The 72,089-nt window shown below is 43.2% G+C and overlaps 1 protein-coding gene across 1 annotated transcript; it reads left to right on the forward strand.

Annotated features, from left to right (window-relative positions):
* Positions 1-19,571: 19,571 nt before the first annotated feature.
* LOC146063003 (uncharacterized) lies at positions 19,572-53,311 on the forward strand. Its single transcript, XM_083175008.1, has 6 exons — positions 19,572-19,581; positions 51,395-51,439; positions 51,717-51,755; positions 52,834-52,990; positions 53,077-53,105; positions 53,200-53,311. The coding sequence occupies exons 1-6, from the start codon at positions 19,572-19,574 to the stop codon at positions 53,286-53,288; spliced, it is 369 nt and encodes a 122-aa protein (XP_083031134.1). The 3' UTR covers positions 53,289-53,311.
* Positions 53,312-72,089: the final 18,778 nt, after the last annotated feature.

A 72,089-nucleotide genomic window follows, 5' to 3' on the forward strand; every position in this document is an offset into this window, starting at 1 on the left:
TCTACAAACAACAAGGTGACACACTCGCCCTAACAGGGAAAGCAGAAGAGTGTCTCAATACTTTTTACTCTTGTGCTTTCATATCTGCACAATGGTTACAGAATGTGCCTGTGGTTACTATTGTCTCAATATTATTACATATACTGTAAAGTAACTACATACTGTAGTATCAGCATTGCCTGTATCAGCCTTTACCTGATAAAGTAGCTCTGTGCTAGAGACAGGTTCGATTTTAGCTTGTTAAATCTAACTTAGTTATTAGATATATAGCAGTTCATACCTGATTACCTGGTTATCTCTTGGCATAATATTGTCTTTTTAGGGTCTCAGTACAACTAAGTCAATTGGAGATCCCAAGGTATATACTTTCATATTCAAATAAGCCTTTTTTATTTCCTATTGCAAGCAGTATTTGACAATAGAGGGAAACCTTTAGAGCCGCCCACACAGTGGGGGCCGGTGACCCATCACCTCTCAGCTTATTTGTATCTCTACATAAATTTGTTCTATTTTTATCTTTGTGTTTGTGTGTGAAAAAAAAATCATTTTCTGTACACTTTCGGAGTGTAATTTATTTTACCTGCAAACATTAATAAAAGTGATGTCTTAGTATAATCTCAGATTACAAATACTTAGGACCCCTTTTCCTTAAAACATCCAAGAGTGCCCCCCAAAAAAGCATTCTTTCCATTTTTGCAAATTTATGTATTTCTCTAGCTCAGGGAGCACCACTAGACACCGTTCAATCAACAGATGCTACTTTAGCAAAAAAATTATTAGGTAGTTTGGTTTCTCGATCATATACCTCAATCACCTGTGACCTTACTGTCACATTTAGGGGTGACACATCCTGTGCGGCTCCAACCACAATTTTCTTAACTGTTGAATTAAGCCCTCAATGTTTTATTTTCACATGTTGCTCACCAATGAATTAATCATAGACACAAATGTTAGCGTATACAAATTAATTCAATTGATGATACCTATTTAATTTCTACTGCAACAACATTAATTATACAGTCAACATACAAGCAGCACATTTATTTTCTATTGATATTAGTCATATATTTTCAGTGATGCAACAGATGAGATTTTATTTGACACCAATTTCGCTTTCTGTATATATTTCCCTAATGTTTGGAGACATTTCGACATGAGTCTAAAAATAAATGATAAATCATGAATCATCACGCAATGCAAAAAGGAAACAGCCCAAGACTGATAACTGGGGAAATCCAATTATTTACATATTAACTGAATTATTAAAACTACTGTAGACACAAATGACTTATGCCAGAACATGGTAAGAAGGGATTGCTCCTTCTTGTTTGCATCATGACATTGTGGGATGTGTAACCTGGATATTTCTGACATTAAATATATTTCAATCTAGTATTATAAGCATATGAAAAGGAATAACAATAGTTCTCAGTGCAAACAATGACAGCTATTTTCAGAGGTATTTAAACCTAGTGAATCTGACATGCTACATAAGCCAGTGCTCCAACTGTATGTTTAAAGATAATTCTTTAATATTGGAAGGAAAATTGTTGAGTAAATGCATATGAGAAATTGGATTTTAAATAGGGCTGCAAAGGCATACATGTAAATTCATATTTGTTTAATAGAAATAGCTGTGGACTCTATTACTCATTCTAAGAAAATCCCTCAAAGCTAAATATGTGATTTTTCTGTGTAAGCAATTAATTTCACAGCATTTTGCAAATTGTTACACAATTAAACTCAATGAGATAGAGATTACAATGACTGGCGCTGAATGCATATTTGTACTTTATAGAAAATGAAAAAAGTTGTTTAAAGGAACCCGTAACATTGCAGTTAATGTGTGTTCTACATGGTGCCTAGAGTGCTAGGTAATACTGCAATACATTCCTCTTTCTATGCTTTATTCTGTTACGCAGCTAAAGTATCAACTAAAATAACAGGACCCTTCGAAGAATTTTATAGATACAGCTAGAAAACAGGATTGTTTTAATAGAAGAGGGGGCCGGCCCGAAGCACAAGCAGCACCGGGAGTGCCGGGAGCACTAGAGCACTAGAACGCTGTTCCCATGAAAACGTTGGCCATTCCCAAGGTAATGACCCGGTGATATTGGTGCCAGGGGTGGGCAGCTGAAATCACTGGATGGCAGCTGCACACCATGTTCCCCTTTGAAAACACATAGAAAGCTAAGACACCCGAGAGTGTCTTTGTTTTGCGTGTAAGTTCCACATCATTTGAACGACCATCGAATGATGTGGGTTTGGCCCCGTAGGCTGCGAATGGATGTTTATGTAAATATCCTTTCGCAGCCGTGTGCCCAAATTCGCCCTGTGAAGGGGGGCGATGGCATGTGTGAGTAGCAGGCAGGCTTAAAATGACATGCAGCGCTGCGTGTCAGTCAGCTACCTTTCAAGTTCTACCTGACCTCAACCAGCTCCAACTCCGAGTCCTGCCCCTGTAAGATGAAATGGTATTTTAGGTCTAACATAAGAAGGGGAGAGGGTTGCTATGCTATGCTTTATACTGTATTTAAGTTAACAAAGGTGTGGGGGGGAGACCTCGGGTACAGAGGGGGGGAGGTGTAGTAGGCATATGGTACATAAAATGTGTATGGGGGTGATTACCAAAATATATAAGTATGTGTGTAAGCGACACTACAGGGGGCATTCTGTGTATAAGCGGCACTGCGCGGGTCTTTATTCATGTAAGTAGCACTGCATGGGGGCATTATGGGGGTATCCATTCAGTGCCGATATTTCGAACATCCGGAAATATTGTCACTATTCACCAACAATAGGTTGAATTTACATTCAATCTTTTCAAATTTTCTTCAATTTTACAGAATGTCAGAAACACATGGATCGGCAAATCCATGTATTTTCTGTCGAAAAATGGCACAAATTCAACAATTTAGAGTTTTCAACAATCCAGATTTTACTTTTTACATTGAATCTGCATCTGGGAAAACTGTCCAAAAATCACCGGCATTGAATAGGAATAGCCAATTTTTGAGACAGTCTGAAATATCATCCAGGATTGAATACCCACATATGTGTGTAAGAGGCACTACAGGGGGCATAATGTGAATTTTGTTTTATTCATGTAGCGTAACGTGAATTTTGGCTTATTCTGTATGGCATAATGGGAATTTTGACTCCTTCCCGTGTGAATTTTGGCTCATTCCATCTGGAATAATGAGAATTTTGACTTAATCCGTGTGGCATAATATGTAAGGGGCAAGTATAAGTATATATACTATTGTGTTGTATAATGTGTATAAGGGGTATATGGTGAGGTACACTACACTCAATAGCACACCCCCATTTGAGTGGCCACACCCCCTTTTCCAGAGTGACAAATATTTGCTGGAAGTGTTATGTGGCCCCCCAGCTGAATTAATTGCCCACCCCTGTCCTACAGTATTCATTTATACAGCAGTTTCAGATAATCCTAACCTTCAACTGTGCCAATGACTTGGATAATTCCAGAGCAACTTTCAGACTAAATTATTCTCCAGCAATGATAATTATTGAACATTCAAAAAGACACTATGTATATCAGCTATGATTCATCATTGTTCAGGACAGCTATTGGGAGTCATACCACAGTGGACAGGAGGATAGACAGTGCAAAAGCAAACAGCAAAAGCAAAGGCGATAGCAGTCTGCTAAAATCCTGCCTCTAGTACAACACATTGAACACAGCAGCAAAGAGCATAGGAAGGAGCTAGTTTTATATAAGTCTTTAGGGATCTTTCCAGTCTGACTGTAGTATTGCAAACCTAGACTGTTAAACTAGATACCTAATGAACCAGTCAACTGCTACACAAGAGAGAGGAATTGCATACTATACACCTAAATGTAACACTGTATAGAGATCAGTTACACTGAACTAGGCTGAATTTTTGAGGATACACAGTAGATAGTAATGGATATTAGTGTATCACTCTTCTTCTGGTACTGAAATATTGGAAATTGATGTTTCACAATTGCAGTGTTACAACCTTCTTTTTGTTAATACCAGTTTAGACTCAAGGGGCTGGGATTTGTGAATAACTTGTGAGGGGGCACACTGTTATTATACTGTGTAAGCCTAAAAAAATATTTTAGTGAAAAAAAAATACACCAGACAATAACTGAAACAGTGCACAAGAAAATCCACAGTGAAGTAAAGGTGCCCACACACCCACCGATCCCGGCGTGCGTTGTGGGCTTAACTAGCACACATAGCATCGCATCGTATGACTTGTGCATACGATGTGCATTCGATGCGATGCTATGCTAGAAAAAGCTAGTACAGGTCGAGTATCCCGTATCCGAATATCCGTTATCCGAATTATTCCGTAATACGGACATTCCAGAAAGTGAAAAAAAAATTTTTTTTTGCTAAAAACTCACTGGGGACATATGTAACAGCATCACTGGGGACATGATATGTAACTGGCACTATATATGTGCAAGACAATGATTGCTTGGCATTCAAATTCAGTGCTGAGATAGTACACACATTTTGTTTCACATTTTGAAACCTTGTTTTTTGAACAATTAAAATATGTTTGTGTGTATTTTATGTGGTAATAAAATATATTTGTGTGTATATTATGTGTTTATACAGCATAAATGCAAGATACTTCAAAATACATCATTGAAATATTAAAATATTCCGAAATACGGAATAATCCGTTATCCAAAATTCTCCTGGTCCCGAGCATTTTGGATACGGGATACTCAACCTGTACAAAAAGTATGTGCAGCACATACTTTTTGTACTGTGCGATGAAGTGCCGCAGGAGCGCGCACCCCATCGTATAGCATTGCACCGCCGGGATCGGTGTGTGTGTGGGCACCTTAAGGATACACACATCAGATCTTCCCCTGTAACTTCACAGTTAGGAGCTGATTGGCTGGTGATAAAAAACAGTTTATCACTTCACCAAGCATAGTAAATCTGCCCCTCTGTGTGTCCACAATTTATCAATGCGCATGTACATATTGTAGCAGCTCACTCACTGCATTTTACTTTACCAAGGGTGCAGTGCGCCTGCGGTGATTGCACACTGCGCATGCAAGAATCGCTATACGCGGAAGTGTCGGCATCATGTTTTTTTAAAACCATTGGCCCCATTAGATCAATCAGGCCCTAAAAGGGCTCCTAAATTGTCTTGTGACAAATCTGGCCCTACTATATACTATAATATTGTACAAAATAAGTCTGAATTTTTTTTAAAGAAAAAGTGTTGATCTTTTGTGTAAACCTACAAATACAGTAAAAGCCTGTTTTTCTGTTATTTTAGAAAGGTGTAGGAATGTCAAAACAAGAACAACAAAGTATTCCTTTATCAGCTGACTTGCAGAGAAGTAAGAAGACATATCTGAGTCAAACTTTTGCAATTCTTTTGTGACACTGATAACATGAAAGTTTTCATTATGTCTTTGATCATAGATGGTTGTATCAAGCTTTTAAGTAATTCTTGGTAAAGCTTTATCATATATAGGAGTAGTTGATGGCGACTTCACAAAATTAGCTGTCTGGAAGGAAAACAACAACATGAAAAGACTCGTCCCTCAAAAGAAACTGTTTTGTTCCATATTTATTTCACCAAGATGTTCTTGAAGGAACACTGACCGAGTATGCAGCCAGAAGCTGCAGAAATCTTTAAACAGCATAGACGGTTAAGAAGCTTCGGAACCACCGATTTCTCTACACTGTTCCACATGTATCTTTATTTTTGGTTTAAACATCAGTTTAATCCAGTGTTTTCATCATAGTCGATAGAAGAAATATCACCAAACCACCTCAAATTGCAAGAACTTTAGTGTAAAAAACATTATTAGCGTATCGGTAGATGTCTTTTTTTTTTTTTTCAAATGTCATTAGTTGCAGGCACAAATCTCCTCTCTGATATAGTTTAGCTTTTCTGTTGACATTTGAAGACATCTTTGAAATATTCTTGATCAATGACAAAGCTTTGACTCAATGTACTACCAAATTGTGTAGGCACTGCCAACCCCATAGATGTCACCTGTACATTTGACAAAGAGCAGTTTGAAAACATCTTAGTGGTTGCCCACCATGACTCCTGCATTGTATATATATTGTATGGGTTTTCTGGTTTATGCTGATTTTTTGGGGTGCCGCACCCTGATATAGCGTTTGTGACCCCCAAACCACAAAGAAGCCTTGATGATGGCTTGGGGGCTTATTAATATATATGCACAAATTTATGTAACCAAGATCTCTGAATTATTTTACAATATAGGATTCATATCTTGTTACTGGTATAATTTGGGTGCTGGGGAAAAACAAACTTCTGTTCTCCTTATTCAGAATTATGCCTCCCTTGCGAGCACCTGAGCAATATTACTAACTAACTTATTGAGCATCCTCCAGTATATATAATATGTCTGTTGTCAGAGTCAGAAATGAGCCTGCATTAGCAGGATGTGCTGGTCCTTATATGCCGCATGGAGCATTATGGGGTTGCTCCAAGGTAGGTACCTCTTAGTTTGGATATATTTAAATAAGGAGCTATTATCATATGGCTCTTTGATGGTTAATCGTCTATAGACAAACATGTGGAGGTGCTCCCCTGAAAGTGATTAGTTGAAGTAGGATTAAGAGAAAAGACCTCTCTTTTTGATGGAGACACTCTTACATGAAAAAATAACATGTAACTTTTACTTCATATATTTAATATATGATAGTCAATCACTGCCCCTTACCAATGGATATAATGACTGAACTCCTTCTTCCCAAGAGCACAGCTTATAAAGGAGAGCTGTGATTGATTAATTAATGCATGTGTTTCTGGTATATGTTATACTCCCAGAAACCTGACATACAGTATTCATAGCCAGCTCGTCATACATCATATCCAGCTCGTTATATGTCATATTCAGCTCTTCATACATTATATTCAGCTCATCGTATGTAATATCCAGCTCATCATACATCATATACAGATGGGGCTGCTTTTATTGTGCCCGCCGGCACACCACAATAAGAGTGGCCCCATCCCAAGTTTCTGGCAGATCGTCATATGTCAATCCAGCTTGTCATACAACATATCCAGCTCATCGTATGTCATTTCCAACTCTTCATATGTCATATCTAGCTCATCATACATCATATTCAATGAGCTGTAATTTGACTTAAAAGGCCCTTCAGATCCTTGATCAGTGTTTAATAAAGCCATTTTTACTCATTTTATGTCTGGGAGAAGCCCAGGAGAAGAAAAACGTGGTTGGAGATTGGTAGCAAGGATTTATACTTTGTGGTATTAGTGTTCATTCCACTTCACCCTTATTCCAGATAATTCCCAGTAGCATGTGGGAAAATGACTCACTCTACCAGAAAGCAATGGGACATTTGAGAGCATCCTGCAAGTATAGGGAGAGTACTGTATGTTAGTATGAAAGGCCATTTCATTTCTTCTGTACTATCTCTCAGCTGCTGCTTTCTGTGGCTTGCCCCCTGCAGTCATTAAAGCTCTTCATAGTGCTGAACCGACTTTTCTGGCAGATTGGCACCATAGTAAATTAAGAGATCACAAGAAAATTACTCAGAAATTGTCATTGTACCCAGGGTCAGATTAACAATTGGATGACTGGCTCCAGGCCTTAACATAAAACTTGATGGGCATTGTATTTCACATGGGATGTTGCTATGGGCAACCATCAGAATCTACTTCTTATTTATAGAGCCTTTTAGAAAGAGCCTTTTAGAAGATAATTGATGAAAGAGCCTTTTAGAAGATAATTGATGAAAGAGCCTTTTAGAAGATAATTGATGTAATCTGATTGGTTTGCCATAGTAACATCCCATTTCTAATAGAACTCCCATTTTAGTACATTTTCTAAACTAACTCTAAACATACTGTAATGAGAGGTGTTAGCATGGTGAGACTTGTAGATTTGGATTGTTGAGCATTTATACCTAACCCGATAATTAAAATAACATAAAGTACTCACCTCCCCACATTCTCTATTACGACAGACCCTAAGGTCCGGCTGTAACAACTCAACCAGGAGATCCTCTCTTTTGCTAACAACCGATTTCACGTTCTCCCCATTCATTTGCTGGAATGGAAATTGTGGAATTTTTCTTAGCTATTTAAGCCCACAATTAACCTTTTAGTTTTACTTGTCATTTTTTTTTTAAACACTAAATTGGATTTTGAGAACTGGGAATTTTAAATATTTTTACGGCTGCAGAAGCTGCATCCTCACGTCCTATTCCCAGTTTCTGACACAACAAAATAAACACAAGAAAGCAGTGTTTTATCCTAAAAACTCATAGGCCAGTATTCAATGAGAAAAATGTGCCTTGTTTTATGGCGAGTTTGTGCTATTTTCGCGTTGGAAGGAGCATTTTGCTCTCCAAAGGTGAACCACCCTATTCAATGTGATATTTTCGCCGTCTTTTTAAGTGATTTTCGCCGTGTCTCTCCGTGTAGCAATTCTCCATCTTTTCATGGAGAACTGGAATGTGAACTTTTAAACTAAAAGGTTTTTTTTTTTTAATTTTGGTGTAAAAAAATCAGGATTTTTTTTCTGTGAAGGGACATGTTATTTTTATTCATGTGCTTATAGCACATGAATATATATTTAATTAAAAAATATATTTTTTTTTTATTTTTTTTATTTTTTTTACACAGAGCAGCCAGCAGGGGGCCAGCCTCTTGAGCCGCTCATTAGATATTCATATATTCACTGCATCCGATCATTACATATGCACGATCGGGTGCAGTGAATACTGGGTCCCCCGCTGGCTATAGGGGGGGGGGGGCAGCTTGTGCTGCCTGGGTCCCAGGGAGCCCACCTCCCCTCCACATATGTTCTGGGGCAGCCAGGGAGACTTTAATCTCCCTGGCTGCCACCGTCCCCCGGCTCAGTGCCAGCTCCCTGCCGCGGACGCTCGTCCGCTGCAGGGGTTAAGACTCGCCGCGAGTGGCGGCGAGTCTTAACCACATTGAATAGTGGGAGCAGAAGTGGCAGCGAGCCCTCCGGAACAGGGCGAGTGCATGGCGAGAGAAAAAATCTCTCGCCATGCACAGAGAATTATTCTCGTTGAATACTGCCCATAGAGTGAACAACGGGAAAGTAGAAAACAGGCACAATTTCTTAATATACAGATACAGTCATCGCTCATCCTTGCTGTGCCACGGATGCCCGTGTCTGTTTGGCATGCCAATGTCACATCAGCGGCGCGAAAGCTCTACCCTTCACCATCGCCACTCAATGCTTTTATGTGAGCTGCAAGTACATATTAGATGATTGCGCATGGCATCGACATGTATTTCCCACGTGGCGATTGGCGCAGCAACAATGAGCATGGCTACAGCTGTAGCTGTACATGTACATGTGAACATGTATTTCTAGTTACAAGAAAATAAAATAAGGGAAGGATTGAACAAGCCCAAAGACAAAATAAAAGATGTATGGAAGAGAGATTGACAGAAGACTACAGTGGTCACACTGACAAGAAAAGAATGTGCAGCGCACAGGAAAATCAGCCCTGTCAAGGACATTCCATGCAGCAGTAATATGTGCAAATTATTCAAGCCAATTGCTCATATATGAAAAAGAAAACCCTTCTTCACAAATCAGCGGGAGATGAATCAATGTCACAGTCAGGAACTCAAGCAAAAGTACATAGAAGGGTGAAGACATCTGAGGAGGTAAGCTGTTTGAAGTGACAAGGAAGTGTAGACACTAAAAAAAAGAATAATATATTTATGTGAACACTGCAATTTCAACATCATGACTTAGAAAACACATACAGTATGACAGCGAAATGCATGTTCCTTCTTTTATTTTCGGGGGAGGGGGGGTATTGTAGGTGCAGGTCCAGGGGCCGAACAGTTATCTTTTGCATTCAGTCCTCACCGTCATTGTTTCATAAAGCAATTACTTCAACAGTGCTCTGTGGTCAGTGGTGTCACTATGAGGGTGAGGACCACACCTGCTGAGGGATGCTGGCTCTATAACATTACATGCAGCACCTGCCTTCTGTCACAGAGTAGCAACCAGCATTGCTGCTACAGCAGTCACTGGAGGCAGCACACATCTTCCAGACCACAGGAGTGACAGAAAATAGATCTGGGAGCTTAACCATGCCCCTCCATGAAGCTATGCCCCCTTTTCATGCTGTGGACCACCTTCTCCTCCATCGGGTGTCAGACAGGCCAGGGACGCTCTTGCCTGTGTTAGCACACCGTCAATGCGACACTTTTTGCATTATCAACTTATTTTTTTAATTTGTAACAAAGGTCGGTAAATTGTGATGTCGGTAGTGGGGGTGAGGCCCACAACATGAAGGGCAGTGGCATAACTATAGAGGGTTCAGGGGGTGCACTTGCTATGGGGCCCGGCGGCTGGGTGGGCCCGCAGGACCAGCAAGATACCCCTGCACCATTCATATGTTTTTTTTTTATATATAATTATATCCTGGCCTGTGGGAGAGCAGTGCCAGCCCACTGGTAATGTCTAGCAGGGGGGATGAGGCAGCAGCTGGAGGGGGTCCAGGTCAACGGGTAGTAGGTGGGCGGAGGTGTCCAGCTGTCTGTTCATTAACGACAGCGACCTGTGTAAGGGGGGCTTCCGGGTGACCGCGGCACGGATCTGACGTCCGGCTGGTGGGGAATCTGTGACTGACCACTGATGCAGGGGGTTCCAGGCTCCCACCTAAATTCTGGGTCACTGTGGCACAGAGGTCGAGCACCGGCCGGCTGGCGGGTCAGTGTGAAGGCTGACACGGGGAGGGGGGTGTCCGGGTGACCGCGGGTGGCCAGTTCTACCTAAGTGGCACCTAGGAAAAATGACCATGGACCACCTGGGACATGCACATTGACTGCAACGGTGGGCTGAGGTGGTAACTCCCACCTGGTCTGCTAGCTCAACCAGAGAGAGTCTCTCTCTCTGTATAGTTGCAGCCTGAAAGCCAGAAGGTTTCAGAGGAGCAGCTGCAGTCACCCTGAGGTGAGGAAGGTTTTATTTTTTTTATTTATGGCTATTTACCCTGCTTGTATGTATCATTTTAAATAATTTATCATATTTATATGTATTTGGTGATTATTGGTGTTAGCGTCTCTCTCCCCACCATCTGGCATCTCTCTACCCACCATCTGGCATCTCTCTCCCCACCGTGTAGTGTCTCTCTATCACCTCCATACCGCCTAGCATCTCTCTCTCCCCTCTTTACCACCCTGCATCTCTCTCTCCACTCCCTACCTCCCCGGAATCTCACTGTCACTTCCCTACCCACTCCCTACCACCCTGCGTCTCTATCGACTCCCTACCAACCTGCATCTCCCTATCCCCTCCCTAATGCCCTGCATCTCTCTATCCCCTTTCTAACGCCCAGTGTCTCACTGTCACCTTGTTACCACCTAGCATCTATCTACCCCTCTCTGTCACCTATCACCAAATCTATCTCCTCCCAATTGCCTTTCCATTTTATGTCTCCTTAAGCAGATCAAAACTTGCACTATGGAGGCCGATGTGTTTTTTTTTATGGGGGGGCCCTTTCAAGATTTTGCTATGGGGCCCACAAAGCTCTAGTTACGCACCTGATGAACGGGGTCAATTAAATGATTATGGACAAAAAATGGGGTCAACCTCCACCAGCGATAGATAAATAGAGAGTTACTTCCCTTGATGTGTATACCTTGAAAAAGGACCCAGATAGGGTCCGAAACGCGTCGGTGGGCGAGAGGATTGGACCGGTCTTGGAGAAGGAATACCTGCTACAGCATCTTGATCCTGGTTGTGCCCGGGCCACTTGGTGACTATACGCATGCGCTCATTGAACTGTACTCTATAAAGTTCCCATTACATCTGGTACTACCTTCAAGTACCTCTCCATTCTGCACTTGCCACTTTACCATTGGGATTTTATGTGTGTGTGCAATTCGATTTTATATCTTATCATTGTGCGATATATGTTTTCCTGTTGATGTACTTTTTATGTGTGATGTATTAAAAACGGTATACACTATGTGGAATATATATTCTCTTTTCATGTGCAAATGAATATGAGCTGAAGGAGACACAAGATATACCGTTTTTTGTGGAGAGGAAGCTATTACACAGCAAGGGAAGTAACTCTCTATTTATCTAGCGCTGGTGGAGGTTGACCCCATTTTTTGCACATTTTGATCTCTATCTCCTTGGGTGTCAGAGAAACACCCTAGGGGAACAACCACCCTTGCAGCTAGTGCGCACCCTGTATACTCACTTCTTTCATTTGTGTATAAATGATTATGGAGACTGATAGTGTTGACATTTGCCTCACCTGCTGTGCATCATGCAAAGCCCAAACCTCGTTGCGGTAGTCCCTGGTCTGTGCTTATGATCATCAGCCACAACAAAAACTCATGCTTCCTCCACTTCATAAGATGCTTGGTACTTGGGAAAGATACATATCAATCTAACTACTTGTATTTTAACTGCATATACACAGTAACGAAAAGCACATTTTGGGTTAGATTTACTATTCAAGATGACCAATAAACCAATCAATAAGATTCTATCTATTTATCTACTAATAGGTCCTAAATAAACAACTTTTACAATCGGATTGGTTTCCCATCTTAGTAAATTTACTCCTTTAACTTTGGATTTAAAACACACAAAATATAAACAGCAGTGTTTGAGTTCATTTTAATACTTAGGATATTTTATCAGTTAGTGGTGTAGTGTGATCTGAAGTGTCCAGCATCTAAATGTAATTAACAATGATCATTAAGTAATTGGAAAACATAATTTATCTCTATGGCCTAAATTTATGATACATGCCTTTAAACAATACATAAAATTCAGTTGAAGCGAGTTATGCATACAGTATGCACTGTATATGAATGTATTTTAAAAAAATGTGCCAAGGAAAACTTGTTCATGTCATTCTTATATAATTACACCTGCCTGTACTACTTGTGACTGCTAACTTAAATGCAATGCTATGACATTTTTGTATAGGATTGAATCTCCTTAATTAGTCTTGAGATTGGACATGATATTAATTTAGAGAAATATAGACAGTTCATTATTCATTTTTTCAAATACTGTAGTAATGTAATGTGGAACTCACTCTTGTCGACACAGACATTGGTTGTAGAGTTTTGTATCTAGAGATCTAATTAAAGTTACTGTAAATACTTCCACACACACTTTAATATTGCAGCTGAAATATCTCCAATACACCAGTTAGTGGGGCTCAAATTCGATAGCAATACCTTATCATCTTATCATAAACAATCACATTTTTGATGGACATAGAGGTGAATGCAATGACCTTCCTTGTGCAGGCATCTTCCAAACGAATGTAATAAGGTCTCAAATAAGTTAGATAAAATAAGCCCCATGCATTGATTTGCTCAGACTAGCCCCTATTAGCAAGTAAAATAGACCGTGAGGAGCTTGTTCAAAGTTAGGATCCATACAAAAGTCAGGATCCTTGCTTATCCACTACTGTATCTGCACAATAATCTACAATAATAAAGAACCCTGTTCCTTTAAGGTAGCCATGCTCATTTTATTGGACAGAGTTTCTATTAAGGTTGACTGTCAATGGGTTACCCATCAATAGTTTAGGGTTAGGCACTACCATGACTGTTGGGCTTTGGTAGGGGTTTGCTGTTGAATTGGATGGTTAGTATTAGGAATTGGGAAGGGTGGGTTGGTGTTAGAGTTAGAATACTCACTGATATCTGTTGGCATTGTGACCATTGGAATTTCACTGTCAGAAATCTGACGGCCGACAATTAGTACTCAAAAAAAAAGTACTTTTATGATTCTTTATCCCTTACAGAATACAAGAGATATATTCAGGATCCCAGTGGTAAGGATCACAATGGTCAGAATCCCAAGAATGGAAACCCGAATGTCACAATGCCGATGAATCCCTCTGACTCAGAACATCAATCACTCAAGCTGAGCAGGAAGCTGTGGGGAGAGAGCACCAGACCCAGGCTCCGTAGGAAATTTTTCCATTGGGCTTGTTTGTGCTCCCCACCTTCTCATACCAACACGGCTCCAATGAGACCAGTACATTTATCTTTTTGTAAAATAAATGTTATCACAATTTTCCCTCCTTTAGTGGGCTACTTGTAAATGTGTGCTTTTTTCTTTAACAGCATAGCAGCACCACCATGTACTATCTTTGTAATGTGTACCTCCATTTATTGCACAATCTGACAGCTGTGACTACACAGTACACTCTAGATGGTTGCTTTAAATGGTTCCTCCATGGGCAGGATGTTCTTCACGTAGATCTTTCGATACAGGGTATATCATACTACTACACAAGTGTCAGTGGTCCTATATATATGCATTGGGCCCTTGTATTGCTCCCCTCCCACAGTGTAACCTTCATAGTGCGCCCAACATGGCTGCCTCATCTGTAGGCTTGAGGATAGAATGAAAAATGTATTTTTGTTATAAACCTACTAGGGTTAGAAGGCTGCAATCTCCCTATTTAGTGGCACCTGTTCTAGGAGTGTATTATTCCACCCTGGGTAATCCTATACAGTGTGCCCAATATGGCAGTCTAATGGATCAAGTTTTCCCAGTAAGACCAATAGAAATAACCAAGATTTTCATGCAGCGCAAATAACTCGTGTGACATACTTCTTTGTATTTACAGTGAAAACTTAGCTTGTCAATTGTCCACAGATACAGGAAATTGGCCTGGAATGTGTCAGTTTCCTTTTGATAAGCACTTAGCACTGCCAGAGACACAATAATCTAGAGGTCTGTGTTCTTCACCAAATTTGTATGACTCTCTTGATTTTACCTATCTGTATCAACTGGTTGAGAAATCCAACAGTAAGAACCACAATTTAAGAACCAAATATAATTCTATTAGATTCGGTGGGATTGAATTAGCAAGAATATTGTTTTGTGTATTGTAATGTTACATTTTTGGTGTGGCTACACCTGCTATTGCCTAACTTTAAATTCAGACAGCCTGGTTTCAATGTTTAAAATAATTGTACTTTTTTTTTTTATTCAGAAATGTTCTACACTGAATGTTGCACAATGTTAATGTTCTTATTTTAAAGTGGCTCACCATGGAATCTGCTACTAGCATTAGTGCTGTTGAGCCTGACTTGACGTTGGACCTGAAAGGGTTAACATATCTGATATTGCAAATTTACTTATTAACAGCTATTTATATCCTACACGTATACATATTATGGAACACTTAATGGAGAGTTTGGCACAAGTACATATACTGATGATACACTTGCGCATATACTTGTTTACGTACTAAAGTTTTCAAGATTATGGGGCCTATTTATTATTGGGTTCTAGAACCAAAATTATATTTTCTTATTGTTGCTATTTGCAGTAGAAATGCGTAACTGTGGGCTACCTGACATATGCATCGAAGAAGACACCGGTGTCATGAAACAGAACATCAGCAGCAGCTTGTGCAGGTTCCTCGGAGGCTGGGTATCCCTCGTTTAACTTTTGTGCATTAGAACCTGGAGGCATTGACAGATGATGTGCGGATGATGTGCTTATACAGATGTTCTGGTTTCATCATACCTACAAACTACAAGCAACATCATGCAACAGGACGCTCATATATATATATATATATATATATATATATATATATATATATATATATATATATGTGTGTGGAATATCCCTTATCCAAAATGCTCAGGACCAGAAGAAATTCAGATAACAGATGATTAGATTGTATTTCAGAATATTTTGATATGATATGATGTACAGTATCTTGAGGTATCTTGCATTTATGTTGTATAAACACATCAAACACATGAAAAACACACAACATATTTTATTTGTGCATAAAACAAGGTTTGAAAACATGAAACAAAGTTTGTGTACTATCTCAGATACTGAATTTGAATGCTAACCAATCATTTTCTTGCAGATATTTAGCGCCAGATACAGTACATATCATGTCCTCAGTAGTGCTGTTACAGATGTCCCCAGTAGTTCATTAGGTACTTGTTTCCTAGCACGGCCACACCGATTAAGATCGGGGTGGTCGTGCTGAAAAAAATCGGTCGATCGCATCGCATGCGATTTGGTCGCATGCGATGCGATCGACCGATCCGACCGATTTTTGACCCGATTTTTTCATTAAATCCAATGTAAATTGGGTCCCTGGGACCCAATTTTACATTGGATTGAATGAAAAAAATTCCAAACCCCCCCAAATTGAAGCGTGTACACAGCGCCCCACGATAGACGGCAACCCGAAGCGTGGCGAGCGCAGCGAGCCCGCGAGGGGCGGCGGTACGCGTCCTCCGACCTTTTCATGCCCTACTATCCACTAGGGCGTGGAGTGAGAATAGAATAGTGTGGCGAGCGCAGCGAGCCACCGAGCCCGAAGCGTGGCGAGCGCAGCGAGCCCCGCGAGGGGACGCGGATACCTTCACAGGTAATCGCGTCCCTTCGCGGGCTTCACAGTTGTCGGCGTCGCCACGGACACCTGTGAAGCCCGCGAAGGGACGCGTTTACCTGTGAAGGTATCCGCGTCCCCTCGCGGGGCTCGCTGCGCTCGCCACGCTTCGGGCTCGGTGGCTCGCTGCGCTCGCCACACTATTCTATTCTCACTACACGCCCTAGTGGATAGTAGGGCATGAAAAGGTCGGAGGACGCGTACCGCCGCCCCTCGCGGGCTCGCTGCGCTCGCCACGCTTCGGGTTGCCGTCTATCGTGGGGCGACGACGGGGACATTTTTAATGTGAAATGGGTCATATTGACCCATTTCACATTTTTTAACATTTTTACACCATTTCAATGTTAAAATTTTTTTTAACATTGAATCCTATGTAAAAATCGGGTGCATCGCGTCGCATCGCGTCGGGACCAATGTTAATGGTCCCGACCGACGCGATGCCCCCGATATTTTACAGTTCCCGACAAGATTTCAATGTTAAAATTTTTTTTAACATTGAAGTCAATGCAAATATCGGGGGCATCGCGTCGGTCGCGTCGGGACCAATGTTAATGGTCCCGACCGACGCGATGCCCCCGATTTTTGTTTCCTAGCCGGCAAAATGGACCTGATTTCAAAGGAAATCGGGTCCATCGGGCTAATCGTGTCCCTTAATTAAGGGACACGATTAGTTACGATTGTGGCCGTGCTAGGAAACAAGTACCGTTCATTACATATCATGTCCTCAGTAGTGCTGTTACAGATGTCCCCAGTAGTGCCAGTTACATATCATGTCCTCAGTAGTGCTGTTACAGATGTCCCCAGTAGTGCCAGTTACATATCATGTCCTCAGTAGTGCTGTTACAGATGTCCCCAGTAGTGCCAGTTACATATCATGTCCTCAGTAGTGCTGTTACAGATGTCCCCAGTAGTGCCAGTTACATATCATGTCCTCAGTAGTGCTGTTACAGATGTCCCAAGCATGTTTTTATCAAAATATATATATATATATATATATTTTCACTTTCTGGAATGTATGGTTTTCTGAATAAATTATTGGATAATGGATATTTGGATATGGGATACTCAACCTGTATATATATATATATATATATATATATATATATATATATATATATATATATATATATATATATATATTGATTATATTGCTGTGTATTGATATAAGTCAGTTATATGTACAGCTATTATTTATACAACAGATCACGGCACCAATGGGACTGTTTGTATGTGCACACAATGCTATATAAAGTGAGATTGTACATCCTGATGAAATTCATATTTTGAATGACGCGTTAATTTGCAAATTTTATTTGCAGTGAGTGCCGCACTGTACCTGCTTTTATTTATATATATATTTTCATTGAAGATATTTGTTGTAAAGTCATAAAATGTGCTGTATCACAATTCTTTGGCATGACATTCTTCAAAGAGTGAACAAAACAAGTAAGGTCCTGCTATAAGAGAATGTGAACATACTTGTTGCCATGAATCTTATCGAGTCTCTAAAAGCCTATATTCAGGAAATTCGAGAAAAAATTTGTGACTATGAATTGAAAGCCAGGAGCAGATGTCCAGATTCAGATTATAGGGATGCGAAAAAACAAGAACAGCGAAGTGTGTACCTCACTAGATATGACGGATCAGAAGAAGGAGTACTTTTTAGTATAAGTAAAAAGATCAAGGTGGAAACATTCCTTCCTATTATAGAGTTTTCTGAGCTGACAAAATGTGCAGAAGCATATTCATTGATTGCCAATCAGTTTTCCTTCTTCAACGAATTGAAAACAATTGGTTTTGAAGAGCTTAAAAAAAGTGTGACCGTCTGGCTATTGTTTATCACAAAGACCTTAATTATGATGAACTTTTCAGTGAATGTGAGTATCTTAAGCACTACATGCTTCTTGATGAAAACTGTGAGACTCTCTCTGCATTGTACAAAAAAAACAATTTCAAAGAGCTTGAAACATGGGTTTCCCAATGTTGAAATTGCACTCAGAGTGTTCATGTGAATGGCAGTTACCAACTGTGCAGGAGAAAGTTCATTTTCAAAACTGAAACAAATAAAAAATCAGCTTCACAGCACATTGGGGGCAACTGGCCTTCCCTCCTGTGCATGGAAATTGACATCCGATGACCATAAGGGGGAAATTTACTAAAGGAAATTTGTAAAAAAAATAGGTGTATTTGTATTCAGAAATACACTTATTTTTTACATTTATTATCCCGAAAATACGGCAAATCGTATTCGTATTGATAGCACATCAATACAAATACGAATTGCCGTATTTTCGGGATAGTAAATGTCAAAAATAAGTGTATTTCTGGATACAAATACACTTATTTTTTTTACAAATTTCCTTTAGTAAATTTCCCCCTAAATCTAAAGCCAATTCTGTGCAAAGAAATTTCACAATTTTTTTCAATAATTCATAATAGAGACTTCAGGTAGGCAGGGACATAAAGTATTGTCGCACAGGGGGGCCCGATCACTGTTGCCTGTGTGCTGCTAATACAGAGGACCTCTGGGTGTAGCCTGGAGGGGCCATGGACACCGATGCTTCACCGCTGCTTGCCAAGGAAGCTGATGCCTTAGTTTTCCGTTTAGAAGCCATGCCGAAGGTCTCAATTAGCGGGACTCTATTCTACTGCCGTGCGATTATAACAGTGGAGGAGGCTGAGAGGTCTGCCTGCAACCGCTACACCATGGAGCTACTACAAGGGAGATCCTTGGAGAAAATTGTGGGGATTCAGCTATTGCTCTACCTTGCCACCCCATCCTTTTATATTGGATTTTTCATATAAGTCCTGAAAGTGAGACACTGCTACTCGTAAGGAACCATGGAGGACGCAACAAGATTTCTCCTATTCCTTGTGCTGTGGATAACATGACTCACAGACCTGGGTGGAATAACAAGGAAACATTAGACCCAATGGACACCACACCATTACTCACTGTCATCCTGCCGTGCAAGTTTCCCCACTAGAATCATAAGCCCTGCTGCCCCCCCCCCCCTGCATGCTTGCATGGTGTCGGTGACCGCATAACGTTGAATCGATACCCAACCAGAACACCCCACAGACTGCTGAGTTCACTCCTAAGCATAGGTTTGTGGTCTACACCATGGCAGATTGTAAGTAACAGGTCTCCGGGACCTCACTGTGCTGTGTTGATTGCCTACTTCACAAAGCGGACAGTGATCCCGGTTATTGGCCCCTGTACAAATAGCTTAAGCAGGTTCCCCAGCCTGTCTGTAATTTGTCAGATAAGGGGCTCTGCTGGTTTGGTCTTTCTAAAAAGAAATTTACCTTATTTACCTTTTATTTTTTCTTACTGACATTTGTTAAATCTGTGAATAACTACTGCACAGGAGTCTCTCGCTGACAGATTACTCCCAGCACAATGGGTTTTCCTTTCTTACAGTCAGGGCCGGCGCCACCATTAGGCAGCTCTAGCCATTTGCTTAGGGCGCCGGCACCTGGAGGGCGGCAGTTCGCCCCTCACCCCCAGAGAACTGTGTAAAAAAATTGCTGCCCCTGCGTCCCTGCAGTGCTGGGGCGGTCAGGGACCCCGCCGGCCGCAGCCAGCTTTATGCACATGACGGCGCCGCAGGTACCCCTATGGCACGGACACCCCTGACCGCCTCACCAGTGCAGGGACGCCGGGGCAGTAATTTTTTTACACAGGTACCACCCCCTCCCTCCCCCCGGCACCGGGGCGCCCCCACCCCGACTCGCCTGGGGCGCTCCGGTGCCTTGCACCGGCCCTGCTTACAGTATGTTTCTTTATAATGTATCTTTGTGTTTTGTGTGATATTTGTGTGTGGTTATTGCTTTGTATATTACTGTAATAGATCCCTTAATTCACTCTGAAGCTCAACTACCTTAAAAGCGTAAGTTTAGCTTATTTCACGTTACTGTAGGTTTTCTTCTACATTGCGGACTTTATATTTGTAATGTTGCTTATATACTGATCAGTGTTATTTTTTGTGCCATAATTACACTGTTTCTATGTACATGTTTATAATTATCATTAATCGCCCCATAAAGTTGACACATTTAAATGTGCTTATATGTCCATTTAAATGCTTTGTCTTTTGTTTACTAAGGCCTGTACAGATGGAGCCGGGCTCCCTCTTGCTGGCGAATCGCCAGACTGTCTCCGCTGGCGATTCGCCAGCGGCGAGGCCCTCCATCTGACTGAAATGTGCGTGCGTCTCACACGCACACGCGTCTCAGTTTCCGGGTGGCAGGGCGACGGGAACCCTGTAGTAGTAGTAGTACGTTTATTTATAAGGCGCCGCAAAGTGTCCGCAGCGCCGTACATAGCAAACAAAAAACAAATGACAAGTAACATACAGGGTGTGTTGAAAAATACAGTATAAATAGGGGTATAGCTGGTAGAAATAAAATCAGCATCAGTTCAGAAGTAGGTTTCAAAATTGTCGAGGAGACTGAAGATGAAGTAGAGGAAGGGAAGAACAGGACAGGAGGACAGGTGAGGTAAAGAGGTAGGGTGAGTACGTGAGGCAGGAGGACCCTACTCATAAGAGTTAACATACTAAAAATAGGTGGGTGGACGAACGAAAAACAACAGGATAAGTAGGAACGGAGGGGAACGGAGGCAGGATAAGAGGATCAAAAGAGGTTAGGAGGATGGATAGGCTAGTCGAAAAAAGTGGGTTTTGAGGGAGCGCTTGAAGGAGGTAAGGGAATCAGAAAGCCTGATGGGTGGCGGGAGGTTGTTCCAGTGCAGGGGGGCAGTGCGAGAGAAGTCTTGGACACGGGAGTGGGAGGAGGTGATTAGGTGAGAGGTCAGTCGGCGGTCAGCGATGGAGCGAAGAGGACGGGAGGGAGTGTGGATAGAGATCAGTGAAGAGAGGTAAGGAGCGGTGGAGGAGGAGAGAGCCTTGTAGGTGGTGGTGAGGAGTTTAAAGAGAACTCGGAAAGGAATGGGGAGCCAGTGAAGAGATAGACAGAAGGGGGAGGCGGAGGTAGAGCGGCGGGAGAGGAAAATGAGCCTAGCAGCAGCGTTAAGAATGGTTTGGAGAGGTGCGAGGCGGGTGAGAGGTAGCCCAGAGAGAAGGATGTTGCAGTAGTCAAGGCGGGAGATTACAAGAGAGTGAATGAGAATTTTGGTCGCGTCAGTGGAGAGGAATGGTCTGATGCGTGAGATGTTGCGTAGGTGAAAGCGGAAAGACTGTGAGAGAGCACGAATATGGGGGGTGAAAGAGAGGGAGGAGTCAATGATGACACAGAGGCAGCGCGTTTGGTCGGTGGAGGTGATCTCGGTTTCACCAATGCTGATGGAGATAGTGGGAGAAGAGTGGATGTTCGGGGGATGGAAGATAGATAGAAGTTCAGTTTTAGCCATGTTTAGTTTCAGGAAGCGTTTGGTCATCCAGGCTGAGATGGCCGTGAGGCATTCGGAGACCTTGGACAGGAGTGATGGGGATAGGTCGGGGGAGGAGAGATAGATTAGGGTATCATCAGCATAAAGGTGGTAATGAAAACCATAGGAGCTGATGAGGGTGCCCAGAGAGGTGGTGTAGAGGGAGAAGAGGAGAGGGCCAAGGGCTGACCCTTGGGGAACACCGACTGGCTGCAGGGTAGTAGGAGAGGAGGAGCTCGGAGTGGAGACGGAGAAGGAGCGATCGGAGAGGTATGAGGTGAACCAGGAGAAGACCGTGCCAGTGATGCCAAAGGAGCGGAGGGTGTTGAGCAGGAGAGGGTGATCAACAGTGTCAAAGGCTGCCGACAGATCAAGCTGGATGAGGATAGAGAAGAGGCCTTTGGATTTAGCCGATAGTAAATCGTTAGTGACTTTGGTCAGGGCAGTTTCAGTGGAATGTAAAGGGCGGAACCCGGATTGGAGGGGGTCTAGAATGGAGTTAGCAGTAAGGTGGCTTAGGAGACGATTATAGGTCAGACGTTCTAGAAGCTTGGAGGCAAAAGGGAGGAGGGAGATGGGCCTGTAGTTGGATGGAGAGTTGGGGTCCAGATTTGTTTTTTTGAGAATTGGGGAGACAAGAGCGTGTTTGAAGGAGGATAGGGAAAGATTAAAGAGGTGAGCCAGGTGAGAGCAGACTGACGGACTGAGACGACGGATAATATTGGAGGGGATAGGATCAAGCGGGCAGGTGGAGGGAGAAGCGGATTGAAGGATAGAGTGGACTTCAGCAGCAGTGGTGGGGTAAAATGAGGACAGGGGTTGGAAGGAGGGGAGTGGAGATGTAGAAGGGGAGGAGGGAGAGGGTGAGGTCATGGCAGCAGTGATGGCAGTCCTGAGAGAGGAGATTTTGGTTGAAAAGTAGGTAGCAAAATCAGCGGCTACGATGGAGGACGGAAGAGCTGGAGGAGGGGGGGAGAGCAAGGAATTGAAGGTGGCGAAGAGCCTGCGGGGATTGGATGATTGGGAAAGGATGAGGGACTTAAAGTAGGATTTCTTGGCCAGAGCAAGGGCAGAGCTGAAGGAGGAAAGAATGAATTTGAAATGGAGATAATCCGCAAGTAGCGTGATTTCTTCCAGAAGCGCTCAGCAGTGCGAGAGCACTTTTTAAGGAATCGGGTGATAGGCGAGTGCCACGGTTGGGGGTTGGAGCATCGAAGGGGGATAGAGGAGGGAGGGCAGGCAGAGTCCAATGCCGAAGATAGGGTGTCATTATAGAGGGCGGTGGCGAGGTTTGGGCAGGACATGAGGGCGATTGGGGCGAGAAGAGGACACAGCGTGTTTGAGAAGGCAGCAAGATCAAGTGTGTTGACGTTATGCCGTGAGACAATGCGCTTGGGAGGGGGGGTGGGAGAGGGGGAAGCAGTGAGGGAGAAGGAGATGAGGTGATGGTCAGAAAGAGGAAAAGCCGAGATAGTGTAGTCAGTAAGGGAACAAGAGTGAGAGAAGACGAGATCGAGGGAGTGTCCTTGGATGTGGGTGGGAGAGGTAGTCCACTGAGATAGGCCAAGAGAGGAGCAGAGAGAGAGGAGTTTGGAGGTGCCAGGATCAGCGGGGTTTTCAAGGGGATGTTAAAGTCACCGAGAATGACAGATGGCAGGTCAGAGGAGAGGAAGTGTGGAAGCCAGGCGGCGAAGTTGTCAAGAAATTGGGAGATAGGGCCAGGGGGGCGGTAGATTGCAGCGACACGGAGGTGGTAGGGGTAGTATAGACGGATAGAGTGAGACTCAAAGGAGGAGAAAAGGAGAGAGGGTTCAGGGTGAATGACACTGTAGGTGCATGAGGCTGAGAGGAGAAAACCCACGCCGCCACCTTGGCGACCGTCAGGCCTGGGAGTGTGAGAGAAAGAGAGGCCACCATGGGAGAGAGCAGCTGGAGAGACAGAATCAGAGGTGGAGAGCCAGGTCTCGGTGATAGCAAGGAGGTGGAATGCTCTAGGAGGTGGAATGCTTCAGGGAGACGGACAGGGTTAGGGGGGGGTGCGGGGGGGGCGTGGGGACCCGGGGGAAGCGGCAGGGACCCGGGGGAAGCGCAGTCGGAAGGGGACGCGCGCGCATCTCATGCGCTCGCGTCCCCTTTCGCATATCAGATGGCGGCTGGCGGGGGATGGCGGCTGGCGATTCTGCCGCCATCCCCTGCAAAGACCAGCCTGGCTCCATCTGTATTCAATGCAGCAGGTGAGGGGGTTAAACAGCAGGGATCCCAGAAAACCAGGGATCCTCGCTGTTTAACCCCTCACCGGCCACTCACCCTATTCTACGTTCCTGGGAAATCCTTGCTGTCACAGGACTCCAAACAGCGAGGCTCGCGGCTAATGCAGGGAGCCAAAAAGGGAGAGAGGGGGTCAGCTGAATACTGACAGGGCAGCAGGGGCTGGCTGGCAACTTTCAGCCTAGGGGGCAAGTCCAGAGCATAGGCCCACAAGATTACCACCACCACCCCCACCCACCCTCGGAAAAATAGAATATTGTATTATTGTATCATTATCATTATTATTACAGGACACCACAGGCTGCTCCCCCTGCATAACACCAGGACACCACAGGCTGCTCCTTCAGCATAAAACCAGGACACCACAGGCTGTCCCCTCAGCATAAAACCAGGACACCACAGGCTGCTCCCACAGCATAAACCAGGACACCACAGGCTGCTCCCCCAGCATAAAACCAGTGCACCACAGCAGGCTAATCTCCACTAGCCCTGGAGGCCGGTGGCCATGTTCTTGTAGACTGCGGCCATGTTTTGAAAGCCGGCGGCAGTGGAGGTAAGACGACCGCGGCCCGCAAAACTCCTGATAGAGCGGCCTGGGGGGCACATGGCACCCTGCCCCCCGGCCCAGCCCGCCCCTGCAGGGCAGGCAGCCATGCTCACTGTCACAGCTCATCCCCGGCATCGAATATTTGATCTGTTGATACATATGCTTCAAATTGAATTAAAAAAAAAATCATGTTATATTGTTTTGATAATTTACATTTTTTTTGTGAGTGATTGTGTGGGTAGGGGCCCCACTGCACCTCTTCGCCGGGGCCCATAATGCTGTTAAGATGGTCCTGCATAAATGGTTATGCGCATGCGCAAAAACAAATCAATCAATCAGAATGACCCCCTGTATCTGTTATTTGCAGACACACAAACACATACCTTAGCAATAACTAAATATCTGCAAATATTTTTATAATGTCAAAATACATTTAAAGCATTCTTGGTAATTTTCTCAAACTTATATTTAAAATTTTCAATTCTATTTTTTTCAATAACAGCTGCTTTGGGATAATGCAGAAGAACAATAATGAAATACATTGCATGGTCTGATTTAGAGTTGGGTGAATTTAACATAAAGAGTGCAAACAGAAAATGTACCTGAAATGAAGAAATATGAATAATGTGCAGCTTACTGGGCAAGGGGAGCACATATGCCAGTTTTATGCCAAGAGAAAAAACTAATATCTGTGCAGTGTCACATTTACCAAAATAAATGCAGACACAAATGCAATAGAAACAAAACTAGTTTAGTTCAATTGAATTCAAACATCTGTTGTTTTGCTCTTTAAAAAAATAACTTAAATGTGATTTTTTTTTCTGCTATAGACTAAGGGCCTGATTCAGACCTTTTTTCGCTAGGCTGCGTATATTTGCAGCCTAGTGAACAGGTAAACACCTCTCCCCGAACATATGCCAATCATTATAATGATCAGGGCATATTTATCCTCATGTTATACAGGTTGAGTATCCCTTACCCAAAATGCTCGGGATTTCGGATAAGGGATTTTTACGGGTTTTGGATTTTTTTTAAAAACATACTTGCCTGGTCCCCACGATGGTCCCACGGCATCCCCCGGTGTCCACCGCGGCCTTCAGGATCTTCTTCAACGGTCCCAGGGGTGCATTGCGAGAGTTTGCAGGCACGCCGGTGACATCACTGGCGCGCCTGCTCACCAGTACAATGCACTACTGGGACCGCAGAAGACGCCGAAGAAGCTCCTGAAGGCCACCGTGGACATCAGGGGACTTGGTATGTATAAAAAAAGGGGCGGAGGGGGGGGGGGGATCCGAAATATTCTAAAAAAACACAGTTTTTAGAATATTTCAGATAACAGATTTCCGGTTACGGGAGACTCTACCTGTATTACTAGTACATTTTACGGTACTTGTTTCCTAGAAGGGCGCCACGATTTTGATCTTAGGCATCGCAAGGAAAAAAATTGCGTCGGTCGCATCGCATGCGGCCAAAAAAATTGCATGCGATGTGACCGACGCGATTACCACAATTTTACATAGGGAACAATGTTAAATGGCCCAATTGACCCGATTTCACATAGGGAACAATGTTAAATGTCCCACAGACCCCAAATACCCACCCTGAAGTGTGAAATGGCCCCCCCAATTGTTAACGCCACCCCACGATCAACGTGAACCCGAAGCGTGGCGAGCGCTGCGAGCCCGTGAGGGGCGGCGGTACGCGTCCTCCGACCTTTTCATACCCCCACTATCCACATCGGCGTGGAGTTGAGAATAGAAAGTGTGGGAAGCGCAGCGAGCCACCGAGCCCGAAGCGTGACGAGCGGACGCCGAACACGCTCCCGAAGCGTGGCGAGCGGACACGGATTACTTAACATGTATTCCGCGTCCCCTCGCAGGGCACGCTGCGCTCGCCACACTTTCTATTCTCAACTCCACGCCGACGTGGATAGTGGGGGTATGAAAAGGTCGGAGGACGCGTACCGCCGAGCCCGAAGCACCGCGAGGGGACGCGGAATACGAGCCCGAAGCATGGCGAGCACAGCGTGCCCCGCGAGGGGACGCGGAATACATGTTAAGTAATCCGTGTCCGCTCGCCACGCTTCGGACATAGGAAGTCATAATATAGACAGCATTATGTCAACAAAAACTAGTCTATGGGGTAAATTTACTAAAATGGGAGTTCTGTTGAAGATGAGATGTTGCCCATTGCAACCAATCAGATTCTATGTATTCTGCTCTAGAAGGTCTTAAATAAATAAGCAGTCGAAACTGTTAATTTTACTCCTATGGGGGGGGGGGGGGGGTTATCAATCCAGGATTCCGATGGTCGTAACGTCCCAACAGTCAGAATCTTGGGCAATTTTCGCTCAGCTCGACTGTAACTCAACAGTTGGAATTCAATGTTCCGGTTGGCGAGTGTAGAAAAGTGGCCGTGACAGCGAAAACGGCCATGGATTGTCGAAAATGGCCATGAATTCGACAATCCGCAGCCGTTTCCGAAAAACAGGACTGACGTTCTATAGATGGATCTGTTTCGTTGTAATCTGCCTTCAATGCTGTCAGAAACAGCAGCATTGAATAGGCGATGGCCATTATTTCCGCAGGCAGAAATAGTGCCCGGGATTCAGTAGGGGATGCTGATCTGCAAATATCGCAGATTGCCATTTTTGCAGATTGGCACATGCGACAGTGGGCATGCGCAAGCTTGAAACTACAGTTACAATGGATAAATCCAGCAAATGAGTCTTTCATTTTAAACCCTATATCAACATACTGTACAGCCCATGAGTTCCAATAATGGTGGCAATGATCATATTTATGGGCAGTGTTTACACTGCATCTATCATTGCCACCATTACTTTAGAACATGATACTGCCCAGATGGTGGCCTTCATTCATGATACACATTTGTTGATTTCTGAATTACAGTATCACATCACTCAGCTCGTCATTTCCAGCGTTAACAATGCAATTCCATAACCAAGCTCACTTTCATTTCTCTGACTACTTCATCGAGCAGAATATTCATTACTGGGGGAAAACAATCCTCATCAGCTTTATGAAAGGCGTCTATACAGCCATCTGGTCGCTGATGTCTTCAAATATTGTCCGAAAACTGTTAATGAACTGAACCTGCTATATATATTAATGGCGAGTTCAAAACTGTACAACGTACAAATACATGACGGGTCATTTCTCATATTATAGTGATTGTATCCAGCTAAAAGCTGGTGCACCTAGGTGGCGCTGCTTAGCCAAAAATAATTAACAATTCAGATACTGGTATTGTATTATCACAGATTTATTAAAAGACATAATTCATTACACAAGATAAAAGTTTTTTAGACATACATGACATACAACATAAAAGACATAACAATTGAGGCGAGGCTGAGTATGGCTTTTAAGTGTGTATACTGAGGCTTAGTAGTTATGTGATTGTTCTACATATCACAGAGGTTTTTATATAGTATTATAGTTACCAGTCCCAGGGCCATTTTTAGTATGGTAATTCTCGCAGGGATAGTAGTAAATTTGTACACTGGACTTCCTCCTTTATCTGAGCCAAAATGTATTTGTGGTCTACCTTTTTGCAAAGGGACCGGCTCCAGGTGGTGTCCGTCCAATGATTAGGATCTCCTGCTGCAGAATAATGTAGTGGACTGTATGCCAATACAGTTGCGCTGCTGGGCTGTATTTCCGGGCTATCGCGGGGCTCCCAATACGTGTTTCTCCGCCTGTTAGTGTGTCAGCGGCTTCATCAGCTTTAGAATTACCATACTAAAAATGGCCCTGGGACTGGTAACTATAATACTATATAAAAGCCTCTGTGATATGTAGAACAATCACATAACTACTAAGCCTCATATATACGTATATATATATACACTTAAAAGCCATACTCAGCCTCGCCTCAATTGTTATGTGTTTTATGTTGTATGTCATGTATGTCTAAAAAACTTTATATTTTGTGTAATGAATTATGTCTTTAAATAAATCTGTGATAATACAATACCAGTATCTGAATTGTTAATTATTTTTGGCTAAGCAGCGCCACCTAGGTGCACCAGCTTTTAGCTGGATACCAATCACTATCTTCGATCTATAGAGGTACACAATTCCTCTAATTAGGAGGCTGCAGCTTAGCTAAAAAAGGTTACCATCCCCATTATAAATTTGTATTACCCATGCTTTTGGGTGACCGTAGTGGCCACAAAAATATTATTTCTCATAATATATTGAAAAACCAATTGAAAATGTATTCCATGTACATTTAGATTATGTTGGAGGAATGACCCCAACCACTCCTATTGGAACCTTTTTTGCAAAAATTTGCAGCTTAGGGCCTAATTCAGCACAAATCCTTATGTAAAGCATTCACAAATCGGCTAATTGCTGAAGGAATTTATGCGCACATCGGTCATATTGCGCATGCGCATACGCAATTTGCGATAAAATTTATGCTTGCATTGTTGTTACAGTTTGATTGACAGGAAGCCAGGGTTCGGAAGCAGAAAGTTGGCATTTTCTGATTGTGTTTGGAAAAAGCGCAGGCATGCCCAGAGAGTTTAGAGTGTGTCTCTGATGTCACCACGGACTACTTGCAGCCTGTCTCAGTCGCAGATTAATGGCAACCTCAGACTTCCTCACATTTACCCAGATGGAAAGGACTCATTAATGTTTCGGTTTTTGCAAATGGATCTGCAAATGGATCGCTATTTGTAATACACTGGCCATTTATTATTTCTGTTTGGGCAGCGGCCTTCTGCTTGCAATCCACTGCTATATCTGAGATTACCGATCCATGCTGTATTAGGCCTCTAGTCACATAAAGGGGAAGCACGGATGGTGTAATGGTTAGCATTACTGCCTCACCGTGCTGAGGTCATGGATTCGATTCCCACCATGGCCCTAACTGTGCAGAGTTTGTATATTCTCCCCGTACTTGCGTGGGTTTCCTCCGGGTACTCCGGTTTCCTCACACAATCCAACAATATACTGGTAGGCTAATTGGCTCCCAACAAATTAACCCTAGAATGTCTGTGTGTGCGTGTATATGTGGTAGGGAATATAGATTGTAAGCTCCATTGGGGCAGGGACTGATGTGAGTGTTCAACTATACTCTGTAAAGCGCTGCAGAATATGTATGCGCTATATCAGAAACTGTTAATAAATAAATAAACAATAAAGAAGTAACACTAGCCTTATTGGTCAAAGTCCAATGCAATGTAGTTTTGCCAACGTAGGGCAGTAAGGGCAGGGGGGATGGCACTTGCTTCCTACCTTTCTTGTGTGCAACAGGTCCCTCTTTCTCATCAATGATACTGGGGAGATAGCACATAAGCACAAGAGCAAAGTGCTTTTAATGTGTGATTTCCATCTTTCCTGATATACCATTGGGAAGCTAGACCCAGCCTTAAGAATAAATACACTCAGTAGGCAGCAGATTCCGGCCCCTATTGCAGTCCGGGCCCAGGTAATTAGTACCCATTAACCCCCCACTTGGCACCACTGCATGAACACCAAACAGGGCTGTTTGGCGTGACTAGAGCACAGGAGTTTGAAGACACATTTGTGAATTTTACCTTTTCTCTGGCAAAGCAACAGGAAGCCAGTAAGTTCCTATTAATGTGCCCTTGTTTATTCATCCATGAATGCTCCTACATTTTGCAGCCCGCTATCTACACAAACAAATGGAAATGCCCTAACGGATTCAACACAGCTTCATCCAAAAACTCAATACGGATTCTAAAGCTTTAATATAAGATTTTACGACGCTCATGTTGAGACGAAAGTAAAACAAGTACCTTACAATTAAATTAAGAATTCTCAAACTCCAGGCAAAGTTTGCTCACTCACCAGTAATCGGAAACTAATTAATGTTTCTCTGCATTGCCCTATTTGCCTAAGGCCTCAACAGGCGAGAAACTACAGTAGGCCGAGACTTATTTACACACAACGTATTGTTGCAATGACATGGAAATTACAATGAGGACTGCACAATATGAGTATATAAGACAGAAAGAAGATAAATTCCAATTCATAAAAATCTCTTGGGATATAAATTTACAATGAATGATTGAAAACTGAAAACATAGTTCTAAAAGATTAATACTACTGAGAAATTGACTGGGAATTGAAGAGAATTATTATATTTAGTAGGAGCATGAAAACTTGCAAAAAAAACCTCTGCTAATCGACCCCAACATCGAACAAAACAAGCTTTAGTAGTTATACTCTCTCTTTCTTTGTCTCTCGCTCTCTCTATCTCTTTATTTTTATATTCCTCCTTTTCAAAAAAATGTTTACTTAATTCAAGTGTTGAAGAAGGTTAAGCTAATTAAGATAAATGTTTGTTTATTAACAGTGGCCTAATGTAATCCACATAGACATAAAAAAGACAATGTTTATTTGAATTGTAGTTGTTTGTGGAGGTCAGTTTTCTAATAATGTATGAATTATACTAATATGAGGACCTGAAGAAAAACGACCTCAGCTCGATCTCTTACAATACAAAGTCATTTTATTGAGCAATGAAATAAATAATCAATAATGTTGCAGCGCTGCAATTATTCTATTGAGCAGTTCTGATCCTTGCTGTGAATACTGATGTTCATGAGTAGGAGACTCTGGGCGAGATGTATTAAAATACATTGCCGCCCTTCGCCGCGATGCTGCCGCATATGTACTAACATACATACATACATGCGGTGCGGTGACGGAGCCCCCCCGCTATACCTGTACTCTGGTGTGCGGGGGGTCTCCATCATCTCCCTGCCGCCACGCTCTCCCCTCACGCCGGGGACAGCTAAGCAGGCTGTCCCTGGCGCCTCCTCCTCCCCCCTGCAGCCGGAAGGATGTCCGGCTGCGTCACTAGGGGGAGGAGGGGTTTACCTTCCAGGGTCCAGGAGGACCCTTCAGGAAGGTAAGCCAGAGGGGGGGTCGGCAAGGCGGCGGGTTTGCGTCGGCGGGGGGCGGCGAAAAGAAGCCCATAGGCTTCTATAGGGTATCGCCACCCTTCAATGCGGTATCATTTTTGATACATTGGAAAATGCGGTAAAACCGGTGTTTTACCGCATTTTCCATTTGATACAGATGGGTCAGGTCCCATCCTGGCTGGCGGGTCGCCAGAACGTCCGCGCTGGCGACCCGCCAGCAGCCGCGCCAGCGAATACACTGAGACGCGCGTGCGTCTCACACGCACGCGCGTCTCAGTCTCCGTCGCCAGCGCGACGGAAACCCTGTCCGTCTCCGCCTCAGGGAGACGGACAGGGTTAGGGGGGTTAGGGGGGGATGCGGGCAGGCGGCGGGGACCCCGGGTTACCACCGGCAAGCCGGCGGGGACCCGGGGGAACGGATGGAAGCGCCGTCGGAAGGGGACGCGCGCGCCTCTCGTGCGCGCGCGTCCCCTTCTCACCATCACCATGGTGCTGGCGGGGGATGGCGGCTGGCGACGCCAGCGCCATCCCCTGCCAAGATGGGACCTGACCCATCTGTACATCTCGCCCTATGTCTGGGCTGATAATGCTAATGCTCTCCATATTTACAGTAAAGCTAAATCCTAAGCTGATATTTCCACATACAGTATGAAGGGGAAGCACCCCTTTTCTCTGATGTTCCTTTGTTGCACTGAATGACTGCGTGTTTTCTTACAGCAGCCAATAATTGTCACTTATTTTTATTAGCAAAATGTTTATATTAAAATTTTAAATCCTGTTGCTGGTTTGTTTATTTAACACAATCCTGGAGAAATCATGATAGCGTCATGTAACACCTCATTATAAGCAGGACCTCAGGCTCGGTACACACCAGAACGATGTGGGCTCAATTGCCCCATTCTCAATGCATAAAAAGATGTAAAAAGAGCAGAATTGTGCATGTTTCAATGTGGTTCTGAGCCCATGCGTGTCCCCAACGGTCCTTGGGTCGCTTTTGGAGATTTTACCTGCTGCACTAAAGATTCATCATCTACATTGGATTGGGTACCGATTGTGTGCAGATTGTGTACAGATCATGTACTCCAATCCATCCTGCGACCATCGTACGATTTCAAGAAAATTGTTTCACGATCGCCGCACTATTATGGTCGTTCTGGTCTGTACCCCACATTAGTAACAGGCTCATATTTCATTGCATGTGATGCCAGATTTGTTGGCAGTGCCCTTATATGTGAATTCACAAATCTGTATGGAACATTTTCTTAACTAAGAGATTCCAAACCTGTCACTCAAACTCAGGCTTCTGTCACTGTGATGCAAATAATGTAGAGAGGCTCAGTCTTCCTAAAACCTAGTTTCCCATCAATGACAATAGCAAGCTGAGCTGAATACTGTAATTATACTATTCAGCTCAGTAATCATTATAGTTGTATATTATTATTATTATTACTACTATTATTATTATTATTATTACATGTATATTATTATTACATGTATATGGAGGCACACACAATTTTGTTCTGAGCAATTTAGAATGGGAGATTTCCTACAGTTTAGATCTGCCATGCACTCTGAGAGATTTGCACAAGAGATTTGTGCTGAGTGATTTACTATAGGTGCATACACAGGGGCAATATGATCGCTGGCAATATATTGCTAGCAATATATTGCTTAGCAATCATATTGCCCATGTCCCGTTTTCATCTGCGACCAGAGATGGTCGCAGATGAAAATTTAAACACTGCTGGGTGAAGAGGCAGGGGATGTCGCTGGTCGGAGGAGCATGCTCCTCCGACCAGCGACCATTCAGGGGCTGAAAACGGGAGCACGCACCCGGTGATTTATCGCTGGTGCACACTACAATCACTGGCAATATGGTCGCTCAGCGACCATATTCCCAGCGATTTCAGCCCCTATCGCTGCCGTGTGTACACAGCATATGGGAGATTTGTGTTCAGCAAAAGAAAAAAAAAAAAAAAAATGTGTGGGTATGACAGGAGTGAGGGTGACGCAGATTGCTTCCTAAAACATGGATGATTTGTGCTTAATTCTAAGCAATTTAGCAAAATCGCTTACAAATTAAGCAGAATCTCCCCTTGAGTATGGCATATTAGTCTCACAAAAGACCTGTACATTTTTTTTTATCTCATAGACACTCTTTGGCCATAGGTACAATGACAACAGTAAACAATGTATGAGTGTCTCAGGCCCCCAGATGCTTTATGATTGGGACAGAACCTTCCCAAATCTGAATATCTCTACACAGTTCCAATGTTCCCCACTTTTGGTGCAACATGGTGCAAGGATTTTTTATGCTCTGCTTTCAAATCAAATTGAGTGATGACAAATTGATGCTTTAATTTAATTATGAGTGTACACATCTCCATACATCATAACATAACATCTTCAGGTGTGTCTCCTGTACCAACATTCTGGTTATCTGTAACACACTGCTGGAAGGCTTTGATGTGGGTCAATGGCTAGGTAAGTACACATTGAAAAGGGTCCTTTTCATATATAATGCTGAGAAGTATTGGATGGGTACCATGGTACAGTATACTAGAAGCTTTCAGTAAGCAAACACTCCTAGGATTCATATCCTTTTTACATTTAAAAACAACGTGGGAAACCAATGGGTCCTGGAGTTGGTCAGTCACTAATACATACCTCTCTGTTGTCCCGATTACAATGGGACAGTCTGCTATTTGGAGATTGTCCCGCTGCAGCTGGAAATGTCCTGAGGGGGGGGGGGGCAGTTGGGGGGAGCCAGAGAGCACTGCTGATCTCTTCAATGCAGGGAGGAAGGAAGGGAGGGCACAGAGGGAGCTGGGGACTCCTCAGTCGCTAGGGGAGCGATGGTCACGCCTCCAAAAATGCTAAAAACGGTGCTTGCGGCACTAGGCCATGCCCTTTACCCAAGGCCATGCCTGCCTGCATTGGGTAATCCGAAGGTTCAGAGGTATAATAATATACATTAAACTGTTCCTTCTAGATCACCAATAAATCTTTTTGGTCTGTGCACATGCAGATCCGTGGATGCCACACCAGTTTTGGGAACCAGGATGGGGCAGCAAAAGGGAGCATTTAAGAAAATGGGGCTTGATAGCTTCATTGTTGAGTTGTGCCAAGGCCAGTGTCTTCACTGACCACGGTATCAGGGAAGGGTGGCAATTATGAGTAGCCTTGGTCTAAACAATAAAAGATATTGACTTTGCCATGCTTACAAATCTTGTCGTCGGTGAGTCATATTTATTGTCTCTTTTGAAAAGAATTCCTTCTCACATGTTCTCTACATCTTTTCCTTCTTATATTCCAATTGCAAGAGCACCGTATCCTGTGAGCATTAATAAACCGGGATTTCAGCAAAAAAATAAATCAATAGTTTTCCTATTTAATTAAACCCAGTGAAGCTAGCCACATTGTTTTGCTATTTCCTAAAGACTATGGTACATTGCTTATTACAATTTCCAGAATGCACTAGATCACTTATCACAGCTACAACCTTTGTATGCTATTTCCATACACCAACCAATGAAAATATAGTACCCTATTTGTCACTACTGGACAGATGAGATAAACCTGGGATAATAAATCTGCTCTTGCATGCCTGGCCAGGTCAAATATCAAAGATAATTTCAAAGCTTCAGTTAATCTTACCTGGTACAGCAAACAAAAGGCTAAACTATAGAAAATACAGAAATACGTTTAAGGAGACTGAAGGCAAGGTCATATAAGTTATAAATCAGTATGTCGTAAAATGAGCCTATACAATACAATAGAGTAGGAGGAAAAAAATAATTGCTTGACTTTGGAACTATTATTAATAATACCGGTCAACATGATTTTTCCCACATGAAAACTAGTTACTGACTCTAGTGTAGATTTAAATTCTAAATTCAAATATGTGATTAGAGTTTTGTTCATATGCTTTTGTGTTTGTGGCAGTTACTTTCCTTTTTCAGATATTAGTGTTCTTTATGGCCTGGTATACACACAGGCACAAGTATGTCCCCTGTAGTTCCTCCCTACTCTTCCCGCACCTCTATGTGGAGCCTCCAGCCAGTGGTGCCAAGAAGGGAGGGGGCATACTAATTACCTGGGCCCAGGTCTGAGGGAGGGACTCTGCTACTTAATCATGCATACACTGCTGCGTGTTGGGGTGCAGTGTGGTCAGGGAGGAACTTAAAGTTTTTGTATTTAATTTAAATACCCATGCCTGGCTTTCTACTGCTCTTCTACTGCTCTTCCAGCAGCATCCTCCCCCTCCATGCAGCCTGACCTGCTGGTGTAGCCCAGACCCCCTAGTCATATCAAAGGAGCATGTGAGCTGGGCTCCTCCAATCAAAGATCAGCACATTATTCTGTGTCCACTGGAACACCATAGATGAGCCTGTTAGTGCAAGCATTTGTTGTACAGGTTGAGTATCCCGTATCCAAAATGCTCGGGACCAGGAGAATTTTGGATAACGGATTATTCCGTATTTCGGAATATTTTAATATTTCAATTATGTATTTTGAAGTATCTTGCATGTATGCTGTATAAACACATAAAATACACACAAATATATTTTATTACCACATAAAATACACACAAATATATTTTATTTGTTCAAAAAACAAGGTTTCAAAACAAGAAACAAAATTTGTGTACTATCTCAGATATTGAATTTGAATGCCAAGCAATCATTTTCTTGCACATATATAGTGCCAGTTACATATCATGTCACCAGAAGTGCTGTTACAATTTTTTTTTCACTTTCTGGAATGTGTGGTTTTCGGAATAATTCGGATAACGGATACTCGGATACGGGATACTCAACCTGCATTAGTTGTTTGAATAATAATGCAAATAAATTGTTTAAATCATCCAGACAATTCCTGTTATATCTTCATTTATTTATATGGCGCCACATGAGATCTGCAGCGCTCAGTTCATAAACAAATAAACAAAACAAGAAAACGGTGACATACAGTTCAGGACAGTATAAAACAAGTACAGGATACGTAAACATATTTGCATTGTCAGATGATACTAAGTATTAGATTTCATCAAAGGAAGTATAGAGTTATTTTAGGTGAAAGAAGGAAGGACACATAAGGGAAGAGGGCCCTGCTTGTGAGAGCTTACATTACAAAGGGTAGAGGCAGACAGACAGGGGTGACTCAAGTGATAGAAGTGGGTCTTGATATCCCGTTTAAAGTTTTGTAGAGAGGTGTAGAATCTAATAGAGGCAGAGAATTTCAAAGATATGGAGCAGCATATGAAAAGTTTTGGAGGTAGGAGTGGGAGGAAGTAACCAGTTGGCAGCAGAGGCGGTCTGCATTAGTGTAGTGAAGAGAACAGGTACGGATGTAAAGCAGTGGTGCAAGTAGAAAAAATGTGTCAGTGGTACTGTGCTGCGCGCCAAAGGCGCGTGTCGAAAAATTGGCTTGTCAGGGGCGTGGTCATATGACACAAGGGGGGTGGCTACATGACAAAACTTTAGAATATGATGACATTTCTGTTTGGTCTTGTGCATTGCATCCTGCACACAAAATGTAGGAGCCAGATAAACCACAAACAGGGATATTGCGCGTGTAAGGCGTGAACAACATTTACACAGTAATGCCTGTTACGTGTCACACACCCAATACATATTACCCATGCCATAATGCCCATTACACATTATGCCCCACACCATAATGCCCATTGCGCCACTGCCGCACAACTGATGCTCATTACTAATATGCCCCCATAGTGCCAGATATGCCCCCAGTGCCAGATATACCCCCACATTGCCACGCATATATACCCGCAGTGCCAGATATGCCCCCAAAGACTCAGACACATATGCCCCCACAGTCCAGATATGCCCCCACAGTGCCACACATATATGCCCCCACAGTGCTAGGTATGCCCCCAGTGCCACACATATATGCCCCCACAGTGCCAGATATGCACCCACAGTGCCACACTTATATGCCCCCACAGTGCTAGGTATGCCCCAGTGCCAGATATGCCCCCACAGTGCCATACATATATGCCCCCACAGTGCCACATATATATGCAGATATGCCACACAGTGCCACACACATATGCCCCCCCACAGTGCTAGGTATGCCCCCAGTGTCAGATATGCCCCCACAGTGCCACACATATATGCCCCACAGTGCTAGTTATGCCCCACAGTGCCACACAGAAATGCCCCCCACAGTGCCAGAATAAACCAGCAGCACAACTCACCGTCCTGCAGTGCTGCTGGCTCAGGCTGTCTCCGGGTCTCGTCTTGGTTGTCTCCCCCTCCGGCCTCCAGTCCCACACCCCGCCGCAGCTGCTGCTGCTTACCTTCGGAGGGGTGGGGTGGGGTGGGGAGGGGAGCGCATTGCGCGTCTCTCCTTCCCATTCACTGTGTCCCTGACTGGGCCGTCAGCCAAACATACCTTGCGGGCTGGCTCCTGATTGGGTGCCAGCCCATGAGCTCTTATTGGTTAACAGCCCAGTCACAGTGACACAGGGAGGGGAAGGAGAGATGCGCAATGCACTCCCCTCCACTTCCCTCTGAAGGGAATCAGTTGTGGCGGGGGCAACAGACATGGGAAAGGCCACGCCCCCCACCACTCACATATGCATGCATGCGCAGTGAAAGCTTGAGGGGGTATTTGTTATGGCAGTACGAGGTACCGGCACCATATATTTTAGTGGTGCGCCGTACCACCATACTCACACCCCTGATAAAGAGTTATAAGGACAGAGATGTAAATGGCTACTTCTGTAACTGGCACTACTGGGGAAAGAACATGTAACTGGCACTAAATATATGCAAGGACAAGATTGCTTAGTATTCAAATTCAGTATCTGATATAGTACACATACTTTGTTTCATGTTTTGAAACCTTGTTTTATGCACATATAAAATACATTTGTGTGTGTTTCATGTGTTTGTTGTGCTTATACAACATAAATGCAAGACACCTCAAGATACCTCATTGAAATATAAAAATATTCCAAAATACGGAATAATCCGTTATCCCAAATTCTTCTGATCCTGAGCATTTTGGATAAGGGATACTCAACCTGTATATGACAGGTGATAGCTATGGTACAGTATATCACTCTTGCACTAGTGATCAAGTCACCTAAATTTATTGAGAAAATAACACTATTCAGAAAGGTTTTACTATGGCAAAGATGGCGGCAAGTTGGCAACAGGTTTGGTTTCTTTGCTTTAATCCAGAGGTCAGACAGTAAATTAACAATAACAATGGTGAAATGGTGACAGGCAACAATCATCTGTGCTGTATACAGGTATGTCCCACAGGTTTTTAATTAATGTCTTATTTGTTTAATAGGGAATATTTGCCATCTATATATTAATAGCAGAATGATGACTTGTATGAGTGACCTATTTCTATGATGTAGTTGTCTGGCATTATATACGAAATTAAAGGTCTTGTTCTGTAGATTTACAGAATACTATTGGCTTTGTAATTGGTTGCTTCGTTTCAGAGAAATGCGGCAAAACAAGTACCTGACATTTACAATGCATCATCATTGTACGCATGAAAATGTGAACTTACACTGTACGCCTGCTGGGTGACCTAGAACATATGACCGGCTGGGAAGGGTGGTCTAGAAACTTACAGTTATTTGCAGTCTCCCACCAATGAGTGGGGTCCCCCATATTTTTAAAACTAGCACCTGGCCCTTGGAGCTGGCACTGGTTTCCAAAATATAAGAGACAACATGAGTGGAGATCCCCCTAATTTAGGAGCCAGCAGCAGGCTCTTGGAGCTAGCCCTGGTTTCCAAAATACAGGGAAAAAAATAGTCCCCTTTATTTTAGGGACTCGCACCAAGCTCCACTAGCAGGGGGTGTAATGCCATAGCCAAGAGACACACTTGACAGGGTCCCATGGCCAAAGCATTACTCACCCTAACTAGTCAGCCCAGGCCGGGAGTTCTTGGGAAGGTGTGGACCCCCAAAATAAAGGGGTTACCCCTCTCAGGTGGGCGTAGGGTTGATAGCTTTGCATTAATTAATATTGTCTTTTACAGGTCCCAGCAAGCCTGCCCCACATGCTGGTATTCGCAGAACCACAAATACCAGTGTGTGGACCATTAAGGGCCTGCTGGTACCTATAGTCCCCCTGCAAAGGCAATATTAAAATAACCGCAAAACACCTTTTGTTTTAATATTTTGTTTATCTACATCTTCACCTGGGGGTGGTGTGCAGACATTAACACAGAGGGGGGCAGACAAGGGACTAGCGCATAAGGATGCCCCGCGTTTCCAGGGCGTGGCCAAGAAAATGGTGGGTGCACCCAGAAAAACACTGGGCATCCCCATGCGAACTCAGGCCGGCACAGGGTGGGGGCCTGACGTAACATGACATCAGCGGCCGTCCCATTCTCAGCCGAAGCAAATAAAAGACAGTTAAGACTGACTCATATTTGCCAACGGGGGGAAATCATTTGATGGTCAGGGACCATCGAAAGATTTCTCCCCTGCACACTCACTGGCAAAAGGATATGTGAGTGTACACGTCCAATCACTTGTTGCCACCTATATTTGCTGAGCAGTGGGGGTGCGGGTGTTCATTCACCCGGCTTGCTAAGCGGTGAAAGACTGCTGCTTAGTGAATGATGCTGAAGGCCCATAGGATATATATATTGCTAAATTGGTAATGCTACTTGTTTGTCCAATGGATTTTCCCAAGAAGGCCCATGAATATTTTTATGATGTTTGGGATGAGGTACTAACATTGAAACGGTACATCCAGTAACAGCAGATTAAAGGTTTGTACCTTATAGACAACAAGGTAATTGGTAACCTAGAGTCCCTCTATGCGCAAGAGGGGGTTACACAATTCTGAGTCCTCAAGTGGTTGGATATGTTGCAGTCTTGTCCTATGATGTAGAGTTCCTATCATAAGGACCTCTGTTTCATCAGGATTCAGTAACAGCCAAATGGCACTCATCCACTCCTGGAGCTCAGCTAGACAGCCATTCAATGTTGTTATTATGTTCCCAGGCGCAAAGTAAAAGATACAGTTGTGTATCATCTTAATATCAGTGGTAGACCAGGCCATGGCTTCTGATTTTTTCACCCAGTGGTAGCATGTATACTGCAAAAAGCATGGGGGACTGAATGGAACCTCGTGGGATGCCACATGACAGTGGCACTGGTGACAATGAGTGCATTCCAGACAAAATTCTCTGTGACCTGTCGGTGAGAAAAGATTTGAACCAACTAAGGACTGTGCCATCCAGTCCACAGAGATTTTTTAGGTGCTGAATCAGAACCTAGATATAAAGGTAACGGTGCTGGCTGAGAAACAGTCTAAGAAGGTTAATCTTATTAAAAAAGAAGAATTAATGTGTATTATACACAATTTGAAAGCAGATGTAAAATACCTGACAATTACAATTAAAACAATTTTCCATCCACATAAACAGTATAAATAATAAATATAAAAGCTATTGGACAATTGTTGTTAGTACGACAATATTATATCACAATATGTGATCCTTTAGGACTGGGACCTTCTCCAAATAGGTGATAACAAACAGCAACATAGTTACCGGATCATAATAGAATAGCTTTCTCCAGATTAATATTGGGCATTCAGCCTTTCAACAGTATTTCAAAAGGTTAATTTCCAAGAATATATACCGCACAAATCAATAAACATTGTCAACCATTGTAAGAGAGGCTCTGGAAAATCTGGAAAACATTTATTATAAGATGGAAACGTGCTGTATAGTTCCTTAGGGGCAGATTTATTAAGCTCTGTGAAGTGATAACGTGTCTGGTTTTTAACCCCTGCCAATCAGATCCTAACTGTGAAGTTACAGGCTTGGTTTGAAAAATGACAGTTAGGGGCTGGCTGGCCTGTGATGAAACCAGACACTTTATCACTTAACCGAGCATAATAAATCTACCAATTAGAACCTTATCCAGCTAGCAAACTGCCAAGCAGCAAAACCAATTGTAATAGCAGATCCCAATCAGAATCTAATGGTCCACAGTATCAAATGAGGCAGAGAGATCCAGAAGAATTAAGGTTTAACAGTCACCTCTGTCTAGGGCCCAGATTAAGGTCTGTGGGGGGCCCTGGACAACTATTTGGGGCCCCTATCAATAGAACAGAGCCCCAGTGCAGCAGCAAGCCTTCTGCCCCATTGTGCTGCAAGGGGAATGCAGGGCATGCTGGTACATGTAGTTTACTGCAACATAGGTGAACCTTAGCATTCACACCCAGCCAATTCACACATGTTGGGACGCCTGTAGGTTGAAAGTTGCAGGCCCAGCTATCAGCTCACCTCAGACAAGACGGTGCACACCATGGGAACCGGACAGCCAGTTCACTCACTGCAACATGACCTAGCAAGAAAGCGGCGGAGCTGAAGGGTGGAAAGCCCGATACACCATCCGCACTATGGCCTCAGCCTACCATCCAGTCACACAACGTGGAGACCAAGCAGGCATGAGAGAATGAGCACTGACTCCTAGCTATTAGCCTATGAAGTTGACAGGCCGCACAGGGGACAAAGTAACGTGACCAACACGATTGGAATATCGCGGGCCCAATAAAGGTATTTTAGCAATTAACTCATGGTGGCTGTCAGCTGAGCATATTCACACTGACAGCGGCAGAGTGATCTATACATTGTGGAGACCCCAAATATGTGGGGGCCTCGAGATGGCCGCCTCTGTCACCATTCCCTTAATCCGGCTCTGTCTGTCTCTTGCCAAAAACCACCTCCTGCGAATTAGCAGCCCCACTCCCTACCTGAGGTCCCACAAATCAGCACCAAATGCGTGGTTATGAATAGTTTACTGTTAATGAACTGTACACACTACGATTTGCCACAGCTTAAACAAACAAAAAGACAGAAAGTCCTAAGGCACAACAACAAATCCTTGCAGCCTCAATATTGGTGGTGGGCCACTGTAGAAGTCCACACTAGACGAACATAAATAGAGGAAGCAATATTGATGGCACTGGATTTTCAATGTAAGTATCGGGTATCAAATGGTAGTTCTCAGAATAATACATTTTATATGGAAAAAAACAATGTATCAGACTCAAAGGGCTATGAAGTTGAGTATTAAAGACACAATGCTCCAGTCAAAGAAGGCGTACCAAACTCACAATAAAGTATGTTAGGATAGGTGCATAAAGGTATCTTTTAATGGGTCACCTCTCATGCGGATGGTTTAATCAACGGATGCATACTCACACTACAGCTACGACCAGGACTAAAGAAACCTTGATATGAGGTGTCTTTAATATTCAACTTTATAGCCCTTTGAGTCTGATACATTGTTTTGTTATGTTTTTTCCATATAAAATCGTACTATTCTCAGGACTACCATTTGATACCCGATACCTACATTGAAAATCTAGCGCCATCAATTCTGCTTTCTCTATTTATTTTTATTTGCCACAGCTTACTTCACTATAGTAACAGTTGTGTTTACATACAACTGTTGTGTTTACATACAATAATTATAATACTAACCACAATAAGTATAGTATATTGAACTGTGGAAAGAAGTAGTATCTAAAGTAATCAACAGAATCAAAATATACATCAATACAAGTGACCTTATTTAAATGTGTTATATTTTTTTATTATATTACAACTTATAACACAAGCTTTCTTCTAAGAAACTATAGCATCATTTCAATCACATAAACAATTTGTTACATTCTACTTGAAATATGGCTTCTTTTCATTCTGCCAGTGAAACACTTTCAGTTTTCTTAACAGTAAGATAGTGTGAATAAAGTCTGTGTTCATTTTTGGTCAGCGGGAGGGTTACTCAGCTGGATAGATGTGACTTTTGCTACTGATAAACTATGACAGCAATTTGATTGCGAATGCACTGTGTGAATTCAAAGCGAGAATTAAAACATGGTTTTTTAATGGTTTCTGATTCCCAACGGCTTAGGAAATGGCAGATTTTTTTTTCTTGTGGCAGCATTACAGTTTCTTTCTTTCTGGTCTTGAATCTTACTCAATTTTTGAGATCACCGTTCTAATACTACACTATAAATCTATGGGTCTTATTAACTAATTGCGAGTGATAATTGCATTTTGTACTGTAAATCATAATCTTTCTTGTATTGTTCTTTGCTCATCTATGTATTGTCAGGTACTGCGGAACCCTTGTGGCGCCATATAAATAAACAATAATAATAAAAATAATAATAATTACAAAACTAGTGTTTTATAGTAAACACCCCCAAAAAATAAACAGCCACATTCATAACTACCCGATGGAATTCCTCAGGATGTTAGGATAGTGAAACATTTTATATAATAAAAAGCTAAAGCTGCTCCTCACCTCTTTAGGGGGAATTCAAATGTTTTGTGCATCAGCATCCACTAGGTGGCGCCCTAGGGAGCAATTCAATTGTTGCTCTGTTCGGCTGCACACAGCCACTCATGCTGACATTACTGTTATGTTGTTCTGTCATTTTGTTGGGGAACTAGTTACTTATATTAACTTACGTCCCCTCAAAGATGTAAGCAAAAATAAGAGACGGAGGCTAATTAATATATTCGGTGAATTTTAATTGGGATTTTGTTGTTTCTGACATCAGAGGCAGAAACCATTGCGGCAGCAGGTGCAGTGCACTGGGGCCCCTGAGGACTAATTAGCCCCACAGACATAGCGATATTCAGCCACTTTCTGAGTGATTTTACATAATCGCTTAGAAAGTGTCTGACTATCGCTGTTTGTGTAGCCAACACAGCGACAGGGATGCGCCACCCCGTAGGACCGCTATACAGAACAGCCCTACTTGTTATTGTCACTCAGAAGTCCCACACATCTCTGCATGTGCGGTAGCTTTTTGAACAATCAGCCACTGGAAGCCGCCTGGAGCCCCCGTAGCACCGTGCCCTGGAGCTACTGGAGCCGCTGGAGACTCTATGACACCGCCCCTGGAGACGCTGGTGCCTCTTCATTCTGTGCTGCAGCTGGAGTGGAGAAGGGCGTGCCTCTGAAGACACCAGACTTTTGGTGAGTATTTTGGGGGGGCACAAATCTCTCTGTTTGTAGGGTCTGTAAGGTTCCCACAGCTGTCCCTGTCACCCTTTTCCTGTCACCCACTGTTTTCCCCTGTAATACTCTACCTCTGCCTGTCATCCTCTGCCTCTACTTGTCACCCTCTGCCGTGTTGCATATTGTAAACTTGGGTTAGGGTGGAGGAGGATGGACCATATAACATTTTTGCACTTGGGCTCTCCACCCACAAGTTCCACCACTGTTTGTTCCACCACTGTTTGTCATTGAATGATTTGTGCACAATATAAAGTATATCTGATAACCTTGATACTCTGAGCAGAGAATAGATTGCTTACAGTAATTGCTATTATTCTCTTTGTTCAATTTTTCCACATCATGAGTGATACTGTTGTATCAGTCTATAAGAAGGTTTACTGTAAATCTGAAGTAGTCATTATAGGAAGAAACAGGTTATCTAAAATTACCCGAGTGGTAAATGACTCTCTTACAGACATTGTTCAAATATTACAGATGGATGTCTGGATGCCCAGATCTTTTGTATATAAGATTGTTCATCACTATCAACTTTTAGAGTTTGTGTAAGTCTTGTATCCTGCCAAGTAAAGTATCTTACACTATTGAAATTATTGTGCGCAGGGCCGGATTTATAATGGGGCTGATGGAGCTGCAGCTCCAGGCCCACACTCAATATAGGCCCAAGGCATCTGTACATTGTTGTGCTGCAGTAGACAGGAAAAACAATCCTGCTGCTGCAGTCTCGCAAAGGCAATATGAGGCCCCGCCCCCTGTGACATCATAATAGGATGATGTCATAATAGACACCAAACAGAGAATTCCTCAGTTCTGTATACTGAGGCGAGAAAGGATGGAGTGCTTTTTATTCCTCCTCCTATTTGTGACCGGTACTTTTACAGAAATCGCACATGGAGATGAAAGATCAGGTACATTTATATTTATTTAATCTTATCTGCCTACAGTACATATTATATTTATTTCACATTCTGTGTTACTGTATAGAGTCACATAGGTTTGAAAGCAAATTCCTGAGTGCATCCAACTTTCTAAATTTATAATAAATAAGAATGCAATGTGTTTTTCTGAGAAGAGGTTTCCATGCATGTCTATATAAATGATAGCTAGATAGGTACTGCACACGCACACACACACATATATAAAAGCCTGAAGCCTGAAGACGACACAACCTGTGTTGAAACATTGCTGTGTGTGTGTATTACCGTTTTTGCTCACTAAAAAGATTATTTGTGAAGTATTGCTGGAGTGCTGCATTCTTTTGGATTTTCTGTACGCTGCGGCTGTGTGCTGGCACCCACTAAGGACTATTAGGAACGAGTGGCAGTGCTGGACTACCCTGGCTTGTGTGTATACAGTATATATATATATATATATATATATATATATATATCCTGTGTATTTATGCCCTGAGGACGGGGGTAACCCCGAAAGCGCTTGGCGCTTCAATACACATTTATTTTTACTTTATGTATTTTGATTGAGTTTCTTCTTCATTTTTGAGTGCCGCCCACCTGCTGGAATACATATATATAACATATATATAACAATAGTGTCAACAGCACCCTGTATTAGATGCAAATTATTCCATATTCACAAACAAACTTTAAACATGTTTTAAAACATTTATTAATAAATAAAAAATAGTAAACTCACTAATACAGTAATGCTGTGTACACACGGTGAGATTTGACATAAGATTTTGACTATATTGTCAAAATCGCATGCAGATCATATGCAGATCTCATGGAATTTTTACCTTGCGATCCCGATGCGCGCTCCTGTGACAGCACATATCAAAACCCAAATAGACAGGGCTGCAATTACTCTATAGATTGTATGAATTGTATGTAAATAGTACAGAGTTAGCAAAAGATTGCATAGCACTAAAATCTTAAGTCGAATAGAAAGGGAATCTCCCCGTGTGTACACACCATAATTCATTGTGGCTGGAGGGAATCTTGAAGTTAACAGTTGTTTGTATCACAGATGTAGCATACCCAAAGTGTTTCGTCATCAAGACTTCATCAGGGGTAAAATAGATCTACAATTGTAGAATACAGCATCACTGAGGAAGGCAACACCTCCCAAAGGGACTGCCTTGGGTGACTGGCAGGTCAGACTTCCAATAGGAAGTCACTGCCAGTCACAGTAAAGCCAGTGCAGTCTCACAGATTCCATCTGTTTTCACACAATGGGGCAGATGTATTAATCCTGGCGAAGAGATAAAGTGGAAGGAGATAACGCACCAGCCAATCAACTCCCAACTGTCATATACCAAACACAGCTGATTGGCTGATGTGTTATCTTCCACTTTATCTCCAGTTTATCGCTTCACCAGGCTTAATACATCTGCCACAGTGGCAGATTTTAGCTGGGGGGGAGGGGGGGCTGCAGCCCTGCAGACCATAGGTAAAAACCGCCAATGTAAACATGAATGCTGTCTTTTGACACTCAGTCTATTTGAATAAGAAGCATCTGTAGTGCCAGCTGCAGCAGTTCCTTCCATCTTGCCTACTTCTCTGACTTGTTTCCTGTGGTTAGTGCCAGTGAAGCAATGCGTTTACTATTTGCTGCCATGCTTTCCTGTGCTAGCGCATGGACAACCACATTTCTACTACCTCACTTATTTGGTTTTGGAATACTCAAAAACTGAAGCTTGTTTATGTGCACTGGTCATAAACAATACACGCTATGAGGTAGCATGTATCAGGTACATTCTATAAAATGATAGGTAGAAGCTGTTTGGCTGGTATGAGGAAATTCTCCAGTTGTGAACTCTCCACTATTAACACAGCTTGAATCCAAACATAATATCTGCATTACATAAATAAACCCTTTAGGAGAGATGTATTATGCCTTGAAGAGACATAGGCAGGGCCGGATTAATAATGGGGCTGATGGAGCTACAGCTCCAGGCCCACACTCAAAATAAGCCCACAGCATCTGTACATTGGTGTGCTGCAGTAGACAGGAAAAACAATCCTGCTGCTGCAGTCTCACAATGGCAATCTGAGGCTCCGCCCCCTGTGACATCATAATAGGGTGATGTCATCATAGACACCATAATAGGGTGATGTCATAATAGACACCAAACAGAGAATTCTTCAGTTCTGTATACTGAGGCGAGAAAGGATGGAGTGCTTTTTATTCCTCCTCCTATTTGTGACCGGTATTTTTACAGATATCGCACATGGAGATGAAAGATCAGGTACATTTATATTTATTTCTTCTTATCTGCCTACAGTACATATTATATTTATTTCATATTCTGTGTTACTGTATAGAGTTACATTGGTTTGAAAGCAAATTCCTGAGTGCATCCAACTTTCTAAATTTCTAACAAATAAGAATGCAATGTGTTTTTCTGAGAAGAGGTTTCCATGCATGTTTTTTATTAATGATAGCTAGATAGATACTGCACACACACACACACACACACACACACACACACACACACACACACACACACACACACATATATATATACATATATATATAGATATATATATATATTTAAAACATTTATTAATAAATAAAAAAATATTAAAAGTCAGAAATATAGTAACTCCTTGTGGCTGGAGTGAATCTTGAAGTTAACAGTTGTTTGTATCACAGATGTATCATACCCAATGCGTTTCGTCATCAGGACTTCATCAGGGATAAAATAGATCTACAATTGTAGATTACAGCAAATGAGAATCAATAAACACAAAAATTAGATTTACATATGACACATTTTAGTTAAACAAACAGATAATCTTAAGAGGTAGTCCCATCTTCATTAGAAAGGATCTTTTTCACCCTAAAATAATGAGACCTTACTACATTAATAATTTTTATTATAGCAATCTATAGGCAACCTATTAAAGTGAATTCCTGTATAACACCAAAGAATGACTTCCAGTAGTAATGCTACTACGAGCCCAGAATTGAGTAAGGTAATATTTACTTATTCTTACCAACTAAGTCTTTTTTTGATCCAGAAATCAGTTAATAGAATTCAAATTACTTCCTTATACTAGGGAGCCAAAAGGATACTATTCCTTCCATTGGGTTATATTGAAGAATTTAATTTACCTTGATTTCTTAGACAGACATAATCAAGAGATATGTACCTCTATACCATATGCACAAAAATGGTGGTTTATGGCATCTCTCACTTACATTCTGGACTATTTCCTCATCACATAGTAATAATAAAAAAAAATATTTATAATTTTCTTCTTTCTCCTCATATCATTGTGCATCTGCACTCACCTCTTAAGATACCTTTTCTTTTAACTAAAATTTGTCATATGTAAATACAATTTTTATGTTTATTGGTTCTCATTTGCTGTATTCTACAATTGTCGATCTATTTTGCCCCTGATAAAGTCCTGATGATGAAACGTGTTGGGTATGCTACATCTGTGATACAAACAACTGTTAACTTCAAGATTCACTTAAGGCATAAGGAGTTAAGGTGTGTACACACGGTGAGATGTGCCTTAAGATGCGACCCACGATCCGATCAGATCGGATCGGGATCGGATCGCAAGGCACATCCGATTTGCATACAAATCTGACTATATAGTGCAGATCTGCACTATATAGTCAAGGCAGACAAGACTTTCTGCCTTGTGATACGTGAATGCGCATCTGAATCGAATTGGGATCGCAGGGGTTAAAACCCTTGCGATCTGCATCCGATTCCGATCCCATGTTGACTATATCGTCAACATCAGAAGGCAAATAGTACCGTGTGTACACACTATTACTGTATTTGTGAGTTTTACTATGTATTATTTATTAATAAATGTTTTAAAACATGTTTAAAGTTTGTTTGTGAATATGGAATCATTTACATTTAGTACAGGGCGCTGTTGACACTATTGTTGTATGAGATTAGTGTTGTAAGTTCCTACTAGTAGGGAACTTAGTGTTAAATAGCGAAAAACTCTAATATTTAGCGCAAATTTTGCTATCAATCTATCTATCGATCTACACACACACACACACACACACACACACACAGGTTGAGTATCCTTTATCAAAAATGCTCAGGATCGGAAGCATTTATCTTGCACTTACTGTATGTTGTGTAGACACATCAAACACCTGAAATACACACAAATATATTTTATTTACCAAACTAAACATGAAACAAAGGTTGTGCATAGGGTGGCCAATTTCGGGATCGGGGGGATCCTGGGTTTCCAATCCCCGGATTTTGGAATTAGAGTGCACATGCGCAGTCTAATGCTTGGCAACATCTGAACACCTGCTCAGACGCTGCCCGGCATCTCCCGTCCCCGGCAGCGTGGCTCTGCACAGCGTGATGAGGTCAGAGATCACGCCGTGCAGGCCGGACAGCGCGCCTCCCTCCCGCCACATCTATTGCTTCCTGCCCGGCTTCAGGACAACAGCACGCCCACCCAGCTTCCAGCAGCATCATTAGGCTGCGGAAAGTTAGGATTAGGCTGCAAGCAGGGAGAGTTATGGTTGGGCTGCAGGGAGGGTTAGAGTTAGGCACTATAGGGGAGTATTAGGATCAGCCTGTGACAGGGGGAGGGGGCACTACAAGTAATGTTTCACATAATGTGTGAGATCCGTGTGACTCATTAGTGCTGCATGTCTTTACGTGTGACTCTTTGCGTACAAATGCAACTTATTCGCAGAAAATGCATATATGACGCACAAGCAGCTTTCACTTAATAAAATAACATGCGGATTTCCTATATTCTGTGCGTGATTGATGGTGTATCCGCATACAATATGTTACTTTAAAGTATTTTAATATAACACTGTCATGTGGCATTTCATATGCAGATACAAGTAAGATGGACTGGAGCAGAAAAAGTTGCATAAAATATCACTCGGCACTACTGAGTAACGACTAGAAGGCTGTATGTGGGCACATTGTAGTTATGTCATGTAGGACCAATCATATTAAGCCTTATCAAGAGATAAATGCAAGGGTGATAAAGAGAGATAAACGTCAATCCAATCACATCCTAACTGACTTTTTTCAAACACAGCCTGTAACATGGCAGTTAGCAGGTGATTGGCTGGTCGTTTATATCTCTTTATCACCCTTGCATTTATTTCTTGTTAAGGCTTAATACATCTGCCCCTCTGCCTCTTATTTGCTCTCTGCCTCCTACATTGTGCGGTATCTTAAGTGACATCATAATGTGGTGATGTCATAACAGACACCAAACAGAGAACTCCTCATTTCTGTATACTAAGGCGGTAAAGGATGAAGTATTTTATTTTCCTCCTCCTATTTGTGGCCAGCACATTTACAGACATCTCACATGGAGGTGAAACATCTGGTACATTTACATCATACTTGCCGACTTTATTCTCCTCTCCGGGAGGAGACTTTCAGCATGCTTCTGAGGGGTGGGACCAGAGCATGTTGTCACCAAGCCCCACCACATCTTTAGAACTGCCGCGGTTTGCAGGTGTATGTGGAGGGGTGGGGCTAAAATGATGTGATTTGCATCTTTTAGTCCTGACCCCTCCGAATACACCTGCGAATGCCGGTATTTAACAGGCAGGGTAGGAAGAGGCTTGGGGGGGGGGGGGGGTACATGGACTTGTGGGAGGGTTTCCCACCCTTCTGGTGGCCTGGGAGGGGTCCCGATTTTTGGGAGCCTCTTGGCCTTTCCAGGATAGTATACAAGGTTGATTTACATCTGTGTAGATATTAATAACATAAATACAACTAAAATAGTTACGAACTGTCCTTAAAGTGTTGTTGTTTTCTTATGTTCCCCCAGCTCCCAACTATGCAGCAGGCAAAAAGAACAGACCTGCACTGAATGGTAAGTACAGCTACAATAACCATGTAACTATAGCCATTAGGAAATGCTAAAACTGAGGCAGGACATGCTGGGATGTGTAGTTCCACAACAGCTGGAGAGCCGTATGTTGAGCACCCCTGGCCTAACTGTACAGAGAGAGGCTCCTCAGCGGATCACCTGAGCCCATGTTACAGAGGTGACAGGAAATGGAGCCGCTCCTGTGTTACACCCATGGCTGTACAGTTCTAATGCTGCAGATACAAAATGACTTTAATGTATTTCTTCTTGTGTGTTTCAGAGCCTATTGTTGCATCATTATTCACGGAGATCAAGCCAGGTAAATATAGAAATGGTTAATAAGAAAATGAGAGAACCTGATGGATTGTGTTCTGTTGTGTGTTGCCCATATCAGTCATATAACATATCCGGAAGGTCTGTGTACTATGCAGAATTAATGTACGTACACACTGGGTGATATATATTCTTCTATAATATTCTTCATTATACATATCGCCAAGTGTGTACAGGACATAAGGGCTGAGGTATTAGATGCAGCATCTTTTGGTATCTGTCAGCAGATACAGTGCAGCAGTTACGAGACACCCTAACATCCCATCTCCAATAGAACTCCCGTCTTAGTAAAATTACTCCCGAGAACTGCAAATCAGAAAACTCCATAATGTCTCGTCGTGCAAAAGTAATATATTACACAGAAATAGGTCTGGTCAGTAACCAGGTGCAGTGATACACCTGCTAGACCCTTGGTGGCTAACCTTGACACTCCAGCTTTTGTTGAACTACACATCCCAGCATGCTCTGCTTCAGTTTTGCTATTTGGACATGCTAAATCTGATGCAGAGCATGCTGGGATGTGTAGTTCAACAATAGCTGGGTGTCAAGGTAAGCCATCAAGGTGCTAGACACAACCTGGAGAAGTATACAGTGGAGAGAGATAAAGTTAAAGATGATAGGTCGGCAGTCAATATGTAGACATGCATAAGGTTGACAAATACGAAAGGATCACACAAGCAAGGTTTTTAATGATTTTGAGTTTTTGATACTTTACCATCCACCTGGACTATGATTGGGAATGGTGAGTGTGCGATAGCGAAGCAGAGTACCTGGCCCGGAGCACGGTGAGAAAACAGAGCCATGCCAGGGTACACTGTTATCTAATGGGGGGGGGGGGGGGGGGGGGGGGGCATGCTCAGGTGTCAACACTAACACCAAAGAAACCCTAAATAACTCATGTTGACCTTTTGCATATGTCAACCGTTTGTTGTCGACCTATTGACTATAAACCCAGGCACTGTTGACCCTATGACCCATTTTGTCTCTTTACAATTTCAGCCTTTATTTAAAGTATAATTTTTATGAATTAAAGATAGTAATCATTTGTCACCTTCACATTTCAGCAATAGAAGCCATAGAAAAGCGCACGGAACACCTGGAGAAGGCAATTGAGCGGCAGGCAGAGCTAAACAGGACAATTCTATTCTGCGTCTTTGGATTTTGCTCCATGCTGCTGATCGTCACCATCATGCTTATCCTGTGTTGTTACAGGGTGATAAGGTAGGGATTGTGTTATTACTTATATTGTCCGTATTATAAACGTTCACGCTGAAGCTTCATTCATTTATCTCTTTATTTATTAACAGATCAAAGGACAGCGACATAGATGTAGAAGGTGAGAAAACCCGCAGTTATCTATATGTGTTGTACAATTGCACAAAATGCAAACATCCAGAAATATAATGTCATTTATTTATCTTTCTATCTAGATCCATCATGCGACTCCATCTCAGCTGCAAACTCCTGCGACTCCAACTCAACTGTGAATTCCTGCGACTCCATATCAATTGAGAACTAAGAGGATGCCGGCCCTGTGTGCGCTGTATTGTTCTAGGTGTGAGGTACTGTTGTAAGAATGTGTTCCTGTATTGGCTATTAGTTGTAGCTGATCCAAGAACCCTTTCTTACAGCAATTCCTTGCATTTAGAACCATACCTCTACGTCTGAGGTTCCAGTTGTGACGTTCTGCTGTAAGAAATTGCTCCTGTATTAGCTATTAGCTGTAGCTATTGCAAGAACCCTTTCTTACAGCAGTTCGTTACATCTACTGTAGAGCCGTAATGTTTCATCTACTGTACATTACAACTATCCCCCAGCGCACACTTATACCATCGGCCAATTACCAACAGGCATTGGATAACATCTCCTCTTATTAACATCTTGTATTAACAACTGCAGATGAATAAAAACATACTGAATAAAACCAAATGATTGAGTTCTTGGTTTATCTAGTTCTGGGTATTATAACATACAATAAATGTACACAGTCGTGCCTGGATAATGGCCCACAATGGTTCAGAAGTGCTATAACACCTTGTGAGCAATTCTTGGGAGGTGGGGCTCCAGTCAGTCACTGAGTGAGAGGTAAGGGGGTGGGGAGAAGAAAATGTTGATGGTGGTGGGAGAGCAGGAGGAGACAAATGCAGTGGAGGGGTAGCGACGTAGAGACACTGCCACCGCATAGGAGTGTGTGTGTGTGTGCGTGTGTCGGGGGGGGGGGGTACAGACAGCAGCCAGGTTAAAGGAGGCAGTTGGTTGCTTCATGTGAATAAATAGTGCCCACTGCATCATATTATATGCATATATATATATATATATATATATATTATATAAAGCAAAAATTGACAAGGCAAGTGGTCTCAGGGTGCCTTGGTGTGGGGGTGGGGTGTATGTATGTATGTATGAATGAGAGCAGCAGTGCATGTAGTACTGTATGTATGTAGGAATGACCGTGGCAGTGCATGTAGTATGTATGTATGTATGAGAGCGGAAGCGTATGTATGTATGTAGGTAGGAATGACCGCAGCAGTGCATGTAGTATGTATGTATGAGAGCGACAGTGTATGTATGTATGTATGATAGTGGCAGTGTATGTGAGTATGAATGGGAGCAGCAGTGTATGTATGTATGTATGTATGTATGTATGTATGTATGTATGTATGAATTAGAGCAGCAGTGCATGTATGTATGTATGCATATATGAGAGTGGTAGTGTATGCATGTATATATGTAGGAATGACAGTGGCAGTGCATGTAGTATGTTTGTATGTATGAATGAGAGCGGCAGCGCATAAAGTATGTATGTATGTATGTATGATAGTGGCAGTGTATGTATGTATGAATGAGAGAGGTTGTGTGTGTAGTATGTATGAATGAGAGCAGCAGTGCATGAAGTATGTATGTATGAATGAATGAGAGCGGCAGTGTATGTATGTATATCTGTACAGTATGTATGTTTAAGGCAGTGTATGTATGTACGTACAGTATGTATGATAGTGGCAGTGTATGTATGTATGAATGAGAGCGGCTGTGCGTGTAGTATGTATGTATGAATGAGAGCAGCAGTGCATGAAGTATGTATGTATGATAGTGGCAGTGCAGTGTATGTATGTATATCTGTACAGTATGTATGTGTGAGGCAGTGTATGTACTGTATGTATGTATATCTGTACAGTATGTATGTGAGAGGCAGCGTATGTATGTATGTATGTATTTATACATGTACATCTGTACAGTATGTATGTTAGAGGCAGTTTATGTATGTATATCTGCACAGTATGTATGTGAGAGGCAGTAAATGTACTGTATGTATGTATGTATGTATGTATGTATGTATGTATGTGAGAGGCTGTGTATGTATATCTGTACAGTATGTATTTGAGTGGCAGTGTATGTATGTATGTACAGTATGTGAGAGTTTGTGTACAGATGCATCCTCATAGTGTTGCTGGTGCCACGTAAGCATGTGCCCGCCTCCTATTGAGTGTAAGGGGTGGCCCTTTAAAAAATTTCTATAGTGGCCACAGAGTTCCAGTTACACCCCTACCTAGAGTGTATGGGTTCTACACGCATTGTCCACACCTCCTGCCCTACTCACAATAGGCCATTGAACATTTTCAACTCCAGGCCCATAAAGCCCTTAATTCGGACCTGATAGTGCGGAAAACATTTCTGCTGGCATTGCATTCAAAAACTTTACAGAATATATTGCTATTCATTTAAATGATAAAATACAGTAGTTTCAATGGAACAGATTCCTCTACTATTGTGTTGTGTGTATAAATGAGTATGCTTAAGAAACTGCAATAAACCTCTTTTCACGTTGGGGAACAAATGGTTCACATTTGCAAATAATGTGTAAGGTTTCCATGGTAATAAGAGACTCATAGAAACTGTTGAGTTTGGTAGGCAAATTTTTATTTAGCGGATCAATTCTGTATATTTAGAGCAAGGAAATAAAGTAATTGCAATGACAGAAATAACTTTCCGGAGTAACAAATGGAGGAAATTTGCATACATTTGGTCTATTTTGGTGTTTTCTAAATAAAAGTTTTGTGATAAGTTTTCGGAAAGACCACAGATGAGAGATCCACAACCAAGCTGACATACTGTATTATGCAGGATGACTTAAATAACAGTTTCTTATTCTTCTACCACTCACAACTAGTTGAGCAAAAAGGAATATGTTAGGGAACATTTTTCATCAGAGTTCCTGTGTTCTTAGATGCCTCTTACAGGGCAGTGCAAGAAGTTTTACCGAACTGATACTTATACTTGTGGTACTGTATACTATGCTTGTACTTATACTACTATGCTTGTACTTATCTTCTATATACAATAAGGTCATTAAGGAACATATCTATTTGCAATTGATAAGATTTATTTAAGCTGCATGGAATTTTGATTAAATTAACCCCTTGAGTGGTGGGTTTTGCTGGGGCAGGACAAAGTTTGTCCTGCCCCAGCAAAACCCACCACATGAAGTTGTAGGTCTCCCCCCCTCACCTCTGCCGGAGCTTCCCTGCCGCCGCTGCGCTGTCCCCCCTGCCTTTGCCGGCGCCTGTCACATTTAGCAGTGACATCGGCAACAGACTGGGGGATGCTGGGGGATGCCCGACGTCACTGTAAAATGAGTGACGGGCTGGCTGGCGGGCAGGTCAGGGAAGCTCCGGCGCAGCGATCGCCGGAGCAAAGGTGATGGGGGGGACTGGGGGGACTACAGGTTTGTGACGGGGGTGTGCTGTAGAGGTGCTGCGCCAGTGGTGCACACCTGGACACCACTGGCGCACATCTATTGTATATTAGTGGTATACCCGGAGATTTTGCGGCAGCGCAGCTGAGCCCGGAAAATATCCGGGCATACCACTCAAGGGGTTAAAAGATGGACAATACAAATTCTACAATAAATCAATTGTATGGAATATGCTGCACTATATAAGGAACTGTAAATAAAAAAATAATTTCAGCAAAATGAGAATTGATAGAGACTATGTGTTTTTATATTGTCTATCAATTCTCATTTTGCAGAATTTATTGTTTATGAAAAATCCTGGGAGTGTCAAATAATTCAAAAGCGGAGTTAAGGATGGATTCGAAATGATGAGTGAATGTCTGGTGGAATGTGGAAAGGAAATCCAGAAAAATAAGTGCAGTGCAAGAGAAATTCGAATGTCTGGAAAATATTACATAGTACATGTTGACATTAGGTTTAAGGCTAGAGAGCTAGGGTTGTTATTATTAGGGTTCCATTGTGATCCTGCTGACATTATGATATGTAAATTAGCCTGACGCTGGGTCATGGCCGTATTTAACATTGAATAGATGCATTCCTACCCATTTGAACTTAGCAAATTTCCTTTGCGATACTGCTCTGTATTTCTTCTATATTTTCATAAAACAACCCCAGCACCCAATTCCATTTGTCCGTCCTCCATAAAGATGTTTTTAAATTTATGAGAATGGCTAGTTCTGTCTTTGAACAAAGGCATTTTGTAGGAGAGCAGCGTTCAGGGAAAACCTTCAGTACAGAAATAGAACACAGCAATATTCCCTCACCCGCTAATCAATAATTATAATAGGTAAATTCATTTTGTAAGCAGCCTTATCACTATATTTCCCTGAAGGGAGGGGAAATAAATACAAATATATACACAAATAATGAATAGGCACTCCCCCAAAGTCTGTAGGAGGGATGTGAAGCACGAACTGGAGTTACTCTTCCATGATCCAAATAATAAAAACATAAGTGTCCTTCAAATGAGATTTATTAAAGCGTTCTTAATGCGGTATTGCACTGTACTGTATTTCTTCAATATTTTCATAAAACAACCTAATTTCTATTTAACCCCTTGAGTGGTTGGTTTTGCTGGGGCAGGACAAACCTACAAGGACAGGTTTGTCCTGCGCCAGCAAAACCCACCACAGATCGTATGAGCCACCCCCAGCCCCACCTAACCTTCACTCCGGCGTTCTGAGCTCCCCTGCCGCCGGTGCCCTAGCCGTTAGTCACATCAGTGACCTCAGTCGGCAGGCTCGGGGATGTTTGTGGTGGCTCGGGAGGACTCGGGCACCTAAACTCCTGAGCACACCCAAGTCCCCCCTGAGCCGCCCCGAACATCCCAGAGCCTGCCACCTATGTCACTGGTGTAAACTGCATGGCGGCTGGCAGCTAGTGAAGCGGGGTCAGAGAGCACTGGCGTACGATTGCCAGAGCAAAGAGGTGATAGGGAGGTTGGGGGGAGTGACAGGGGGGGGGGCGCTCTAGAGGAGGTGCACCAGTGGTGCACACCTGGACATCACTGGCACGCACCTATTCCACATTAGTGGTATGCCCGGAAATTTTCCGGGACAGCCCGCTGCGGCACTGCAGCTGAGCCCGGAAAATTCCCAGGCATACCACCCAAGGGGTTAAACAATGTGTTCACAAGCCGTAGGGCATATATGGCCTATATTATGAAAGGCTAGGGCTGCACCTCACCTCTTATGTGCACTGGTGGTCACTTCGTGGAAGGAAATGACTTCATTTGTATTCTGTAAGCTGTCACAGCTAAAAGTGAACAAGATCTCAAAATAGAACAAATTTGTCACTCTTGATCATATCCCAGCTGGTTAATGCTCCATCGCCATCCTCAGTCATAAAATAACAGACAAATTCTATAAATAGGGAACAGGCAGCACTCTAGTGGGTTCTATTGAACATGAAATGTTGCCCACACCAATCAGATTTTTCTTATTATTTAGCACCTTCGAGAAGATATTTTATAGTAAGTATCTGATTAGTTGCTATAGGCAACATCCCATCTGTCAATGGCGGTGCTTGTGGTGTTGTTAGACGACACACGTTTTAGAAGCTTAACCAGAAATGTGGTTTATTTGAGTGAACACAGAGTTAACAGTAGTACTGACATGGTTAACTTGCATGTATGCAGTATATAGCATTCAGGTACAGATGTACTGTAGCAGGTACTTACAGGCATAGTGTTCACTCTAGGAGTGACACCGGGCAGGGCGCTGGGGGGCGGACCGGGCACGCTGACGTCACAGCTGGGGGCATGCCCGGGTCGCCGACGTCATGAAAGGGGCGTGCCCGGGCCGCCGATGTCATGAAGGGGGCGTGCCCGGGCCGCCGCCGTAATGAAAGAGGCGTGCTTGGGCCGCCATTGTCATCAAAGGGGGCGGGCCCGGCCGCCAGTCATCAAAGAGGGCGGGCCCGGCCCCTCCGAAGCCACTGTGCTGCCGGGGAAGCGCCAGGCATCGCCGTCAACGGCGACGCTGGGCTTCCCCGTGAGGCTGTTTTAGCGGGGTGCTGCGAGACGGGCAGGGCGCATTTTGCCCTTTAAAAATCGGGCAGGGCGCAGCGCCCCACTAAAACAGCCTATCGGGAACACTACAGGCAGGTATACATAGGTGTATGGTACAGGTGTATGGTACTTATCGTATCCTTGTAGCTGCAGCGGATACTGGAGGGTATTGGAGGTCTCTCTTTTAGTAGAAGACGTCTGCACAGACTTTTAGCAGGTCTATAAATGCTGAACAGCGGGGATCCGCTGCGGCGCTATGTGAATGGAAGCTGTTTAAGGTGACTGACATCTCTCACTTTCTGGCAAGAATAGCTATGCAAGGGTCAGGGCGCTTCCACTGTGGGGCTCTGTTACTGGGGGCACTGTCTCATCACAGCGGGGCTGCTCACTCTCCTCATACTGAGGTAACTAAAGGTGCCCATACACGCTCCGATCCCAGCGTGTGTTCTGGGCTAAAATAGCATCCATCACATCGCATTGCATGCCTTGTGCATGCCTTGTGCATGCCTTGTGCATGCAATGCGATGCAATGTGAGGAAAAGTAAGTTCAAAAAGTATGTGCAGGACATACTTTTTGTACTGTGCGATGAGGTGCCGCGGGAGCGCGCACCTCAAAGCACACATCGCACCGCCGGGATCCGAGCATGTATGGGCTCCTTAAGCGCTGTGCTGTCCTCCCTTGCACTCTGTGGTAAGCAGTGCGCTGACTGGACCATGGCCGTATTTTCGTATGGGCTTAATGGGCACTTGTCCAGTGGCCCCAGGTGTATAGCTGAGGATCCCCTTTTTCCAGGGATACCAGAATTTTGAAAATCTGCCCCGAGAAACTGGAGATATCCAACTTCAAAGGATAGTCCACATCCGACCTGTTAATTGCAATTCCCAGTCAGATTTTTCAGGTTCTCTCTGACTTAGAGTTTTTCTGAGTATATTCCAAAAGCTGGGACTCTCCCCTTTCTGTCAACACTAGCGGCTTGCCTCTATCATGCCCAGAACCAGAGATATCAGCCTTCCAGCAGCCGGTCCCTGCTCCAGCTCCAAACGTCTGGTGTACAGTTTTATATTTTTGTCAATGGATTGCTCTGGCTCCTGATCTCTGATCCCCAAGTTCCCAGCACCACCTGAAAGTTGGGACTGTAGGTTTTTATACTATTGAAGGCTAAGAAATCTATTTCCAGATAATGGCGATATCTGCAGTCAAACAAGCTGCCCTTCCACTGGAAAATGAAGAATATTAAGCCCACACCATTATCCAACCCTCCTCTGCGTATAAAACACCCCTACCTCCCGGGAAGTCATATACAGGGGACCCTTAATTCAGCTCAGTGCCACCTTCCACACGTTAATTTTCAACCTCCCACCACCTGTGCAGTAAAGGAGTAATTAGCAGAAGTTACTGCTCCAGGTCCTAGATGTTGAATGGAAGATAGAGCACCCCCTGCCACCCATGGGACATCAAAGCTGCTGCTGATAGCACCCCCACCCCTAGGAGGGGAAAATGGGTAAGGGCCCCAGTGCAATGTTTTGCCCAGGGGCCCACACTGCTGTTAAGACGACCCTGGACTGGACACCAAAAGGCATGCTTCCTGCTGATGGGCTAAGTGTGCTGTCACTCTAAGATGTGGCAGCGTGCTTGGATGCTGGGGCCACCTACCATTGATAACGGTGACCTACATAGGGACAAACAGACTGCGGGCTGTAGCTGCTGCTGGTGTTGCCATGGGGACAGGTGCAGACCGCACCTTACTAACACCATCTTCAATAGATTTTACCATCTTACTAAATTTACCCATGAGACTACAGTAAAAGGGAACTTTATTTCTATGTTTCAGGGGTGTCCACCCCTTTCATCAGGAAATAACACACCAAAAGGGAAAGCACTTTCAAAACAGCGCATTCAGGTACACACAGCTGTTCCCTATTTATGACGTTATTTTTCATCCTGGGACTTGGCAACAAGTGACGGTGATACACAGTGCACCAGCTGGATGACCTGGAAAACTTGTTAGGGGTACTTGAGGACCAGGGTTGGGAACCACTGCCCTAGATATTTTTAAGTGTGAACTTTAAAATAGATAATGGCTGCATCCCTCAAACATTAGTGTACTACATAAAATATTTCTAAAATACACAGGAGTCTGAAACTTTTATTTTTCTGTGGTCAGTCTTTCAGAGATGCACATTTTGTTGAAGGGAAGGTTTTTCAGTTTAAGACTGGCTGAACTCTGGAGACCCTTGCATTGGCAGACTACGTCACCTCTTGTTCAGTCACCTCTGGTGGGTCTGACAAAGCTACTGGCACTTTTTATATCCTGTTCCCAGTGATTTTGAGCTCTGCTGTCTCTCCTACCACCCCAAACAGCAGCACCTGGGGCTTCCAGAAATCTCTATTAAGCTGTGTAGTGAGCCCCTTAGGCCCTCTTGTCCACATTTATAGTTACAGTATTTTAGTAATAACTATTTCAAATCAACTTGTTCTCTCCTCTTAAATCTATGAACAAACCCCTTCTGCTCCTTTTTATTTATTAATACTGTGCATATTTCTGTAGTTCAAAATAAACACTGAAGGCAATATATTTTACATATGATATACAGGTAGGTACCCACCACCATATTCTCCATTATCATTCTGTTAGATCAGACTTTTGAGCTGCCCTCTCTGTTAGGCAGGGGAGCGGGGCCATATCCAGGAGTGGGAAAAGATGCAGTTTGGGCGTGGCCACACAGATGATGCCCTGTTGGGGGGCGTGCCTACAGCGTTGCGTCATTTTAGCCCCGCCCCCGCTGTGCAATGCCGGTATTTCAGGCATTGCACTGCGGGGGGCGGGGCTAAAATGCCGCGATATCGGCATTTTACCTGCGGACCCCCCGCCGAGGGACACATTGGGGGAGCTGGGGGGATATGCGGGAGGATTGCCACCCTTTCCGGGGGGCCGAGAGGGGGACCCGATTTCCGGGACCCTCCCGGCCATTCCGGGAGGGTAGGCAACCCTTTGTTAGATGAGTTGGATGTATTGAGAATTTGAGGGTCTCCGGGTTGTCCAAGAAACTTAAGTGCTTGTAAAACTATTTAGGGGTTATTTATCAATGGAGAGAGAAAAAGTAGAGAAAAATAAAGTGCTAACAAATGAATTTCTACTTTCTGTGTATGCCCTATATCTTTCGCTGTGAGTTTCAAGGTAAATACTTGATGCTATTGATCATGGAGGGAATCATCAATTGTATATGAACATTAAGAGTGCCCTATTAACCCCTTCAATCTTCTGGTGTCATTTTTGTAATATCAGTGCTCACAATCAGGGGTTAAACTTCTAATGGTGAGGTGGAACATTTTAACCTCCACATTGGCCCTGCACAGTAATTCTCGCAGAAAAGCATTGTAGTTTGCAGGGGGATGCCAAAAACCCTACCACTGGCCCTGTGTCTGCCTAATGGGGAGAGTGGAGGGCGTGTAATCAGGTGGCATAGAGAAATGAGTTCCCCCACCTCTGCATGACCACTTTAAGCCCTGCTCACAATATTTATCTACAAAAGTACAGATTGGCCAGATGATGTGTGATGATATTAATGCATGGTAGTGCTCAATACTGCTAAAAATATTTATCTGTTAATTATTTGGCAGGGTAACAATTTAAACAGTACATCAACTGTAATATTTATTTCTTTTTAGCCATAATAAGTATTCCTTTTTCTGCATTTTGCTTTGTGTTATTATTGTCAGCACTTTAGTAACACAGTATGTGTAGCACCAGAGAAATATATAAGGTACAGGTTCATATTAAATATTTAACCTCACAACCCAGTTTCAAGGGTTCTCATATTTGCAAAGAAAGGCTTCACACAGCACTGCAGCAGAGATCTTGTGCATTCGCCAAACAGCAAATAGGCTAAAATCTGAAAAAAGGAGGGTTTGTGAGCCGCATTCATATAACCGTTTTAAGGCTAACTCCAGAACATTTATTCCAACATCAGACGCTGCTTGCAAAAAGACAATATATGCCTATGCACGGCCGCCCTTGCATTTTTTAAGGGACCATCTGTACAGCAATATAAATGCACTGTATGCAGGAAAGCACACCAAACTTGTGTCATTACTAGAGCCAATCCCTATATTATATATCTAGCAAACATGTATTATATAAAAAAAAATATGAACACTGCATTTATATCACAAAAGAAACACAAGATATTGTATATCAAGCACAATAGAAATATGAACATTTTGTATCCAGCACAATGGAACTATTGGCCTGATTCTACATCATTCGGAACAATTGTACATTGTTACTCTATAAGACACTTTGGGGTAGATGTATGAAGCAATGATAAGGGAGGAGAAGTGATAAAGTGCCTCGTACTTTATGACCGGCAAATCAGCTCCTGACTGCTTTTTAAACCCAGCCTGTAACTTAACAGTCAGGAGCTGATTGGCCGGTGATGAAGTACCAGGCACTTTATCACTTCTCCCCCCTAATCACTGCTTCATACATCTACCCCTCATTTACCTAGTGAAGCAGGGCCACTTATAAACATGGGTACTTGGTTTGTTTCTATAGCAACTACACAAACATGCATAATCGTTAACCAAGTGTGATGCACCGGAAAGTATATTAATTAATTCCCTTTTCCTTTCTTCTAGCAGGTAAGTGTATTAACTGTAGGAATGTCCATGGCAATGTTTCTTACTTTTATACAGTATATCAGGTATTTTATTTTACAAGTTAGAACATTAACAGGTATATGCAATAAACATTACATTAATGCAGTAACAAAGATATTTACAATTATGATGGACACAAAACACAATTTATAGATAGATATTCAACATAGATATAATGTTACCATTTTTACATGACATCAAAAGGACAATATTATCACTATTATATGCTAAAATACTACTTTATTATTATTGCGCAATAATATACCTGCTGCAGCTGTAAACTATTACTTAGTCTCTCTATGTATTAGGTAGTCCCTATAACCAAAGTGTATATTTTTGTTTTGTAGATTGGAGCCCCGCACTGAGGGCGAGATGTATTAAAATACAACGCCGCCCTTCGCGCCCCCCCACCCGCCGCGATGCCAGCGCATATGTACTAACATATGCGGCTGGTATCGCGGTGCGGTGACGGAGGCCCCCCGCGATACCTGTACTGTTGTGTGCGGGGGGTCTCCGTCACCTTCCTGCCACCTCCTGCTCCCCTCACGCCAGGGACAGCTAAGCAGGCTGTCCCTGGCGCCTACTCCTCCCCCCTGCAGCCGGAAGGATGTCCGGCTGCTTCACTAGGGGGAGGAGGGGTTTACCTTCCGGGGTCCAGGAGGACCCTTCAGGAAGGTAAGCCAGAGGCGGGGTCGGCGAGGTGGCGGGTTTGCATTGGAGGCGGCGAAAAGAAGCCCATAGGCTTCTCTAGGGTATCGCCACCCAAAGGTGGCGATACCCTACAATGCGGTATCGGTGCGGCCGGGTTTTGATACATCGGAAAATGCAGTAAATCGGGGGTTTTACCGCATTTTCAGTTTAATACATCTCGCCCTGAGTATCCTGGCAATGGGTTTACTGTATTTGTAATCCCCAAGCGAAAGTTAATCAGGTAATAATTGCTGGCTGTCTCACAATGTAACAACACTGCAACAACACTGTATACAGTATATCCTTTCTCCACTTTTCTTCATATCCTTTGCCTAAGCGTGTAAGTCACTGTACCATGAAGCCAACTGTATAAAGTCTTTACATCATATTGCTTATTACAGTCACTATTTCTCCATCAAATAATATTAGTCAGGGAAACCGACTTCTTCTCTCCTTCTGATGAGGAAGCACATATATGTCTGCCTGTCCTACAGTTATCATCTGAGGCAAACGCAGTCTCTGTGTTACCCTGCATTAGGGTGTTAGCATCTTTTAACCTTCCTGGGATAGAACATCTTTCAATATATACATCTGGGTGAGAGAAGAGGGTATTACAGCCGTTCTGAGGTAAACTGTCTCTTTTCTGTCTGTGGCTTGTGCATAAATATAGCTGACTTTAGTTCTAGGAGGTAAAATGTCCTTTTCTGAGGTAAAATGTCTTTAAACTGTATACAGCTGTGTAGGTAAATATGAGAACACCCCTTTCATGGGCTGGTACAGGTATGTATGTATTTTGGGGCTGGACTCACCACACCTCTCCTTTATTCATTTACAGTCCAACAGGTGACAGCAATAACTTGAGAGGGAATCCCAGCAACTGATGAGCCGTCTCCGCATACCCCCAGTAAGTATAAGCGTCCTCCATGCTCCCTCTGTCTGCCGCACTCTTTCTGCCTGGACCTCTACTCACCAACTGCCCTGTCCAACTGCTCACCCTCCTTCTGACCCAGGTCATGTGACATGCTACAGACTCTGGGCGGGATGTTATAACATCCGCGGCCCCCCTTCGCCGGACATTGCATTTTTAATAACGGCATATGCTGTAACATATGCCGTTATTAACGCAAGGGACAGCTCTTGCGGTAAGAGCTGTCCCTTGCGATGCGGTGCCGGTGCTGGACTTCCGGGTCTGTGACCCGGGAGTCCATCTGCGCATGCGCAGACCCCGGCGCCGGCCGCAGGGCACGCTGGGAGGGATCCGTGACGGATCCCTCAAACAGTGCTGCGGTAAGAAGCCCATAGGCTTCTGCAGGGATTCGCCAGCTTTTGCTGGCGATTCCCTCCGCAGCGCTGACACTGCGGAGGCACAATATAGCATATAGAGATGCGGTAGAAACCCCGAAAATGGGGTTTTTACCGCATCTCTGCTATATAGAATCTCGCCCTCTCTGTGCAGCTGCCGAGGCTGCTGGGAATTATTCACCACTGTAACCAAATTCACCATAACTTTATATGCAGATATCTGATATTTTCATAACAATGCAATCAATATACAGCAATATAGACAACTCAGATACAAGAAGGTCATGCTATACATTTCAGGGTATCACACAAGTGCTTGCAATGGATAGCCGTATCCCCTCTGGTGGATTACCACACCCCTTACACATGGGCCTCTACCATAGTAGAGGCATACCATACCCCCCTGTGGGCCCTTCATGCCCCAGTCTGTCATTAGCTGTCTCTATGGTTTATATTGCTTTATTTTTGCTGAGAGGGTGTCACATTTTATGGAAATGCAATTAATCAAAGGAAGCAAATTCATTTTAATAAGGGGAAGCAAGAGAGAAAGAACCATTACTGTACATCACATTTAGCTTTGATCCCTTGTATGCAGTGCAGTTGGACAGCAAAAGGACCTTAGCTTAAAAGATTATTTTACATGTGAGTTGGAAGTGAAGACTGCACAAAGCACTAAACAGCCCTATCATCGTGTTCCATATGCTGCTGTTGTTTACAGCAGTACATTAGAGTCATCTCTTATTGATGTTGTGAAACTTGAAATGCCATTCTAAAATAATTTATGTTGGTAGATGCACACACACATAAGCGCGCACACACACACGCACACACATGCACACACACACACACGCGTGCAAACACACACTTTTGTTTATCATTGCTGTAAAAATAGTCGCATAATAATATAAGCACATCCAATAAGTCAGTGTGATGACCAGCATGGTTTATATTAACTGTGAATGCCGCTCACCTCCAACCCCCTGGGAAGTGTTCCCTTAATGCCCAGGCCGTCACACATCCAAAGTGTTCCCTATATGCCCAAAAGCAGTCACTTATCCAGTGTTCCCTATATGCCCAAAGGCCGTCACATATCCAAAGTGTTCCCTATATGCCCAAAAGCAGTCACTTATCCAGTGTTCCCTATATGCCCAAAGGCAGTCACTTATTCAAAGTGTTCCCTATATGCCCAAAAGCAGTCACTTATCTAAAGTGTTCCCTATATGCCCAAAAGCAGTCACTTATCCAGTGTTCCCTATATGCTCAAAGGCAGTCACTTATTCAAAGTGTTCCCTTTATGCCAAAAAGCAGTCACTTATCCAGTGTTCCCTATATGCCCAAAGGCCGTCACATATCCAAAGTGTTCCCTATATGCCCAAAAGCAGTCACTTATCCAGTGTTCCCTATATGCCCAAAGGCCGTCACATATCCAAAGTGTTCCCTATATGCCCAAAAGCAGTCACTTATCCAGTGGTTCCTATATGCCCAAAGGCAGTCACTTATTCAAAGTGTTCCCTATATGCCCAAAAGCCGTCACATATCCAGTGTTCCCTATATGCCCAAAAGCAGTCACTTATCCAGTGTTCCCTATATGCCCAAAGGCAGTCACTTATCTAAAGTGTTCCCTATATGCCCAAAAGCAGTCACTTATCCAGTGTTCCCTATATGCCCAAAGGCAGTCACTTATTCAAAGTGTTCCCTTTATGCCAAAAAGCAGTCACTTATCCAAAGTGTTCCCTATATGCCCAAAAGCAGTCACTTATCCAGTGTTCCCTATATGCCCAAAGGCCGTCACATATCCAAAGTGTTCCCTATATGCCCAAAAGCAGTCACTTATCCAGTGTTCCCTATATGCCCAAAGGCAGCCACTTATCCAGTGTTCCCTATATGCCCAAAGGCAGTCACTTATCCAGTGTTCCCTATACGCCCAAAGGCAGTCACTTATCCAGTGTTCCCTATATGCCCAAAGGCAGTCACTTATTGAGTGTTTCCTATATGCCCAAAGGCAGTCACTTATCCAGTGTTTCCTATATGCCCAAAGGCAGTCACTTATCCAGTGTTCCCTATATGCCCAAAGGCCGTCACATATCCAAAGTGTTCCCTATATGTCCAAAGGCCGTCACATATCCAAAGTGTTCCCTATATGCCCAAAGGCAGTCACTAATTCAAAGTGTTCCCTATATGCCCAAAAGCAGTCACTTATTCAAAGTGTTCCCTATATGCCCAAAAGCAGTCACTTATCTAAAGTGTTCCCTATATGCCCAAAAGCAGTCACTTATCCAGTGTTCCCTATATGCCCAAAGGCAGTCACTTATTCAAAGTGTTCCCTATATGCCCAAAAGCAGTCACTTATCCAGTGTTACCTATATGCCCAAAGGCAGCCACTTATCCAGTGTTCCCTATATGCCCAAAGGCAGTCACTTATCCAGTGTTTCCTATATGCCCAAAGGCAGTCACTTATCCAGTGTTCCCTATATGCCCAAAGGCCGTCACATATCCAAAGTGTTCCCTATATGCCCAAAAGCAGTCACTTATCCAGTGTTACCTATATGCCCAAAGACAGCCACTTATCCAGTGTTCCCTATATGCCCAAAGGCAGTCACTTATCCAGTGTTTCCTATATGCCCAAAGGCAGTCACTTATCCAGTGTTCCCTATATGCCCAAAGGCAGTCACTTACCGAGTGTTTCCTATATGCCCAAACGCAGTAACTTATCCAGTGCTTCCTATATGCCCAAAGGCAGTCACTTATCCAGTGTTCCCTATATGCCCAAAGGCCGTCACATATCCAAAGTGTTCCCTATATGCCCAAAAGCAGTCACTTATCCAGTGTTACCTATATGCCCAAAGACAGCCACTTATCCAGTGTTCCCTATATGCCCAAAGGCAGTCACTTATCCAGTGTTTCCTATATGCCCAAAGGCAGTCACTTATCCAGTGTTCCCTATATGCCCAAAGGCAGTCACTTACCGAGTGTTTCCTATATGCCCAAACGCAGTAACTTATCCAGTGCTTCCTATATGCCCAAAGGCAGTCACTTATCCAGTGTTCCCTATATGCCCAAAGGCCGTCACATATCCAAAGTGTTCCCTATATGTCCAAAGGCAGTCACTTATCCAGTGTTCCCTATATGCCCAAAGATAGTCACTTATCCAGTGTTCCATATATGCCCAAAGGCAGTCACTTATTCAAAGTGTTTCCTATATGCCCAAAAGCAGTCACTTATCCAGTGTTCCCTATATGCCCAAAGGCAGCCACTTATCCAGTGTTCCCTATATGCCCAAAGGCAGTCACTTATCCAGTGTTCCCTATACGCCCAAAGGCAGTCACTTATCCAGTGTTCCCTATATGCCCAAAGGCAGTCACTTATTGAGTGTTTCCTATATGCCCAAAGGCAGTCACTTATCCAGTGTTTCCTATATGCCCAAAGGCAGTCACTTATCCAGTGTTCCCTATATGCCCAAAGGCCGTCACATATCCAAAGTGTTCCCTATATGCCCAAAGGCAGTCACTAATTCAAAGTGTTCCCTATATGCCCAAAAGCAGTCACTTATTCAAAGTGTTCCCTATATGCCCAAAAGCAGTCACTTATCTAAAGTGTTCCCTATATGCCCAAAAGCAGTCACTTATCCAGTGTTCCCTATATGCCCAAAGGCAGTCACTTATTCAAAGTGTTCCCTATATGCCCAAAGGCAGTCACTTATTCAAAGTGTTCCCTATATGCCCAAAAGCCGTCACATATCCAGTGTTCCCTATATGCCCAAAAGCAGTCACTTATCCAGTGTTCCCTATATGCCCAAAGGCAGTCACTTATCTAAAGTGTTCCCTATATGCCCAAAGGCAGTCACTTATCCAGTGTTCCCTATATGCCCAAAGGCAGTCACTTATTCAAAGTGTTCCCTTTATGCCAAAAAGCAGTCACTTATCCAAAGTGTTCCCTATATGCCCAAAAGCAGTCACTTATCCAGTGTTCCCTATATGCCCAAAGGCCGTCACATATCCAAAGTGTTCCCTATATGCCCAAAAGCAGTCACTTATCCAGTGTTCCCTATATGCCCAAAGGCAGCCACTTATCCAGTGTTCCCTATATGCCCAAAGGCAGTCACTTATCCAGTGTTCCCTATACGCCCAAAGGCAGTCACTTATCCAGTGTTCCCTATATGCCCAAAGGCAGTCACTTATTGAGTGTTTCCTATATGCCCAAAGGCAGTCACTTATCCAGTGTTTCCTATATGCCCAAAGGCAGTCACTTATCCAGTGTTCCCTATATGCCCAAAGGCCGTCACATATCCAAAGTGTTCCCTATATGTCCAAAGGCAGTCACTTATCCAGTGTTCCCTATATGCCCAAAGATAGTCACTTATCCAGTGTTCCATATATGACCAAAGGCAGTCACTTATTCAAAGTGTTTCCTATATGCCCAAAAGCAGTCACTTATCCAGTGTTCCCTATATGCCCAAAGGCAGCCACTTATCCAGTGTTCCCTATATGCCCAAAGGCAGTCACTTATCCAGTGTTCCCTATACGCCCAAAGGCAGTCACTTATCCAGTGTTCCCTATATGCCCAAAGGCAGTCACTTATTGAGTGTTTCCTATATGCCCAAAGGCAGTCACTTATCCAGTGTTTCCTATATGCCCAAAGGCAGTCACTTATCCAGTGTTCCCTATATGCCCAAAGGCCGTCACATATCCAAAGTGTTCCCTATATGCCCAAAGGCAGTCACTAATTCAAAGTGTTCCCTATATGCCCAAAAGCAGTCACTTATTCAAAGTGTTCCCTATATGCCCAAAAGCAGTCACTTATCTAAAGTGTTCCCTATATGCCCAAAAGCAGTCACTTATCCAGTGTTCCCTATATGCCCAAAGGCAGTCACTTATTCAAAGTGTTCCCTATATGCCCAAAAGCAGTCACTTATCCAGTGTTACCTATATGCCCAAAGGCAGCCACTTATCCAGTGTTCCCTATATGCCCAAAGGCAGTCACTTATCCAGTGTTTCCTATATGCCCAAAGGCAGTCACTTATCCAGTGTTCCCTATATGCCCAAAGGCCGTCACATATCCAAAGTGTTCCCTATATGCCCAAAAGCAGTCACTTATCCAGTGTTACCTATATGCCCAAAGACAGCCACTTATCCAGTGTTCCCTATATGCCCAAAGGCAGTCACTTATCCAGTGTTTCCTATATGCCCAAAGGCAGTCACTTATCCAGTGTTCCCTATATGCCCAAAGGCAGTCACTTATCGAGTGTTTCCTATATGCCCAAACGCAGTAACTTATCCAGTGCTTCCTATATGCCCAAAGACAGCCACTTATCCAGTGTTCCCTATATGCCCAAAGGCAGTCACTTATCCAGTGTTTCCTATATGCCCAAAGGCAGTCACTTATCCAGTGTTCCCTATATGCCCAAAGGCCGTCACATATCCAAAGTGTTCCCTATATGCCCAAAAGCAGTCACTTATCCAGTGTTACCTATATGCCCAAAGACAGCCACTTATCCAGTGTTCCCTATATGCCCAAAGGCAGTCACTTATCCAGTGTTTCCTATATGCCCAAAGGCAGTCACTTATCCAGTGTTCCCTATATGCCCAAAGGCAGTCACTTATCGAGTGTTTCCTATATGCCCAAACGCAGTAACTTATCCAGTGCTTCCTATATGCCCAAAGGCAGTCACTTATCCAGTGTTCCCTATATGCCCAAAGGCCGTCACATATCCAAAGTGTTCCCTATATGTCCAAAGGCAGTCACTTATCCAGTGTTCCCTATATGCCCAAAGATAGTCACTTATCCAGTGTTCCATATATGCCCAAAGGCAGTCACTTATTCAAAGTGTTTCCTATATGCCCAAAAGCAGTCACTTATCCAAAGTGTTCCCTATATGCCCAAAAGCAGTCACTTATCCAGTGTTCCCTATATGCCCAAAGGCAGTCACTTATCCAGTGTTCCCTATATGCCCAAAAGCAGTCACTTATCCAAAGTGTTCCCTATATGCCCAGAAGCAGTCACTTATCCAAAGTGTTCCCTATATGCCCAAAAGCAGTCACTTATCCAAAGTATTCCCTATATGCCCAAAGGCAGTCACTTTTCCAGTGTTCCCCAAAGGACCAAAGACAGTCACTTATCCAAAGTGTTGCCTACTGTATATGCCCAGAGACAGTTACTTATCCAAAGTGTTACTTATATGCCCAAAGGCAGTAACTTATCCAGTGTTCCCTATATGCCAAAAGGTAGTCACTTATTCAGTGTTCCCTATATGCCCAAAGGCAGTCACTTATCCAATGTGTTACCTACAGATGTGGCCAGGTACATCGTGGTTTACAACGCGCTTTTGAGGGCTCTGACTCGCGAGTTGTAGATTGCGTTATGTCCTGCG

Source organism: Crinia signifera, chromosome 3 (assembly GCF_055691185.1).
Source record: "Crinia signifera chromosome 3, ASM5569118v1, whole genome shotgun sequence".
Classification (NCBI taxonomy): domain Eukaryota; kingdom Metazoa; phylum Chordata; class Amphibia; order Anura; family Myobatrachidae; genus Crinia; species Crinia signifera.

What these genes read in the sequence shown, in the direction of transcription:
- LOC146063003 (XM_083175008.1), top strand. An exon ending in TGTTGTTACAGGGTGATAAG is followed by an intron (nt 52,991 to 53,076) that starts GTAGGGATTGTG and finishes ATTTATTAACAG; the next exon opens with ATCAAAGGACAGCGACATAG. An exon ending in CAGCGACATAGATGTAGAAG is followed by an intron (nt 53,106 to 53,199) that starts GTGAGAAAACCC and finishes CTTTCTATCTAG; the next exon opens with ATCCATCATGCGACTCCATC.